Source organism: Atractosteus spatula, chromosome 5 (assembly GCF_055471065.1).
Source record: "Atractosteus spatula isolate fAtrSpa1 chromosome 5, fAtrSpa1.hap1, whole genome shotgun sequence".
Lineage (NCBI taxonomy): Eukaryota > Metazoa > Chordata > Actinopteri > Semionotiformes > Lepisosteidae > Atractosteus > Atractosteus spatula.
The window spans coordinates 11,077,037-11,141,469 of NC_142710.1; the positions used below are offsets into that span (position 1 = coordinate 11,077,037).

Genomic DNA, 64,433 nt, shown 5'->3' on the forward strand with positions numbered 1-64,433 from the left:
GCGGAGCTGGCCGGCGACAAGGCGCCCGGCGAGGCCTCTCCCCCCCGACAGCGGCCGGGCTCATCGGCGGCGGCCGGCGGGCGAGCGGCGGGGCTCCGGGGCCGCGGCGGCCTGAAGCCGGTCCATCGTGTCTCGGCTCCGGCCGCCCCGGGCACAGCGGGGAGACCGCCCGGCCTTGCGAGCGCAGCCACGGGGCTCGGTCCTGTCAGTGTTGGGGGTTTTGTTGTCGTTGTTGTTGCTGCTGTTGTTGTTGTTGTTTTTTTTTCTTTTTAAAAGGGAAGAGATGGATGTGACTCGTTTCTCGAGAAGACAAAGAGACACCGGGCGGCGACGCGGGCGGCGTCAGGGCTCCGGGTCCGGCCGGCGCAGGGTCCCGGAACCGGACGGCATGGTGGTGTCGCTGCGGCTTTCCAGGAAAACGGGCTTGGGGGAAAAAAACACACACACACACACGCACAGGCTCCCTCTCTCCCTCACGCACACTCGTGTTCGCCGGGTTGCGGTCGGGGTGAGGTGCGGGCAGGGGCTGGAGTCTCCGGGCGAGGGGGGGACGGGAGCGCCGGGCAGAGCCGCCGAGCCGGGTCGCCCGGGGCCGCAGGAGGAGGAGGAGGAGGAGGGTCGGGGCTGGCGAGCTCAGCACCGGACCAGACCCGACCCGACCCTGAGGCAGCCGGTTCGCCCCGCAAGCCGCGGTTCCGGGGGTCCAGTCTGGGCTGCTGCCGCTGCTGCGCGTCTTGGCTCGGTGCTCGGGCCGCCGGCTCCGGTTCGACTCGGTCCACTGCCGGCCCCGGCGGGCTTCGGGGCTGGAGTCAGGCGCGGGAGTGGAGTCGGAAAGGGCCTGCTCTCCCCGGCGGCTGTCCGTGGCCGTGCGGCCTCCTCTCTGCCTCCCATCGGCTGCTGGAGACCGGAGGAGGGGGAGGATGGTGATGAGGAGGAGGAGGAGGGGGATGGGGGGTGATGAGGAGGAGGAGGAAGAGGAGGATGGGGGGTGATGAGGAGGAGGAGGAGGATGGGGGACGGTGATGAGGAGGAGGAGGAGGAGGATGGGGGGGGATGGTGATGAGGAGGAGGAGGAGGAGGATGGGGGGTGATGATGAGGAGGAGGAGGAGGAGGGGTACAGAGACAATGGCACGAGGCCAGCAGAACTCACTCGTGAGTGCGTACACGACGGTGCCCCCACTGGCCTGCGAGGTCAGGTCAGGTCAGGTCTGAGGGTGCTGACAGAGGGGGGGTACCCTGTGCAGATTTCCTGGGATGGGGCTCCTGTATCTCAGAGACCTCTCTGAGTCCGCTGGTCAGTACAGACCCCAGGACACTGTCAGTAAGAGTAGGGGTGTCCAGTCCGCTGGTCAGTACAGATCCCAGGACACTGTCAGTAAGAGCAGGGGTGTCCTGACTGCTGGTCAGTACAGATCCCAGGACACTGTCAGTAAGAGTAGGGGTGTCCAGTCCGCTGGTCAGTACAGACCCCAGGACACTGTCAGTAAGAGTAGGGGTGTCCAGTCCGCTGGTCAGTACAGACCCCAGGACACTGTCAGTAAGAGTAGGGGTGTCCAGTCCGCTGGTCAGTACAGACCCCAGGACACTGTCAGTAAGAGTAGGGGTGTCCAGTCCGCTGGTCAGTACAGATCCCAGGACACTGTCAGTAAGAGTAGGGGTGTCCTGACCGCTGGTCAGTACAGATCCCAGGACACTGTCAGTAAGAGTAGGGGTGTCCTGACCGCTGGTCAGTACAGACCCCAGGACACTGTCAGTAAGAGTAGGGGTGTCCAGTCCGCTGGTCGGTACAGATCCCAGGACACTGTCAGTAAGAGTAGGGGTGTCCAGTCCGCTGGTCGGTACAGATCCCAGGACACTGTCAGTAAGAGCAGGGGTGTCCTGACTGCTGGTCGGTACAGATCCCAGGACACTGTCAGTAAGAGTAGGGGTGTCCAGTCCGCTGGTCGGTACAGATCCCAGGACACTGTCAGTAAGAGTAGGGGTGTCCAGTCCGCTGGTCGGTACAGATCCCAGGACACTGTCAGTAAGAGTAGGGGTGTCCAGTCCGCTGGTCGGTACAGATCCCAGGACACTGTCAGTAAGAGTAGGGGTGTCCAGTCCGCTGGTCGGTACAGATCCCAGGACACTGTCAGTAAGAGTAGGGGTGTCCAGTCCGCTGGTCGGTACAGATCCCAGGACACTGTCAGTAAGAGTAGGGGTGTCCAGTCCGCTGGTCAGTACAGATCCAGTCCCCTGTGTAGGGAATCGGGGTACAGAGAGTGGGGTACAGGCTGGGGTGGGGAACTGGGCTTCAAAAAACAAGAGGACACATTTCGAAGTGTAAAACTGTAAAAGCAGGAGAATTTATTGACTCTGTTACAGTGGGTCGCAGGTCGAGACTGAGAAAGGCGGCAGACAGGAAGCACTCCTTCTGTCTAACCCTCCCAAGGCCCGCCTCTTCCTGTCTATAGACTGAAGCCCCCATCAGCCCCCCCGCTGAAGATACAACAGTTAAATTAAATACCCCCCCCCCCACCTTGAGATAGAAAGCAGTGGACCAAGTGACCACCTGGTCATCACAGCAGCGGATCACAGGGAGAAGAGGATCGCAGGATCGCTGGAGGCCTCTGGACTCGATTCCAGGACAACAGGGCTGCGGGTCTGTTCGTGTCCCAACTTCACCGGACAGCTGACACTACAGTTCCCACAAAGCCCACCGCAGGGGACTACAGCTCCCATAGTCCCAGGCCTGAGAAACTACAGCTCCCACACTGCCCTTCCCTCTCAAGAGACTACAGCCCCCACAGTGCCCGGAGAGACGCTGCACTTGTAGACCTCCACACTGACTGCAGTGTACCAGGAGCCGTGTCCTCTCTGCCCATAGTATAAGTCCTGCTGTCCCCTGAGCTGTGGGGGTGAGACTCTGAGGGGTTTCACTGTCTGGACTCACACAGGGGAGACACAGGAGTCTGACTGCAGCTCCTCTCTCCTGCAGGTGACATCAGGTGCAGCTGGTCCTCCAGGCCTGTGGGGGGCAGTGTGACCCTGACTGTGTGTGAGAGTCAGTGTCTGGGCCTGTGGGGGGCAGTGTGACCCTGACTGTGTGTGAGAGTCAGTGTCTGGGCCTGTGGGGGGCAGTGTGACCCTGACTGTGTGTGAGAGTCAGTGTCTGGGCCTGTGGGGGGCAGTGTGACCCTGACTGTGTGTGAGAGTCAGTGTCCTGGCCTGTGGGGGGTCAGTGTGACCCTGAGTGTGTGTGAGAGTCAGTGTCTGGGGTGGGGGGCAGTGTGACCCTGACTGTGTGTGAGAGTCAGTGTCTGGGGTGGGGGGTCAGACTGCAGCCCCTACAGACTCAGCCCTGAGCTCTGCTGGAGCCCAGCGGTGACACTCTGAGGGGCTTCACTGTCTGGACTCAGAGACACACAGGAGTCTGACTGCAGCTCCTCTCTCCTGCAGGTGACATCAGGTGCAGCTGGTCCTCCAGGCCTGTGGGGGGCAGTGTGACCCTGAGTACAACTGGGAAGTCATTACATGGCTAAGGGTGGGCAGGCGAGGCGGTACGCAGGCAGAGACTGGCATCAGCGAAGCCCCCCATCCTTCCTCAAGCTGACACAGCTGTCCAAAGACCACCAGCCGCTCCGCAGCCTTCAGGAACTCTGCCTCCGCAAGAACCGAGATGAGAGTCACTGGGAAAATCGACACATACCCCCCCCCCCCCCCCCCGACGATAATCGCCCCGGGTTCCGCAAGTCCGCCATTCCTTCCGTTCGGAAACAGACGGGACCCCTCCGGCGTCTCCGGGACCGGGACCAGGGCACGAGGCCCGGCTTCGGAGAGTCTCTCGGAGAGCGGAGGGGGTGTCCTTCAGCGCCGACCCCTCACGGGGAACAGGGGGCTCTTCCTGTAAAGTGCGCCTCCAGGCCAGGCCAGCCGAGCCCAGATGAGCTGAGGCCAGGCCAGGCCAGCCGAGCCCAGGCGGTCCCTGAGGTCTGCAGGAGAATGTCCAGCGCCAGCGTCTGTTTGCTCACTCTCTCCCTCCGGCAGCTCAAGGGTTAACTCCGCTGCATGTGTGTGTGTGAGGCCCTCACAGCTACAGAATCATCTGCACCTGTGCTGTGTGTGTGTGTGTGTGTGAGAGGTCCTCACAGCTACAGAATCATCTGCGCCTGTACTGTGTGTGTGTGTGTGTGTTCCTGTCAGTGTATACTGTGTGTCTGTGTGTGTGAGTGTCTGTTCCTGTCAGTGTATACTGTGTGTCTGTGTCTGTTCCTGTCAGTGTCTACTGTGTGTCTGTTCCTGTCAGTGTGTACTGTGTGTCTGTGTGTACTGTGTGTCTGTTCCTGTCAGTGTGTACTGTGTGTGTGTGTCTGTTCCTGTCAGTGTATACTGTGTGTCTGTGTGTGTGTGTGTCTGTTCCTGTCAGTGTGTACTGTGTGTGTGTGTGTGTCAGGCAGGCCCGTCCAGGGGATCCTGATACCACACCACCTTGGTCGGATCTGTGGAGACGATGGGACACAGAGGCGTTAGAGTGACCCCCAGCTGAGCCCCCACACCCCCAGACAGACAGACAGACAGAGTGACCCCCAGCTGAGCCCCCACACCCCCAGACAGACAGACAGACAGAGAGAGTGACCCCCGGCTGAGCCCCCACACCCCAGACAGACAGACAGACAGACAGACAGACAGACAGACAGACAGACAGACAGAGTGACCCCCGGCTGAGCCCCCACACCCCCAGACAGACAGACAGACAGAGTGACCCCCAGCTGAGCCCCCACACCCCCAGACAGACAGACAGACAGAGTGACCCCCAGGTGAGCCCCCACACCCCCAGACAGACAGACAGACAGACAGACAGACAGACAGACAGACAGACAGACAGACAGACAGATGACCCCCGGCTGAGCCCCCACACCCCCAGACAGACAGACAGACAGAGTGACCCCCAGCTGAGCCCCCACACCCCCAGACAGACAGACAGACAGACAGAGTGACCCCCAGGTGAGCCCCCACACCCCCAGACAGACAGACAGACAGACAGACAGACAGAGAGAGTGACCCCCGGCTGAGCCCCCACACCCCCAGACAGACAGACAGACAGGGAGACACTCACCTCCTCTGTGTCGGGTGCACACCAGCTCCCACTCTGGAAAGAACAGAGACAGGGGTCAGCCCGAGCACACCCACTGACCCACTGACCCACAGCCCGCCAGCCCTCCCTGCTCCCGGCCCAACAGAACCACACTGACCACAGGTCCATATTCCTCCTGGCCCGACAGAACCCGACCTGAGCCACTGGACCAGCTGTCCTCCTGGTCCAACAGGACCGGACCTGAGCCACTGGACCAGCTGTCCTCCTGGAGTAACAGGACTGGACCAGCTCTCCTCCTGGAGTAACAGGACTGAACCTACTCTCCCCCTGGAGTAACAGGACTGAACCTACTCTCCCACTGGAGTAACAGGACTGGACCAGCTCTCTTCCTGGAGTAACAGGACTGGACCAGCTCTCCTCCTGGAGTAACAGGACTGGACCAGCTCTCCTCCTGGAGTAACAGGACTGGACCTACTCTCCCCCTGGAGTAACAGGACTGAACCTACTCTCCCACTGGAGTAACAGGACTGGACCAGCTCTCCTCCTGGAGTAACAGGACTGGACCAGCTCTCCTCCTGGAGTAACAGGACTGGACCAGCTCTCCCCGTGGAATAACAGGACTGGACCTGCTGTCCCCCTGGAGTAACAGGACTGGACCTGCTGTCCCCCTGGAGTAACAGGACTGGACAGCTGTCGCCCTGGAGTAACAGGACTGAACCTACTCTCCCCCTGGAGTAACAGGACTGGACCAGCTGTCCCCCTGGAGTAACAGGACTGGACAGCTGTCCCCCTGGAGTAACAGGACTGGACCTGCTGTCCCCCCGGTGTAACAGGACTGGACAGCTGTCCCCCTTGTGTAACAGGACTGGACCTACTGTCCCCCTGGAGTAACAGGACTGGACAGCTGTCCCCCTGGAGTAACAGGACTGGACCAGCTGTCCCCCCGGTGTAACAGGACTGGACCAGCTGTCCCCCCGCTGTAACAGGACTGGACCTGCTGTCCCCCTGGAGTAACAGGACTGGACCTGCTCTCCCCCTGGAGTAACAGGACTGGACAGCTGTCCCCCTGGAGTAACAGGACTGGACAGCTGTCCCCCTGGAGTAACAGGACTGGACAGCTGTCCCCCCCGCTGTAACAGGACTGGACAGCTGTCCCCCTGGAGTAACAGGACTGGACAGCTGTCCCCCTGGGCGCCAGGCCAGCTCCACCAGGCACTCACCGCGGCTGTGGTAGCGCAGCGCCTCCACCAGGTGGCGACAGCTCAGGAGCAGCTGGGCGGAGCTCTCCTCCTCTGTGCCCGCCCCCTCCGCCAGCCGGCCAACGGGCAGCCCCGGAGCGCGGAGGGGCGTGGCCGGGGCCGGGGCCAGCCTATCGGCGTCGCCGCTGCGTGGGGGGGGCGTGGCCGGGCCCGGGGGGGCGTCGCTGATGAAGCTGAGCCCCCACTGGTTGTGCAGCAGCGCCCCCAGGGCGGGGGCCTCCCCGGGGGCCCCCGGGGCCCGGCCCCTCTTCACCTTGGAGGCGTAGCTGACGGCGGGCAGCAGCTTGGCCGGGCTGTCCTGCACGGGGAAGGCCGGGGGGGGCCGCAGCAGGGTCCAGGTGTCCCCCGCCCGCTGGGGGGCCGCGGGCGGCGGCGGGGGGCTCCGGCGGGGCGCCTGCTCCAGCCCCCGGAACACCCAGCGCCTCTCGCGGGGCGGCCGGTGGGGGTACACGGGCGAGGGCGGGGGGCCGCCGGGCTGCTTGACCCCCCCCCCGCCGCCGCCCCCCGCGCCCCCGGCGCCCGGGGACAGGCGGCGGTTCCGGATGTGCTGACCGGAGGAGGCGAGAGGACAGCGGTCAGAGAGAGACACCGTCTCTGGGGCTGGATCACACACACTGGACTCCCAGGACCCTGAGAGAGAGAGAGAGGGGTTAATACACACACTGACTGGACACTCCAGTACATCAACACTGCACTGAGAGAGAGAGAGGGGTTAATACACACACTGACTGGACACTCCAGTACATGAACACTGCACTGAGAGAGAGAGGGGTTCATACAGACACACTGACTGGACACTCCAGTACATGAACACTGCACTGAGAGAGAGAGGGGTTAATACAGACACACTGACTGGACACTCCAGTACATCAACACTGCACTGAGAGAGAGAGAGGGGTTAATACACACACTGACTGGACACTCCAGTACATGAACACTGCACTGAGAGAGAGAGGGGTTCATACAGACACACTGACTGGACACTCCAGTACATGAACACTGCACTGAGAGAGAGAGGGGTTAATACAGACACACTGACTGGACACTCCAGTACATTAACACTGCACTGAGAGAGAGAGGGGTTCATACAGACACACTGACTGGACACTCCAGTACATTAACACTGCACTGAGAGAGAGAGAGGGGTTAATACACACACACTGACTGGACACTCCAGTACATTAACACTGCACTGAGAGAGAGAGGGGTTCATACAGACACACTGACTGGACACTCCAGTACATTAACACTGCACTGAGAGAGAGAGAGAGGGGTTAATACACACACACTGACTGGACACTCCAGTACATGAACACTGCACTGAGAGAGAGAGGGGTTAATACACACACACTGACTGGACACTCCAGTACATTAACACTGCACTGAGAGAGAGGGGGGTTAATACACACACACTGACTGGACACTCCAGTACATGAACACTGCACTGAGAGAGAGAGGGGTTAATACACACACACTGACTGGACACTCCAGTACATTAACACTGCACTGAGAGAGAGAGGGGTTAATACAGACACACTGACTGGACACTCCAGTACATTAACACTGCACTGAGAGAGAGAGGGGTTAATACACACACACCGACTTGACACTCCAGTACATTAACACTGCACTGAGAGAGAGAGGGGTTAATACAGACACACTGACTGGACACTCCAGTACATTAACACTGCACTGAGAGAGAGAGGGGTTAATACAGACACACTGACTGGACACTCCAGTACATTAACACTGCACTGAGAGAGAGGGGTTAATACACACACACTGACTGGACACTCCAGTACATTAACACTGCACTGAGAGAGAGAGGGGTTAATACACACACACTGACTGGACACTCCAGTACATTAACACTGCACTGAGAGAGAGAGGGGTTAATACACACACACTGACTGGACACTCCAGTACATTAACACTGCACTGAGAGAGAGAGGGGTTAATACAGACACACTGACTGGACACTCCAGTACATTAACACTGCACTGAGAGAGAGAGGGGTTAATACACACACACTGACTGGACACTCCAGTACATTAACACTGCACTGAGAGAGAGAGGGGTTAATACACACACACTGACTGCACACTCCAGTACATTAACACTGCACTGAGAGAGAGAGAGGGGTTAATACAGACACACTGACTGGACACTCCAGTACATTAACACTGCACTGAGAGAGAGAGGGGTTCATACACACACACTGACTGGACACTCCAGTACATTAACACTGCACTGAGAGAGAGAGGGGTTAATACACACACTGACTGGACACTCCAGTACATTAACACTGCACTGAGAGAGAGAGGGGTTAATACACACACACTGACTGGACACTCCAGTACATGAACACTGCACTGAGAGAGAGAGGGGTTAATACAGACACACTGACTGGACACTCCAGTACATTAACACTGCACTGAGAGAGAGGGGGGTTAATACACACACACTGACTGGACACTCCAGTACATTAACACTGCACTGAGAGAGAGAGGGGTTAATACACACACACTGACTGGACACTCCAGTACATTAACACTGCACTGAGAGAGAGGGGTTCATACACACACACTGACTGGACACTCCAGTACATTAACACTGCACTGAGAGAGAGAGAGGGGTTAATACACACACACTGACTGGACACTCCAGTACATTAACACTGCACTGAGAGAGAGAGGGATTAATACACACACACTGACTGGACACTCCAGTACATTAACACTGCACTGAGAGAGAGAGGGGTTAATACACACACACTGACTGGACACTCCAGTACATTAACACTGCACTGAGAGAGAGGGGTTCATACACACACACTGACTGGACACTCCAGTACATTAACACTGCACTGAGAGAGAGAGGGGTTAATACACACACACTGACTGGACACTCCAGTACATTAACACTGCACTGAGAGAGAGAGGGGTTAATACACACACACTGACTGGACACTCCAGTACATTAACACTGCACTGAGAGAGAGAGGGGTTAATACACACACACTGACTGGACACTCCAGTACATTAACACTGCACTGAGAGAGAGAGAGAGGGGTTAATACAGACACACTGACTGGACACTCCAGTACATTAACACTGCACTGAGAGAGAGAGGGGTTAATACACACACACTGACTGGACACTCCAGTACATTAACACTGCACTGAGAGAGAGAGGGGTTAATACACACACACTGACTGGACACTCCAGTACATTAACACTGCACTGAGAGAGAGAGGGGTTAATACACACACACTGACTGGACACTCCAGTACATTAACACTGCACTGAGAGAGAGAGGGGTTAATACACACACTGACTGGACACTCCAGTACATTAACACTGCACTGAGAGAGAGAGAGAGGGGTTAATACACACACTGACTGGACACTCCAGTACATTAACACTGTACTGAGAGAGAGAGAGGGGTTAATACAGACACACTGACTGGACACTCCAGTACATGAACACTGCACTGAGAGAGAGAGAGGGGTTAATACAGACACACTGACTGGACACTCCAGTACATTAACACTGCACTGAGAGAGAGAGGGGTTAATACACACACTGACTGGACACTCCAGTACATTAACACTGCACTGAGAGAGAGAGAGAGGGGTTAATACACACACTGACTGGACACTCCAGTACATTAACACTGCACTGAGAGAGAGGGGTTAATACACACACACTGACTGGACACTCCAGTACATTAACACTGCACTGAGAGAGAGAGAGGGGTTAATACAGACACACTGACTGGACACTCCAGTACATGAACACTGCACTGAGAGAGAGAGAGGGGTTAATACAGACACACTGACTGGACACTCCAGTACATTAACACTGTACTGAGAGAGAGAGGGGTTAATACACACACTGACTGGACACTCCAGTACATTAACACTGCACTGAGAGAGAGAGAGGGGTTAATACAGACACACTGACTGGACACTCCAGTACATTAACACTGCACTGAGAGAGAGAGGGGTTAATACACACACACTGACTGGACACTACAGTACATTAACACTGCACTGAGAGAGAGAGGGGTTAATACACACACACTGACTGGACACTCCAGTACATTAACACTGCACTGAGAGAGAGAGGGGTTAATACACACACACTGACTGGACACTCCAGTACATTAACACTGCACTGAGAGAGAGAGGGGTTAATACACACACACTGACTGGACACTCCAGTACATTAACACTGCACTGAGAGAGAGAGGGGTTAATACACACACACTGACTGGACACTCCAGTACATTAACACTGCACTGAGAGAGAGAGGGGTTAATACACACACACTGACTGGACACTCCAGTACATTAACACTGCACTGAGAGAGAGAGAGGGGTTAATACACACACACTGACTGCACACTCCAGTACATTAACACTGCACTGAGAGAGAGAGGGGTTAATACAGACACACTGACTGGACACTCCAGTACATTAACACTGCACTGAGAGAGAGAGGGGTTAATACACACACACTGACTGGACACTCCAGTACATTAACACTGCACTGAGAGAGAGAGGGGTTAATACAGACACACTGACTGGACACTCCAGTACATTAACACTGCACTGAGAGAGAGGGGTTAATACACACACACTGACTGGACACTCCAGTACATTAACACTGCACTGAGAGAGAGAGGGGTTAATACACACACTGACTGGACACTCCAGTACATTAACACTGCACTGAGAGAGAGAGGGGTTAATACACACACACTGACTGGACACTCCAGTACATTAACACTGCACTGAGAGAGAGAGAGGGGTTAATACAGACACACTGACTGGACACTCCAGTACATTAACACTGCACTGAGAGAGAGAGGGGTTAATACACACACACTGACTGGACACTCCAGTACATTAACACTGCACTGAGAGAGAGAGGGGTTAATACACACACACTGACTGGACACTCCAGTACATTAACACTGCACTGAGAGAGAGAGGGGTTAATACACACACACTGACTGGACACTCCAGTACATTAACACTGCACTGAGAGAGAGAGGGGTTAATACACACACACTGACTGGACACTCCAGTACATTAACACTGCACTGAGAGAGAGAGGGGTTAATACACACACACTGACTGGACACTCCAGTACATTAACACTGCACTGAGAGAGAGAGGGGTTAATACACACACACTGACTGGACACTCCAGTACATTAACACTGCACTGAGAGAGAGAGGGGTTAATACACACACACTGACTGGACACTCCAGTACATTAACACTGCACTGAGAGAGAGAGGGGTTAATACACACACACTGACTGGACACTCCAGTACATTAACACTGCACTGAGAGAGAGAGGGGTTAATACACACACACTGACTGCACACTCCAGTACATTAACACTGCACTGAGAGAGAGAGGGGTTAATACACACACACTGACTGGACACTCCAGTACATTAACACTGCACTGAGAGGGAGAGAGAGGGGTTAATACACACACACTGACTGGACACTCCAGTACATTAACACTGCACTGAGAGAGAGAGGGGTTAATACACACACACTGACTGGACACTCCAGTACATTAACACTGCACTGAGAGAGAGAGGGGTTCATACACACACACTGACTGGACACTCCAGTACATTAACACTGCACTGAGAGAGAGAGGGGTTAATACACACACACTGACTGGACACTCCAGTACATTAACACTGCACTGAGAGAGAGAGGGGTTAATACACACACACTGACTGGACACTCCAGTACATTAACACTGCACTGAGAGAGAGAGGGGTTAATACACACACACTGACTGCACACTCCAGTACATTAACACTGCACTGAGAGAGAGAGGGGTTAATACAGACACACTGACTGGACACTCCAGTACATTAACACTGCACTGAGAGAGAGAGGGGTTAATACACACACACTGACTGGACACTCCAGTACATTAACACTGCACTGAGAGAGAGAGGGGTTAATACACACACACTGACTGGACCCTCCAGTACATTAACACTGCACTGAGAGAGAGAGGGGTTAATACACACACACTGACTGGACACTCCAGTACATTAACACTGCACTGAGAGAGAGAGGGGTTCATACACACACACTGACTGGACACTCCAGTACATTAACACTGCACTGAGAGAGAGAGGGGTTAATACAGACACAGTGACTGGACACTCCAGTACATTAACACTGCACTGAGAGAGAGAGGGGTTAATACACACACACTGACTGGACACTCCAGTACATTAACACTGCACTGAGAGAGAGAGAGGGGTTAATACACACACACTGACTGGACACTCCAGTACATTAACACTGCACTGAGAGAGAGGGGTTAATACACACACACTGACTGGACACTCCAGTACATTAACACTGCACTGAGAGAGAGGGGTTAATACAGACACACTGACTGGACACTCCAGTACATTAACACTGCACTGAGAGAGAGAGAGGGGTTAATACAGACACACTGACTGGACACTCCAGTACATTAACACTGCACTGAGAGAGAGAGAGGGGTTAATACAGACACACTGACTGGACACTCCAGTACATTAACACTGCACTGAGAGAGAGAGAGGGGTTCATACACACACACTGACTGGACACTCCAGTACATTAACACTGCACTGAGAGAGAGGGGTTAATACAGACACACTGACTGGACACTCCAGTACATTAACACTGCACTGAGAGAGAGAGGGGTTAATACAGACACACTGACTGGACACTCCAGTACATTAACACTGCACTGAGAGAGAGGGGTTAATACAGACACACTGACTGGACACTCCAGTACATTAACACTGCACTGAGAGAGAGAGAGGGGTTAATACAGACACACTGACTGGACACTCCAGTACATTAACACTGCACTGAGAGAGAGGGGTTAATACACACACACTGAGTGGACACTCCAGTACATTAACACTGCACTGAGAGAGAGAGGGGTTAATACACACACACTGACTGGACACTCCAGTACATTAACACTGCACTGAGAGAGAGAGGGGTTCATACAGACACACTGACTGGACACTCCAGTACATGAACACTGCACTGAGAGAGAGAGAGGGGTTAATACAGACACACTGACTGGACACTCCAGTACATTAACACTGCACTGAGAGAGAGAGAGGGGTTAATACACACACACACTGACTGGACACTCCAGTACATTAACACTGCACTGAGAGAGAGAGGGGTTAATACAGACACACTGACTGGACACTTCAGTACATGAACACTGCACTGAGAGAGAGAGAGGGGTTAATACAGACACACTGACTGGACACTCCAGTACATGAACACTACACTGAGAGAGAGAGGGGTTAATACAGACACACTGACTGGACACTCCAGTACATGAACACTACACTGAGAGAGAGAGGGGTTAATACAGACACACTGACTGGACACTCCAGTACATTAACACTGCACTGAGAGAGAGAGGGGTTAATACAGACACACTGACTGGACACTCCAGTACATTAACACTGCACTGAGAGAGAGAGGGGTTAATACAGACACACTGACTGGACACTCCAGTACATTAACACTGCACTGAGAGAGAGAGGGGTTAATACACACACACTGACTGGACACTCCAGTACATTAACACTGCACCGAGAGAGGGGTTAATACAGATACACTGACATTGTACAGTACATGAATACAGACAGATTTTCACACTACACTGAGCCACAGAGACACTGCTGCAGGAGCTCAACGCCTAGGCTGCAGTCCAGGGCTGCGCTGGGCAGAGCGGGCCCCCAGCCCACAGCCCACAGCCCACGGCCCACGGCCCGTGACGTTCCGCCGGCCAGACCCTGCGGGAGCACTATGTGGCAGGCGCGCCCGGGCCCGCGGCCGCGGAGCGGGAGCAGGATCTGGCAGCGAGGCGCCGCGGACTCGCCTCCGGCCAGCAGGGGGCGCCCGCCGCTTCCGCCTCGCCGCCTGACCTCGGAAAGAAACTCGCCGGCGCCCCGTTCGCACGGAAACATGCCCGCCGCCCCCCCGCCACGGCGTTCAAAGTTATTTTCCCCCTCTAACAAGCCCCCCAGGGACGGCGGCGGCAGTGCCCCCCCAGGCGGCGGGGACAGTGTGTGCGAGGGGGCAGCGAGCGGCCGTCCGGGCCGGTTCGGGGGAGAGAGGCGGGCGGGGGGGGGAGCCTCACGGGGTCCGGTTTCCACACAGAAACGGGGACCCCCCCCTCCCCAGGCCAGCTCCCCAGGCTGGGGAGGAGGAGGAGGAGGAGTGGGGGGCTGTGGTGGCCCCGGTCCGGTCCGGGCCCGTCCCGTCCCTCTCCCCCGCCGGGCGGCGAGTTTCCAGACTCTTCCAGAAAAGTTTGGCCGCCCGGCCCAGAGCCACCAGAACACCCGGCCGGCACCGGCACCGGCACCGCGACCCACGGAGAAACCGAGCCAGGGCCGCCGAAAAACACGGCGGAACGCGAAAGAAAGCTGAGAGGAGGTGGTTTTTTTTTTCTCCCTTTTCCAAACGCTCCCTAACCTCGCCACCCCCCGGTACACAACCGCCGCTGTGGCGGGGCTCCCGACTGCCGCCCGAACCGGGTCAGAACACGGCTCCCACGGGCTGCCCGCTCAGGGGAAACTCCGCAGACCCACACGGGGGAAAGCTTCGCGTCGCGCCCGGAAGCCCGAGTGCCGGGCCGGGCCGGGCCGGGCGGGAGACGCCTGAAGTACCTGCTTTGATGTGCATGTTGGCGCTGCCGCTCGCTGCCGTGTGTGCGTGTGTGCCGCTGGGCGCCGCTCGGGGACTAGGCCGCGGCGCGCCGGGAAGCCGCCGTGCAGGAGCGGGCGGGGGGGAGGCGGCGCCGAGCGGGGCGGGGGCGCCCGGGCGAGGGCGGGGATCCGGGCCCCGCCCAGCGGCCGGCCCGGGGCCCAGAGCGGCGTGCGGCGGGAGGGAGGGAGGGGATGTGACGGCTCTGGCGATGCACCGAGCGGGGCGGATCGGCCGCGCTGCGCGGTGTGGCGTCCCTGCAGTACGGTGTAGGATGAGGACTACAGTTTCACCCCGGAGGCCCGGGCCGAGGGGCTCGGCGCTGCGGTACCGGGGCGACACCCCAGTGGCCGCCTGCTCACCCTCGGCTCTGGCCCCGCCCTCTCCGCGGCGGCTCCTCCAATCGCGGCTGCTCTCGCAGGGGCGCAGGTCCCGCCTCCGCGCGCCCATTGGCTCCCAGCTCCTCCGCCCGTCTCCGGGTTGGCAGCCGGGCCTGTCCGTCCTCCGGTCGCCCCTCCCCCCCGGCCCCCACCAGCCCGCCCCTCTCTCTCCGGGCCCGATCGGTGCTCCTCTTCCTCCTCCTCCTCTTCCTCTCCTCTCCCTGCCCCCCTCTCCTGTCGCTCCGCTGCCCCTCTGCCCCTGGGACTGGACCCGCTGGCCCGGCTCGTCTCCTCCAGCGTCCCGTCCGGACTCCTGCCTCTGGGAGCAGCTCTCCCAGTCCTCTTCCTCCTCCTCCTCCTCCTCCTCCAGCTCCCGCAGGCTCTCGCTGAGCACCTGGGACGCCAGCCCCTCCGCGCCCTCCCCCCCCTGCCCCTCGCCCCTCGCCGTCTGCCCCTCCTGCCCCTCGCCCCTCGCCGTCTGCCCCTCCGCGCTGCCTGAAGTGCCTGTCTCTCTCTCGGCCTCCATGTTGCCTGAAGTGCCTGTCTCTCTCTCGACCTCCGCGCTGCCCGAACTGCCTGTCTCTCTCTCGGCCTCCATGTTGCCTGAAGTGCCTGTCTCTCTCTCGACCTCCGCGCTGCTCGAACTGCCGGTCTCTCTCTCTGCCTCCACGCTGCCTGAACTGCCTGTCTCTCTCCCGGCCTCCGCGCTGCCTGAAGTGCCCGTCTCTCTCTCGGCCTCCGTGTTGCCCGAAGTGCCTGTCTCTCTCTCGGCCTCCGTGTTGCCCAAAGTGCCTGTCTCTCTCCCGGCCTCCGTGCTGCCCGAACTGCCTGTCTCTCTCCCGGCCTCCGCGCTGCCCGAACTGCCTGTCTCTCTCTCAGTCCACGGGCTGACTGTGCTGCTGCCTGGAAACACACACAGGTGAGCAGACAGACAGGCACCGTCAGAGTCGCTCGCTGTACCAGCTGACCTGTCTCACTGCCCGACAGCTCGGCGCACAGACAGACAGGCACACTCTACCACACTATCACTGAGCCAGAACTCACCTTGAGAATGTTTTCTCCACCAGGAACAATCAGGAGCCCGTCTTCCTCTGCTCAGGGTCAGAGCTGACTGGTCTGTATTTGTGTGTATGGACTGGTTTGGAAACGTATCTACTGACTGGTCTGTATTTGTGTGTATAGACTGGTTTGGAAACGTATCTACTGACTGGTCTGTATTTGTGTGTATGGACTGGTCTGTATTTGTGTGTACGGACTGGTTTGGAAACGTATCTACTGACTGGTCTGTATTTGTGTGTATGGACTGGTTTGGAAACGTATCTACTGACTGGTCTGTATTTGTGTGTATGGACTGGTCTGTGTATGTGTGTACGGACTGGTCTGTATTTGTGTGTATGGACTGGTTTGGAACTGTATCTTCTGACTGGTGTGTATTTGTGTGTATGGACTGGTTTGGAACTGTATCTACTGACTGGGGTGTATTTGTGTGTACGGACTGGTCTGTATTTGTGTGTATGGACTGGTTTGGAACTGTATCTTCTGACTGGTGTGTATTTGTGTGTATGGACTGGTCTGTATTTGTGTGTATGGACTGGTTTGGAACTGTATCTACTGACTGGTCTGTATTTGCGTGTATGGACTGGTCTTTATTTGCGTGTATGGACTGGTTTGGAAATGTATCTACTGATTGGTGTGTATTTGTGTGTATGGATTGGTCTGTATTTGTGTGTACGAACTGGTTTGGAAACGTATCTACTGACTGGTCTGTATTTGTGTGTATGGACTGGTTTGGAAACGTATCTACTGACTGGTCTGTATTTGTGTGTATGGACTGGTTTGGAAACGTATCTACTGACTGGTCTGTATTTGTGTGTATGGACTGGTCTGTGTATGTGTGTACGGACTGGTCTGTGTATGTGTGTATGGACTGGTTTGGAACTGTATCTACTGACTGGTCTTTATTTGCGTGAATGGACTGGTCTGTATTTGTGTGTATGGACTGGTTTGGAAACGTATCTACTGACTGGTCTGTATTTGTGTGTATAGACTGGTTTGGAAACGTATCTACTGACTGGTCTGTATTTGTGTGTATGGACTGGTCTGTGTATGTGTGTACGGACTGGTCTGTATTTGTGTGTATGGACTGGTTTGGAAACGTATCTACTGACTGGTCTGTATTTGTGTGTATGGACTGGTCTGTGTATGTGTGTACGGACTGGTCTGTATTTGTGTGTATGGACTGGTTTGGAACTGTATCTACTGACTGGTCTGTATTTGTGTGTATAGACTGGTTTGGAAACGTATCTACTGACTGGTCTGTATTTGTGTGTATGGACTGGTCTGTATTTGTGTGTACGGACTGGTTTGGAAACGTATCTACTGACTGGTCTGTATTTGTGTGTATGGACTGGTTTGGAAACGTATCTACTGACTGGTCTGTATTTGTGTGTATGGACTGGTCTGTGTATGTGTGTACGGACTGGTCTGTATTTGTGTGTATGGACTGGTTTGGAAACGTATCTACTGACTGGTCTGTATTTGTGTGTATAGACTGGTTTGGAAACGTATCTACTGACTGGTCTGTATTTGTGTGTATGGACTGGTCTGTATTTGTGTGTACGGACTGGTTTGGAAACGTATCTACTGACTGGTCTGTATTTGTGTGTATGGACTGGTTTGGAAACGTATCTACTGACTGGTCTGTATTTGTGTGTATGGACTGGTCTGTGTATGTGTGTACGGACTGGTCTGTATTTGTGTGTATGGACTGGTTTGGAACTGTATCTTCTGACTGGTGTGTATTTGTGTGTATGGACTGGTTTGGAACTGTATCTACTGACTGGTCTGTATTTGTGTGTATGGACTGGTTTGGAACTGTATCTACTGACTGGTCTTTATTTGTGTGTATGGACTGGTCTGTGTATGTGTGTATGGACTGGTTTGGAACTGTATCTACTGACTGGTCTTTATTTGCGTGAATGGACTGGTTTGGAACTGTATCTACTGACTGGTCTTTATTTGCGTGAATGGACTGGTCTGTCGCCTTTTTTCCTCTGAACCCATGGTCAGAACTCTCTGCTTTGTCTGCACTTGTGCCCTCCTGACCACTGACTGGGTCTCTGGCACTGTGACACTCAGTCACTGACTCAGACCGGTCACTGTCTCTGGGTACGGACCGGTCACTGTCTCTGGGTACGGACCGGTCACTGTCTCTGGGTACGGACCGGTCACTGTCTCTGGGTACGGACCGGTCACTAGCTCTGGGTACGGACCGGTCACTAGCTCTGGGTACGGACCGGTCACTGTCTCTGGGTACGGACCGGTCACTGTCTCTGGGTACGGACCGGTCACTAGCTCTGGGTACGGACCGGTCACTGTCTCTGGGTACGGACCGGTCACTAGCTCTGGGTACGGACCGGTCACTGTCTCTGGGTACGGACCGGTCACTGTCTCTGGGTACGGACCGGTCACTAGCTCTGGGTACGGACCGGTCACTGTCTCTGGGTACGGACCGGTCACTGTCTCTGGGTACGGACCGGTCACTAGCTCTGGGTACGGACCGGTCACTGTCTCTGGGTACGGACCGGTCACTGTCTCTGGGTACGGACCGGTCACTAGCTCTGGGTACGGACTGTCTCTCTGCTTCACCGGGCTCCTCACTGCAGTCAGGGAGGGCTGTTCTTGGTGAAGACTCCTCTCTCTCTCCCTCTGCTCTTGTCCCCTCGGGGGCAGACAGGAGGCACAGCTCTTTGGCCCTGTTCACCACCTCTCCCACCTGCCAGACACAAACACACAGGAACAGATCAGCTTATATAATCGTCAACTCTATTTTATATAGCGCCTTTAAAGGTGGCTTCTCAAAGCGCTTTACAGAATGACAACAATAATAAATAAGAAGACTACACCAGATAAGACACAATGACAACACACAGAGCAGACCGGGGAGGGGCGCACAGAGGGGTGAGGAACGAGACCAGGTCAGTACAGACTCTTCTCGAGGAGGAGGTTTGAGTCTGGATCTGAAGGAGACTCTCTGATGTCCTCGGGCAGAGAGAGTCCCAGAGCTTGGGGGCGCAGCAGGAGAAGGCCCTGTCACCCCTAGAGTGCAGACGGGCTTGGGGGACAGACAGGAGAGCAGAGTTAGAGGAGCGAAGGTTGTGAGGTGGGGAGGAGGGCGATAGTAGCTCAGACAGGTACTGAGGTGGAGAGCCATGCAGAGTCTTATAGGTGAGCAGGAGGATTTTAAAGTCCACACGGAATTTGACTGGAAGCCAGTGCAGGGACTCCAGGACAGGAGTGATGTGATCACTTGCACTAGACCTGGTCAGGATTCTGGCTGCCGAATTGTGGACAGACTGCAGTTTGTTCAGGGTAGATTTAGATACCCCAGCGAGTCGAGCATTACAGTAGTCAATTCGAGAGAACACAAATGTGCTGATCAGCTTTTCAGCCACAGTTAGCGATAACACAGGGCGTAGTCTAGCGAGATTTCGGAGGTGAAAGAAAGATGTTTTGACAGTCTGCTGCACATGTGGGTCGCATGTTAAGCAAGAAACAAATGTCAGCCCAAGGTTTTTCAGTTTAGACTGAAGCTCAAGTACAGGACCATCTACAGACAGGGTTACAGGACTGGCTTCACGAGGTCGATGGGGGGTACCAATAAGCACGACTTCAGCCTTGTCGCAGTTGAGATGAAGGAAGTTTTGAGTCATCCAAGTTTTTATGTCAGAGATGCAATGAGATAGAACAGAGACAGCCACATCAGTGTCAGGTTTGGTATGGATGTATATCTGAGTATCGTCAGGATAGAAATGAAAGCTGAGGACGTGATCTTAAAAGCTGACCAAGTGGAAACATGTAAATGCTGAAGAGCAAGAGGAATCTACTGTAGGAATCAACTTACGAATCTACTTAGGAATCTACTGTAGGATGAGATTACAGCTGTCAAAGAGAATCTGGGCTCCTGTCTCTGTACACACCTGCACCGGCTTTTATAAGAGACTCTGGGGCTCCTGTCTCTGTACACACCTGCACCTGCTTTTATAAGAGACTCTGGGGCTCCTGTCTCTGTACACACCTGCACTGGCTTTTATAAGAGACTCTGGGGCTCCTGTCTCTGTACACACCTGCACCGGCTTTTATAAGAGACTCTGGGGCTCCTGTCTCTGTACACACCTGCACCTGCTTTTATAAGAGACTCTGGGGCTCCTGTCTCTGTACACACCTGCACTGGCTTTTATAAGAGACTCTGGGGCTCCTGTCTCTGTACACACCTGCACCGGCTTTTATAAGAGACTCTGGGGCTCCTGTCTCTGTACACACCTGCACCGGCTTTTATAAGAGACTCTGGGGCTCCTGTCTCTGTACACACCTGCACCGGCTTTTATAAGAGACTCTGGGGCTCCTGTCTCTGTACACACCTGCGCCAGCTTTTATAAGAGACTCTGGGGCTCCTGTCTCTGTACACACCTGCACTGGCTTTTATAAGAGACTCTGGGGCTCCTGTCTCTGTACACACCTGCACCGGCTTTTATAAGAGACTCTGGGGCTCCTGTCTCTGTACACACCTGCGCCGGCTTTTATAAGAGACTCTGGGGCTCCTGTCTCTGTACACTCCTGCACCGGCTTTTACAAGAGACTCTGGGGCTCCTGTCCGTGCACAGTGCTGTCAGTGCTCAGTTCACAGTCTTGTTAGTGCACAGTGCTGTCAGTGCTCTTAGTGCACAGTCTTGTTAGTGCACAGTGCTGTCAGTGCTCTTAGTGCAGTCTTGTTAGTGCACAGTGCTCTTAGTGCGCAGTGCTGTCAGTGCTCTTAGTGCATCTTGTGAGTGCACAGTGCTCTTAGTGCACAGTCTTGTGAGTGCACAGTGCTCTTAGTGCACAGTCTTGTGAGTGCACAGTGCTCTTAGTGCACAGTGCTGTCAGTGCTCTTAGTTCACAGTCTTGTTAGTGCACAGTCTTGTTAGTGCACAGTGCTGTCAGTGCTCTTAGTGCACAGTCTTGTGAGTGCGCAGTGCTGTCAGTGCTCTTAGTGCAGTCTTGTGAGTGCGCAGTGCTGTCAGTGGTCTTAGTGCAGTCTTGTGAGTGCACAGTGCTCTTAGTGCACAGTGCTGTCAGTGCTCTTAGTGCACAGTGCTCTTAGTGCACATTGCTGTCAGTGCTCTTAGTGCACAGTCTTGTGAGTGCGCAGTGCTGTCAGTGCTCTTAGTGCAGTCTTGTGAGTGCACAGTGCTCTTAGTGCGCAGTGCTGTCAGTGCTCTTAGTGCACAGTCTTGTGAGTGCACAGTGCTCTTAGTGCACAGTGCTGTCAGTGCTCTTAGTGCAGTCTTGTGAGTGTGCAGTGCTGTCAGTGCTCTTAGTGCAGTCTTGTGAGTGCACAGTGCTCTTAGTGCACATTGCTGTCAGTGCTCTTAGTGCACAGTCTTGTGAGTGTGCAGTGCTGTCAGTGCTCTTAGTGCAGTCTTGTGAGTGCGCAGTGCTGTCAGTGCTCTTAGTGCACAGTGCTCTTAGTGCGCAGTGCTGTCAGTGCTCTTAGTGCACAGTCTTGTTAGTGCACAGTGCTCTTAGTGCACATTGCTGTCAGTGCTCTTAGTGCACAGTGCTCTTAGTGCACATTGCTGTCAGTGCTCTTAGTGCAGTCTTGTGAGTGCGCAGTGCTGTCAGTGCTCTTAGTGCAGTCTTGTGAGTGCACAGTCTTGTTAGTGCGCAGTGCTGTCAGTGCTCTTAGTGCACAGTCTTGTTAGTGCACAGTGCTCTTAGTGCACAGTGCTGTCAGTGCTCTTAGTGCACAGTCTTGTGAGTGCGCAGTGCTGTCAGTGCTCTTAGTGCGGTCTTGTTAGTGCGCAGTGCTGTCAGTGGTCTTAGTGCACAGTCTTGTGAGTGCGCAGTGCTGTCAGTGCTCTTAGTGCGGTCTTGTTAGTGCGCAGTGCTGTCAGTGCTCTTAGTGCAGTCTTGTGAGTGCACAGTGCTGTCAGTGCTCTTAGTGCAGTCTTGTGAGTGCACAGTCTTGTTAGTGCACAGTGCTGTCAGTGCTCTTAGTGCAGTCTTGTTAGTGCACAGTGCTGTCAGTGCTCTTAGTGCACAGTGCTCTTAGTGCGCAGTGCTGTCAGTGCTCTTAGTGCACAGTCTTGTTAGTGCACAGTGCTCTTAGTGCACATTGCTGTCAGTGCTCTTAGTGCACAGTCTTGTGAGTGCGCAGTGCTGTCAGTGCTCTTAGTGCAGTCTTGTGAGTGCACAGTGCTCTTAGTGCGCAGTGCTGTCAGTGCTCTTAGTGCAGTCTTGTGAGTGCACAGTGCTCTTAGTGCGCAGTGCTGTCAGTGCTCTTAGTGCACAGTCTTGTTAGTGCACAGTGCTCTTAGTGCACATTGCTGTCAGTGCTCTTAGTGCAGTCTTGTGAGTGCACAGTCTTGTTAGTGCGCAGTGCTGTCAGTGCTCTTAGTGCACAGTCTTGTTAGTGCACAGTGCTCTTAGTGCACAGTGCTGTCAGTGCTCTTAGTGCACAGTCTTGTGAGTGCGCAGTGCTGTCAGTGCTCTTAGTGCGGTCTTGTTAGTGCGCAGTGCTGTCAGTGGTCTTAGTGCACAGTCTTGTGAGTGCGCAGTGCTGTCAGTGCTCTTAGTGCGGTCTTGTTAGTGCACAGTGCTCTTAGTGCACAGTGCTCTTAGTGCACAGTGCTGTCAGTGCTCTTAGTGCACAGTCTTGTGAGTGCGCAGTGCTGTCAGTGCTCTTAGTGCGGTCTTGTTAGTGCGCAGTGCTGTCAGTGCTCTTAGTGCACAGTCTTGTTAGTGCACAGTGCTGTCAGTGCTCTTAGTGCACAGTCTTGTGAGTGTGCAGTGCTGTCAGTGCTCTTAGTGCAGTCTTGTGAGTGCACAGTGCTCTTAGTGCGCAGTGCTGTCAGTGCTCTTAGTGCACAGTCTTGTTAGTGCACAGTGCTCTTAGTGCACAGTGCTGTCAGTGCTCTTAGTGCACAGTCTTGTGAGTGCACAGTGCTCTCAGTGCTCTTAGTGCAGTCTTGTGAGTGCACAGTGCTCTTAGTGCGCAGTGCTGTCAGTGCTCTTAGTGCACAGTGCTCTTAGTGCGCAGTGCTGTCAGTGCTCTTAGTGCACAGTCTTGTTAGTGCACAGTCTTGTGAGTGCGCAGTGCTGTCAGTGCTCTTAGTGCAGTCTTGTGAGTGCACAGTGCTCTTAGTGCGCAGTGCTGTCAGTGCTCTTAGTGCAGTCTTGTTAGTGCACAGTGCTGTCAGTGCTCTTAGTGCACAGTCTTGTGAGTGCGCAGTGCTGTCAGTGCTCTTAGTGCAGTCTTGTGAGTGCACAGTGCTCTTAGTGCGCAGTGCTGTCAGTGCTCTTAGTGCAGTCTTGTTAGTGCACAGTGCTGTCAGTGCTCTTAGTGCACAGTCTTGTGAGTGCGCAGTGCTGTCAGTGCTCTTAGTGCAGTCTTGTTAGTGCACAGTGCTCTTACTGCGCAGTGCTGTCAGTGCTCTTAGTGCACAGTCTTGTGAGTGTGCAGTGCTGTCAGTGCTCTTAGTGAAGTCTTGTGAGTGCACAGTGCTCTTAGTGCGCAGTGCTGTCAGTGCTCTTAGTGCACAGTCTTGTTAGTGCACAGTGCTCTTAGTGCACAGTGCTGTCAGTGCTCTTAGTGCACAGTCTTGTGAGTGCGCAGTGCTGTCAGTGCTCTTAGTGCAGTCTTGTGAGTGCACAGTCTTGTTAGTGCACAGTGCTGTCAGTGCTCTTAGTGCACAGTGCTCTTAGTGCACATTGCTGTCAGTGCTCTTAGTGCACAGTCTTGTGAGTGCGCAGTGCTGTCAGTGCTCTTAGTGCAGTCTTGTGAGTGCACAGTGCTCTTAGTGCGCAGTGTTGTCAGTGCTCTTAGTGCACAGTCTTGTTAGTGCACAGTGCTCTTAGTGCACAGTCTTGTGAGTGCGCAGTGCTGTCAGTGCTCTTAGTGCGGTCTTGTTAGTGCGCAGTGCTGTCAGTGGTCTTAGTGCACAGTCTTGTGAGTGTGCAGTGCTGTCAGTGCTCTTAGTGCGGTCTTGTTAGTGCACAGTGCTCTTAGTGGACAGTGCTCTTAGTGTGCAGTGCTGTCAGTGCTCTTAGTGCACAGTCTTGTGAGTGCGCAGTGCTGTCAGTGCTCTTAGTGCAGTCTTGTGAGTGCGCAGTGCTGTCAGTGGTCTTAGTGCAGTCTTGTGAGTGCACAGTGCTCTTAGTGCACAGTGCTGTCAGTGCTCTTAGTGCACAGTGCTCTTAGTGCACATTGCTGTCAGTGCTCTTAGTGCACAGTCTTGTGAGTGCGCAGTGCTGTCAGTGCTCTTAGTGCAGTCTTGTGAGTGCACAGTGCTCTTAGTGCGCAGTGCTGTCAGTGCTCTTAGTGCACAGTGCTCTTAGTGCGCAGTGCTGTCAGTGCTCTTAGTGCACAGTCTTGTTAGTGCACAGTCTTGTGAGTGCGCAGTGCTGTCAGTGCTCTTAGTGCAGTCTTGTGAGTGCACAGTGCTCTTAGTGCGCAGTGCTGTCAGTGCTCTTAGTGCACAGTCTTGTGAGTGCGCAGTGCTGTCAGTGCTCTTAGTGCACAGTCTTGTGAGTGCGCAGTGCTGTCAGTGCTCTTAGTGCAGTCTTGTGAGTGCACAGTGCTCTTAGTGCGCAGTGCTGTCAGTGCTCTTAGTGCACAGTCTTGTGAGTGTGCAGTGCTGTCAGTGCTCTTAGTGAAGTCTTGTGAGTGCACAGTGCTCTTAGTGCGCAGTGCTGTCAGTGCTCTTAGTGCACAGTCTTGTTAGTGCACAGTGCTCTTAGTGCACAGTGCTGTCAGTGCTCTTAGTGCACAGTCTTGTGAGTGCGCAGTGCTGTCAGTGCTCTTAGTGCAGTCTTGTGAGTGCACAGTCTTGTTAGTGCACAGTGCTGTCAGTGCTCTTAGTGCACAGTGCTCTTAGTGCACATTGCTGTCAGTGCTCTTAGTGCACAGTGCTCTTAGTGCACATTGCTGTCAGTGCTCTTAGTGCACAGTCTTGTGAGTGCGCAGTGCTGTCAGTGCTCTTAGTGCAGTCTTGTGAGTGCACAGTGCTCTTAGTGCACAGTGCTGTCAGTGCTCTTAGTGCACAGTCTTGTGAGTGTGCAGTGCTGTCAGTGCTCTTAGTGCGGTCTTGTTAGTGCGCAGTGCTGTCAGTGGTCTTAGTGCACAGTCTTGTGAGTGCGCAGTGCTGTCAGTGCTCTTAGTGCGGTCTTGTTAGTGCACAGTGCTCTTAGTGCACAGTGCTCTTAGTGCGCAGTGCTGTCAGTGCTCTTAGTGCACAGTCTTGTGAGTGCGCAGTGCTGTCAGTGCTCTTAGTGCAGTCTTGTGAGTGCGCAGTGCTGTCAGTGGTCTTAGTGCAGTCTTGTGAGTGCACAGTGCTCTTAGTGCACAGTGCTGTCAGTGCTCTTAGTGCACAGTGCTCTTAGTGCACATTGCTGTCAGTGCTCTTAGTGCACAGTCTTGTGAGTGCGCAGTGCTGTCAGTGCTCTTAGTGCAGTCTTGTGAGTGCGCAGTGCTGTCAGTGGTCTTAGTGCAGTCTTGTGAGTGCACAGTGCTCTTAGTGCACAGTGCTGTCAGTGCTCTTAGTGCACAGTGCTCTTAGTGCACATTGCTGTCAGTGCTCTTAGTGCACAGTCTTGTGAGTGCGCAGTGCTGTCAGTGCTCTTAGTGCAGTCTTGTGAGTGCACAGTGCTCTTAGTGCGCAGTGCTGTCAGTGCTCTTAGTGCACAGTCTTGTGAGTGCGCAGTGCTGTCAGTGCTCTTAGTGCACAGTCTTGTGAGTGCGCAGTGCTGTCAGTGCTCTTAGTGCAGTCTTGTGAGTGCACAGTGCTCTTAGTGCGCAGTGCTGTCAGTGCTCTTAGTGCACAGTCTTGTGAGTGTGCAGTGCTGTCAGTGCTCTTAGTGAAGTCTTGTGAGTGCACAGTGCTCTTAGTGCGCAGTGCTGTCAGTGCTCTTAGTGCACAGTCTTGTTAGTGCACAGTGCTCTTAGTGCACAGTGCTGTCAGTGCTCTTAGTGCACAGTCTTGTGAGTGCGCAGTGCTGTCAGTGCTCTTAGTGCAGTCTTGTGAGTGCACAGTCTTGTTAGTGCACAGTCTTGTGAGTGCGCAGTGCTGTCAGTGCTCTTAGTGCAGTCTTGTGAGTGCACAGTGCTCTTAGTGCGCAGTGCTGTCAGTGCTCTTAGTGCACAGTCTTGTGAGTGCGCAGTGCTGTCAGTGCTCTTAGTGCACAGTCTTGTGAGTGCGCAGTGCTGTCAGTGCTCTTAGTGCAGTCTTGTGAGTGCACAGTGCTCTTAGTGCGCAGTGCTGTCAGTGCTCTTAGTGCACAGTCTTGTGAGTGTGCAGTGCTGTCAGTGCTCTTAGTGAAGTCTTGTGAGTGCACAGTGCTCTTAGTGCGCAGTGCTGTCAGTGCTCTTAGTGCACAGTCTTGTGAGTGCACAGTGCTCTTAGTGCGCAGTGCTGTCAGTGCTCTTAGTGCACAGTCTTGTGAGTGCGCAGTGCTGTCAGTGCTCTTAGTGCAGTCTTGTGAGTGCACAGTCTTGTTAGTGCACAGTGCTGTCAGTGCTCTTAGTGCACAGTGCTCTTAGTGCACATTGCTGTCAGTGCTCTTAGTGCACAGTGCTCTTAGTGCACATTGCTGTCAGTGCTCTTAGTGCACAGTCTTGTGAGTGCGCAGTGCTGTCAGTGCTCTTAGTGCAGTCTTGTGAGTGCACAGTGCTCTTAGTGCACAGTGCTGTCAGTGCTCTTAGTGCACAGTCTTGTGAGTGTGCAGTGCTGTCAGTGCTCTTAGTGCGGTCTTGTTAGTGCGCAGTGCTGTCAGTGGTCTTAGTGCACAGTCTTGTGAGTGCGCAGTGCTGTCAGTGCTCTTAGTGCGGTCTTGTTAGTGCACAGTGCTCTTAGTGCACAGTGCTCTTAGTGCGCAGTGCTGTCAGTGCTCTTAGTGCACAGTCTTGTGAGTGCGCAGTGCTGTCAGTGCTCTTAGTGCAGTCTTGTGAGTGCGCAGTGCTGTCAGTGGTCTTAGTGCAGTCTTGTGAGTGCACAGTGCTCTTAGTGCACAGTGCTGTCAGTGCTCTTAGTGCACAGTGCTCTTAGTGCACATTGCTGTCAGTGCTCTTAGTGCACAGTCTTGTGAGTGCGCAGTGCTGTCAGTGCTCTTAGTGCAGTCTTGTGAGTGCACAGTGCTCTTAGTGCGCAGTGCTGTCAGTGCTCTTAGTGCACAGTCTTGTGAGTGCACAGTGCTCTTAGTGCACAGTGCTGTCAGTGCTCTTAGTGCAGTCTTGTGAGTGTGCAGTGCTGTCAGTGCTCTTAGTGCAGTCTTGTGAGTGCACAGTGCTCTTAGTGCACATTGCTGTCAGTGCTCTTAGTGCACAGTCTTGTGAGTGTGCAGTGCTGTCAGTGCTCTTAGTGCAGTCTTGTGAGTGCGCAGTGCTGTCAGTGCTCTTAGTGCACAGTGCTCTTAGTGCGCAGTGCTGTCAGTGCTCTTAGTGCACAGTCTTGTTAGTGCACAGTGCTCTTAGTGCACATTGCTGTCAGTGCTCTTAGTGCACAGTGCTCTTAGTGCACATTGCTGTCAGTGCTCTTAGTGCAGTCTTGTGAGTGCGCAGTGCTGTCAGTGCTCTTAGTGCAGTCTTGTGAGTGCACAGTCTTGTTAGTGCACAGTGCTGTCAGTGCTCTTAGTGCAGTCTTGTGAGTGCACAGTCTTGTTAGTGCACAGTGCTGTCAGTGCTCTTAGTGCAGTCTTGTTAGTGCACAGTGCTGTCAGTGCTCTTAGTGCACAGTGCTCTTAGTGCACAGTGCTGTCAGTGCTCTTAGTGCACAGTCTTGTTAGTGCACAGTGCTCTTAGTGCACATTGCTGTCAGTGCTCTTAGTGCACAGTCTTGTGAGTGCGCAGTGCTGTCAGTGCTCTTAGTGCAGTCTTGTGAGTGCACAGTGCTCTTAGTGCGCAGTGCTGTCAGTGCTCTTAGTGCACAGTCTTGTTAGTGCACAGTGCTCTTAGTGCACATTGCTGTCAGTGCTCTTAGTGCACAGTCTTGTGAGTGCGCAGTGCTGTCAGTGCTCTTAGTGCAGTCTTGTGAGTGCACAGTCTTGTTAGTGCGCAGTGCTGTCAGTGCTCTTAGTGCACAGTCTTGTTAGTGCACAGTGCTCTTAGTGCACAGTGCTGTCAGTGCTCTTAGTGCACAGTCTTGTGAGTGCGCAGTGCTGTCAGTGCTCTTAGTGCGGTCTTGTTAGTGCGCAGTGCTGTCAGTGGTCTTAGTGCACAGTCTTGTGAGTGCGCAGTGCTGTCAGTGCTCTTAGTGCGGTCTTGTTAGTGCACAGTGCTCTTAGTGCACAGTGCTCTTAGTGCACAGTGCTGTCAGTGCTCTTAGTGCAGTCTTGTGAGTGCGCAGTGCTGTCAGTGCTCTTAGTGCGGTCTTGTTAGTGCGCAGTGCTGTCAGTGCTCTTAGTGCACAGTCTTGTTAGTGCACAGTGCTGTCAGTGCTCTTAGTGCACAGTCTTGTGAGTGTGCAGTGCTGTCAGTGCTCTTAGTGCAGTCTTGTGAGTGCACAGTGCTCTTAGTGCGCAGTGCTGTCAGTGCTCTTAGTGCACAGTGCTCTTAGTGCGCAGTGCTGTCAGTGCTCTTAGTGCACAGTCTTGTTAGTGCACAGTCTTGTGAGTGCGCAGTGCTGTCAGTGCTCTTAGTGCAGTCTTGTGAGTGCACAGTGCTCTTAGTGCGCAGTGCTGTCAGTGCTCTTAGTGCAGTCTTGTTAGTGCACAGTGCTGTCAGTGCTCTTAGTGCACAGTCTTGTGAGTGCGCAGTGCTGTCAGTGCTCTTAGTGCAGTCTTGTGAGTGCACAGTGCTCTTAGTGCGCAGTGCTGTCAGTGCTCTTAGTGCACAGTGCTCTTAGTGCGCAGTGCTGTCAGTGCTCTTAGTGCACAGTCTTGTTAGTGCACAGTCTTGTGAGTGCGCAGTGCTCTTAGTGCAGTCTTGTGAGTGCACAGTGCTCTTAGTGCGCAGTGCTGTCAGTGCTCTTAGTGCACAGTCTTGTGAGTGCGCAGTGCTGTCAGTGCTCTTAGTGCACAGTCTTGTGAGTGCGCAGTGCTGTCAGTGCTCTTAGTGCAGTCTTGTGAGTGCACAGTGCTCTTAGTGCGCAGTGCTGTCAGTGCTCTTAGTGCACAGTCTTGTGAGTGTGCAGTGCTGTCAGTGCTCTTAGTGAAGTCTTGTGAGTGCACAGTGCTCTTAGTGCGCAGTGCTGTCAGTGCTCTTAGTGCACAGTCTTGTTAGTGCACAGTGCTCTTAGTGCACAGTGCTGTCAGTGCTCTTAGTGCACAGTCTTGTGAGTGTGCAGTGCTGTCAGTGCTCTTAGTGCAGTCTTGTGAGTGCACAGTCTTGTTAGTGCACAGTGCTGTCAGTGCTCTTAGTGCACAGTGCTCTTAGTGCACATTGCTGTCAGTGCTCTTAGTGCACAGTGCTCTTAGTGCACATTGCTGTCAGTGCTCTTAGTGCACAGTCTTGTGAGTGCGCAGTGCTGTCAGTGCTCTTAGTGCAGTCTTGTGAGTGCACAGTGCTCTTAGTGCGCAGTGCTGTCAGTGCTCTTAGGGCACAGTCTTGTTAGTGCACAGTGCTCTTAGTGCACAGTGCTGTCAGTGCTCTTAGTGCACAGTCTTGTGAGTGCGCAGTGCTGTCAGTGCTCTTAGTGCGGTCTTGTTAGTGCACAGTGCTCTTAGTGCACAGTGCTCTTAGTGCGCAGTGCTGTCAGTGCTCTTAGTGCACAGTCTTGTGAGTGCGCAGTGCTGTCAGTGCTCTTAGTGCAGTCTTGTGAGTGCGCAGTGCTGTCAGTGGTCTTAGTGCAGTCTTGTGAGTGCACAGTGCTCTTAGTGCACAGTGCTGTCAGTGCTCTTAGTGCACAGTCTTGTGAGTGCACAGTGCTCTTAGTGCACAGTGCTGTCAGTGCTCTTAGTACAGTCTTGTGAGTGTGCAGTGCTGTCAGTGCTCTTAGTGCAGTCTTGTGAGTGCACAGTGCTCTTAGTGCACATTGCTGTCAGTGCTCTTAGTGCAGTCTTGTGAGTGCGCAGTGCTGTCAGTGCTCTTAGTGCACAGTGCTCTTAGTGCGCAGTGCTGTCAGTGCTCTTAGTGCACAGTCTTGTTAGTGCACAGTGCTCTTAGTGCACATTGCTGTCAGTGCTCTTAGTGCACAGTGCTCTTAGTGCACATTGCTGTCAGTGCTCTTAGTGCAGTCTTGTGAGTGCGCAGTGCTGTCAGTGCTCTTAGTGCAGTCTTGTGAGTGCACAGTCTTGTTAGTGCACAGTGCTGTCAGTGCTCTTAGTGCAGTCTTGTGAGTGCACAGTGCTGTCAGTGCTCTTAGTGCAGTCTTGTGAGTGCACAGTGCTCTTAGTGCGCAGTGCTGTCAGTGCTCTTAGTGCACAGTCTTGTTAGTGCACAGTGCTCTTAGTGCACAGTGCTGTCAGTGCTCTTAGTGCACAGTCTTGTGAGTGCACAGTGCTGTCAGTGCTCTTAGTGCAGTCTTGTGAGTGCACAGTGCTCTTAGTGCACAGTGCTCTTAGTGCGCAGTGCTGTCAGTGCTCTTAGTGCACAGTCTTGTTAGTGCACAGTCTTGTGAGTGCGCAGTGCTGTCAGTGCTCTTAGTGCAGTCTTGTGAGTGCACAGTGCTCTTAGTGCGCAGTGCTGTCAGTGCTCTTAGTGCACAGTCTTGTGAGTGCACAGTGCTGTCAGTGCTCTTAGTGCACAGTCTTGTGAGTGCGCAGTGCTGTCAGTGCTCTTAGTGCAGTCTTGTGAGTGCACAGTGCTCTTAGTGCGCAGTGCTGTCAGTGCTCTTAGTGCACAGTGCTCTTAGTGCGCAGTGCTGTCAGTGCTCTTAGTGCACAGTCTTGTTAGTGCACAGTCTTGTGAGTGCGCAGTGCTGTCAGTGCTCTTAGTGCAGTCTTGTGAGTGCACAGTGCTCTTAGTGCGCAGTGCTGTCAGTGCTCTTAGTGCAGTCTTGTGAGTGCACAGTGCTCTTAGTGCGCAGTGCTGTCAGTGCTCTTAGTGCACAGTCTTGTGAGTGCGCAGTGCTGTCAGTGCTCTTAGTGCACAGTCTTGTGAGTGCGCAGTGCTGTCAGTGCTCTTAGTGCAGTCTTGTGAGTGCACAGTGCTCTTAGTGCGCAGTGCTGTCAGTGCTCTTAGTGCACAGTCTTGTGAGTGCGCAGTGCTGTCAGTGCTCTTAGTGCGGTCTTGTGAGTGCGCAGTGCTGTCAGTGCTCTTAGTGCACAGTCTTGTGAGTGCGCAGTGCTGTCAGTGCTCTTAGTGCAGTCTTGTGAGTGCGCAGTGCTGTCAGTGCTCTTAGTGCGGTCTTGTTAGTGCGCAGTGCTGTCAGTGCTCTTAGTGCACAGTCTTGTGAGTGTGCAGTGCTGTCAGTGCTCTTAGTGCAGTCTTGTGAGTGCACAGTGCTGTCAGTGCTCTTAGTGCACAGTGCTCTTAGTGCGCAGTGCTGTCAGTGCTCTTAGTGCACAGTCTTGTGAGTGCGCAGTGCTGTCAGTGCTCTTAGTGCACAGTCTTGTGAGTGCGCAGTGCTGTCAGTGCTCTCAGTGCGGTCTTGTGAGTGCACAGTGCTCTTAGTGCGCAGTGCTGTCAGTGCTCTTAGTGCACAGTCTTGTGAGTGCGCAGTGCTGTCAGTGCTCTTAGTGCGGTCTTGTGAGTGCGCAGTGCTGTCAGTGCTCTTAGTGCACAGTCTTGTGAGTGCGCAGTGCTGTCAGTGCTCTTAGTGCAGTCTTGTGAGTGCGCAGTGCTGTCAGTGCTCTTAGTGCGGTCTTGTTAGTGCGCAGTGCTGTCAGTGCTCTTAGTGCACAGTCTTGTGAGTGTGCAGTGCTGTCAGTGCTCTTAGTGCGGTCTTGTGAGTGCGCAGTGCTGTCAGTGCTCTTAGTGCACAGTCTTGTGAGTGCGCAGTGCTGTCAGTGCTCTTAGTGCAGTCTTGTGAGTGCGCAGTGCTGTCAGTGCTCTTAGTGCGGTCTTGTTAGTGCGCAGTGCTGTCAGTGCTCTTAGTGCACAGTCTTGTGAGTGTGCAGTGCTGTCAGTGCTCTTAGTGCAGTCTTGTGAGTGCACAGTGCTGTCAGTGCTCTTAGTGCACAGTGCTCTTAGTGCGCAGTGCTGTCAGTGCTCTTAGTGCACAGTCTTGTGAGTGCGCAGTGCTGTCAGTGCTCTTAGTGCAGTCTTGTGAGTGCGCAGTGCTGTCAGTGCTCTTAGTGCGGTCTTGTTAGTGCGCAGTGCTGTCAGTGCTCTTAGTGCACAGTCTTGTGAGTGTGCAGTGCTGTCAGTGCTCTTAGTGCAGTCTTGTGAGTGCACAGTGCTGTCAGTGCTCTTAGTGCACAGTGCTCTTAGTGCACAGTGCTGTCAGTGCTCTTAGTGCAGTCTTGTGAGTGTGCAGTGCTGTCAGTGCTCTTAGTGCAGTCTTGTGAGTGCACAGTGCTCTTAGTGCACATTGCTGTCAGTGCTCTTAGTGCACAGTCTTGTGAGTGTGCAGTGCTGTCAGTGCTCTTAGTGCAGTCTTGTGAGTGCGCAGTGCTGTCAGTGCTCTTAGTGCACAGTGCTCTTAGTGCGCAGTGCTGTCAGTGCTCTTAGTGCACAGTCTTGTTAGTGCACAGTGCTCTTAGTGCACATTGCTGTCAGTGCTCTTAGTGCACATTGCTGCCAGTGCTCTTAGTGCAGTCTTGTGAGTGCGCAGTGCTGTCAGTGCTCTTAGTGCAGTCTTGTGAGTGCACAGTCTTGTTAGTGCACAGTGCTGTCAGTGCTCTTAGTGCAGTCTTGTGAGTGCACAGTGCTGTCAGTGCTCTTAGTGCAGTCTTGTGAGTGCACAGTGCTCTTAGTGCGCAGTCTTGTTAGTGCACAGTGCTCTTAGTGCACAGTGCTGTCAGTGCTCTTAGTGCACAGTCTTGTGAGTGCACAGTGCTGTCAGTGCTCTTAGTGCAGTCTTGTGAGTGCACAGTGCTCTTAGTGCACAGTGCTCTTAGTGCGCAGTGCTGTCAGTGCTCTTAGTGCAGTCTTGTGAGTGCACAGTGCTCTTAGTGCGCAGTGCTGTCAGTGCTCTTAGTGCACAGTCTTGTGAGTGCGCAGTGCTGTCAGTGCTCTTAGTGCACAGTCTTGTGAGTGCGCAGTGCTGTCAGTGCTCTTAGTGCAGTCTTGTGAGTGCACAGTGCTCTTAGTGCGCAGTGCTGTCAGTGCTCTTAGTGCACAGTGCTCTTAGTGCGCAGTGCTGTCAGTGCTCTTAGTGCACAGTCTTGTTAGTGCACAGTCTTGTGAGTGCGCAGTGCTGTCAGTGCTCTTAGTGCAGTCTTGTGAGTGCACAGTGCTCTTAGTGCGCAGTGCTGTCAGTGCTCTTAGTGCAGTCTTGTGAGTGCACAGTGCTCTTAGTGCGCAGTGCTGTCAGTGCTCTTAGTGCACAGTCTTGTGAGTGCGCAGTGCTGTCAGTGCTCTTAGTGCACAGTCTTGTGAGTGCGCAGTGCTGTCAGTGCTCTTAGTGCAGTCTTGTGAGTGCACAGTGCTCTTAGTGCGCAGTGCTGTCAGTGCTCTTAGTGCACAGTCTTGTGAGTGCGCAGTGCTGTCAGTGCTCTTAGTGCGGTCTTGTGAGTGCGCAGTGCTGTCAGTGCTCTTAGTGCACAGTCTTGTGAGTGCGCAGTGCTGTCAGTGCTCTTAGTGCAGTCTTGTGAGTGCGCAGTGCTGTCAGTGCTCTTAGTGCGGTCTTGTTAGTGCGCAGTGCTGTCAGTGCTCTTAGTGCACAGTCTTGTGAGTGTGCAGTGCTGTCAGTGCTCTTAGTGCAGTCTTGTGAGTGCACAGTGCTGTCAGTGCTCTTAGTGCACAGTGCTCTTAGTGCGCAGTGCTGTCAGTGCTCTTAGTGCACAGTCTTGTGAGTGCGCAGTGCTGTCAGTGCTCTTAGTGCACAGTCTTGTGAGTGCGCAGTGCTGTCAGTGCTCTCAGTGCGGTCTTGTGAGTGCACAGTGCTCTTAGTGCGCAGTGCTGTCAGTGCTCTTAGTGCACAGTCTTGTGAGTGCGCAGTGCTGTCAGTGCTCTTAGTGCGGTCTTGTGAGTGCGCAGTGCTGTCAGTGCTCTTAGTGCACAGTCTTGTGAGTGCGCAGTGCTGTCAGTGCTCTTAGTGCAGTCTTGTGAGTGCGCAGTGCTGTCAGTGCTCTTAGTGCGGTCTTGTTAGTGCGCAGTGCTGTCAGTGCTCTTAGTGCACAGTCTTGTGAGTGTGCAGTGCTGTCAGTGCTCTTAGTGCAGTCTTGTGAGTGCACAGTGCTGTCAGTGCTCTTAGTGCACAGTGCTCTTAGTGCGCAGTGCTGTCAGTGCTCTTAGTGCACAGTCTTGTGAGTGCGCAGTGCTGTCAGTGCTCTTAGTGCACAGTCTTGTGAGTGTGCAGTGCTGTCAGTGCTCTCAGTGCGGTCTTGTGAGTGCACAGTGCTCTTAGTGCGCAGTGCTGTCAGTGCTCTTAGTGCACAGTCTTGTGAGTGCGCAGTGCTGTCAGTGCTCTTAGTGCACAGTGCTCTTAGTGCACAGTGCTGTCAGTGCTCTTAGTGCACAGTCTTGTGAGTGCGCAGTGCTGTCAGTGCTCTTAGTGCACAGTCTTGTGAGTGTGCAGTGCTGTCAGTGCTCTTAGTGCAGTCTTGTGAGTGCACAGTGCTGTCAGTGCTCTTAGTGCACAGTGCTCTTAGTGCACAGTGCTGTCAGTGCTCTTAGTGCACAGTCTTGTGAGTGCGCAGTGCTGTCAGTGCTCTTAGTGCACAGTGCTCTTAGTGCGCAGTGCTGTCAGTGCTCTTAGTGCGCAGTGCTGTCAGTGCGCAGTGCTGTCAGTGCTCTTAGTGCACAGTCTTGTGAGTGTGCAGTGCTGTCAGTGCTCTTAGTGCAGTCTTGTGAGTGCACAGTGCTGTCAGTGCTCTTAGTGCACAGTGCTCTTAGTGCGCAGTGCTGTCAGTGCTCTTAGTGCGCAGTGCTCTTAGTGCGCAGTGCTGTCAGTGCTCTTAGTGCACAGTCTTGTTAGTGCACAGTCTTGTGAGTGCGCAGTGCTGTCAGTGCTCTTAGTGCAGTCTTGTGAGTGCACAGTGCTCTTAGTGTGCAGTGCTGTCAGTGCTCTTAGTGCAGTCTTGTGAGTGCACAGTGCTCTTAGTGCACATTGCTGTCAGTGCTCTTAGTGCACAGTCTTGTGAGTGCGCAGTGCTGTCAGTGCTCTTAGTGCACAGTCTTGTGAGTGCGCAGTGCTGTCAGTGCTCTTAGTGCAGTCTTGTGAGTGCACAGTGCTCTTAGTGCGCAGTGCTGTCAGTGCTCTTAGTGCACAGTCTTGTGAGTGCGCAGTGCTGTCAGTGCTCTTAGTGCGGTCTTGTGAGTGCGCAGTGCTGTCAGTGCTCTTAGTGCACAGTCTTGTGAGTGCGCAGTGCTGTCAGTGCTCTTAGTGCAGTCTTGTGAGTGCGCAGTGCTGTCAGTGCTCTTAGTGCGGTCTTGTTAGTGCGCAGTGCTGTCAGTGCTCTTAGTGCACAGTCTTGTGAGTGTGCAGTGCTGTCAGTGCTCTTAGTGCAGTCTTGTGAGTGCACAGTGCTGTCAGTGCTCTTAGTGCACAGTGCTCTTAGTGCGCAGTGCTGTCAGTGCTCTTAGTGCACAGTCTTGTGAGTGCGCAGTGCTGTCAGTGCTCTTAGTGCACAGTCTTGTGAGTGCGCAGTGCTGTCAGTGCTCTCAGTGCGGTCTTGTGAGTGCACAGTGCTCTTAGTGCGCAGTGCTGTCAGTGCTCTTAGTGCACAGTCTTGTGAGTGCGCAGTGCTGTCAGTGCTCTTAGTGCGGTCTTGTGAGTGCGCAGTGCTGTCAGTGCTCTTAGTGCACAGTCTTGTGAGTGCGCAGTGCTGTCAGTGCTCTTAGTGCAGTCTTGTGAGTGCGCAGTGCTGTCAGTGCTCTTAGTGCGGTCTTGTTAGTGCGCAGTGCTGTCAGTGCTCTTAGTGCACAGTCTTGTGAGTGTGCAGTGCTGTCAGTGCTCTTAGTGCAGTCTTGTGAGTGCACAGTGCTGTCAGTGCTCTTAGTGCACAGTGCTCTTAGTGCGCAGTGCTGTCAGTGCTCTTAGTGCACAGTCTTGTGAGTGCGCAGTGCTGTCAGTGCTCTTAGTGCACAGTCTTGTGAGTGTGCAGTGCTGTCAGTGCTCTCAGTGCGGTCTTGTGAGTGCACAGTGCTCTTAGTGCGCAGTGCTGTCAGTGCTCTTAGTGCACAGTCTTGTGAGTGCGCAGTGCTGTCAGTGCTCTTAGTGCACAGTGCTCTTAGTGCACAGTGCTGTCAGTGCTCTTAGTGCACAGTCTTGTGAGTGCGCAGTGCTGTCAGTGCTCTTAGTGCACAGTCTTGTGAGTGTGCAGTGCTGTCAGTGCTCTTAGTGCAGTCTTGTGAGTGCACAGTGCTGTCAGTGCTCTTAGTGCACAGTGCTCTTAGTGCACAGTGCTGTCAGTGCTCTTAGTGCACAGTCTTGTGAGTGCACAGTGCTGTCAGTGCTCTTAGTGCGCAGTGCTGTCAGTGCTCTTAGTGCACAGTCTTGTCAGTGCACAGTGCTGTCAGTGCTCTTAGTGCGCAGTGCTGTCAGTGCGCAGTGCTGTCAGTGCTCTTAGTGCGCAGTGCTGTCAGTGCGCAGTGCTGTCAGTGCTCCTCACACCAGAAGTTGTATACAGCCAATAAAGTGATCTTATGTCGTGTACACTCTGGAAGTATGACCCATGCGTGTCTTTGCTGCTCTGCAGACCCCCGAGGGGAGAGACCGCTGACACAGAGCGGCACCACCGGCCCGCCGGCCGCTCACCTCCGCCGCCGTCAGCTCCGCCAGCAGCCGGTCGTACAGCCGCAGGAAGGCCTCGCTGTCCGCGGCGCGCAGGCAGGCCGCCAGGGCCGAGCAGGGCGGCCGCAGGCGGGGGCGGCCCGTCGCCTCCATCGCCCTCCGCCGCCGGTCGCGTCTGCAGCCGTTAACCGTCCCGGCGCGTGTGGGTGACGTCGCCCGCAGGGGACGCCGAGTCCCGGTTGTCGTGGAAACGCGACGGCACGCCCGCCCCCGCCGGACCGGAAGCCGCGGTTGCCAGGTCACGGCGGCGGCGGGGGTGGGGAGGTACTTCCGCTTCCGGCGCGGCCGGTCTCGACGGACCTGCAGAGTTTGGTTTGCAGGTAGTTAAAGGTGCTTTTGAGATTGAAGGATTTTGATATTTTATTGTACTGTTGAAAAGAAAAGGTATGTATTTCAATTTCACATTCATGAATGAAGTTAGTCTAATACTCCTCCCCTCTTAAGTACTTTTGAGGCGGAGCTGAAACACTTCTTAAATTCTATGAGAAATTCGAAAAATGCTAAAGCAAGGAAAACATTTGGTCTATGTACTGTCAGTAAGAGTAGGGGTGTCCAGTCCGCTGGTCAGTACAGATCCCAGGACACTGTCAGTAAGAGTAGGGGTGTCCTGACTGCTGGTCAGTACAGATCCCAGGACACTGTCAGTAAGAGTAGGGGTGTCCAGTCCGCTGGTCGGTACAGATCCCAGGACACTGTCAGTAAGAGTAGGGGTGTCCAGTCCGCTGGTCAGTACAGATCCCAGGACACTGTCGGTAAGAGTAGGGGTGTCGAGTCCGCTGGTCGGTACAGACCCCAGGACACTGTCGGTAAGAGTAGGGGTGTCGAGTCCGCTGGTCGGTACAGATCCCAGGACACTGTCAGTAAGAGTAGGGGTGTCCAGTCCACTGGTCAGTACAGATCCCAGGACACTGTCAGTAAGAGTAGGGGTGTCGAGTCCGCTGGTCGGTACAGACCCCAGGACACTGTCGGTAAGAGTAGGGGTGTCCAGTCCGCTGGTCGGTACAGACCCCAGGACACTGTCGGTAAGAGTAGGGGTGTCCAGTCCGCTGGTCGGTACAGATCCCAGGACACTGTCGGTAAGAGTAGGGGTGTCCAGTCCGCTGGTCGGTACAGATCCCAGGACACTGTCGGTAAGAGTAGGGGTGTCCAGTCCGCTGGTCGGTACAGATCCCAGGACACTGTCGGTAAGAGTAGGGGTGTCCAGTCCGCTGGTCGGTACAGACCCCAGGACACTGTCGGTAAGAGTAGGGGTGTCCAGTCCGCTGGTCGGTACAGACCCCAGGACACTGTCGGTAAGAGTAGGGGTGTCCAGTCCGCTGGTCGGTACAGACCCCAGGACACTGTCGGTAAGAGTAGGGGTGTCGAGTCCGCTGGTCGGTACAGATCCCAGGACACTGTCGGTAAGAGTAGGGGTGTCGAGTCCGCTGGTCGGTACAGACCCCAGGACACTGTCGGTAAGAGTAGGGGTGTCGAGTCCGCTGGTCGGTACAGACCCCAGGACACTGTCGGTAAGAGTAGGGGTGTCGAGTCCGCTGGTCGGTACAGACCCCAGGACACTGTCGGTAAGAGTAGGGGTGTCGAGTCCGCTGGTCGGTACAGACCCCAGGACACTGTCGGTAAGAGTAGGGGTGTCGAGTCCGCTGGTCGGTACAGACCCCAGGACACTGTCGGTAAGAGTAGGGGTGTCGAGTCCGCTGGTCGGTACAGATCCCAGGACACTGTCGGTAAGAGTAGGGGTGTCCAGTCCGCTGGTCGGTACAGATCCCAGGACACTGTCGGTAAGAGTAGGGGTGTCCTGACCGTTGGTCGGTACAGATCCCAGGACACTGTCGGTAAGAGTAGGGGTGTCCTGACCGTTGGTCGGTACAGACCCCAGGACACTGTCGGTAAGAGTAGGGGTGTCCAGTCCGCTGGTCGGTACAGACCCCAGGACACTGTCGGTAAGAGTAGGGGTGTCCAGTCCGCTGGTCGGTACAGACCCCAGGACACTGTCGGTAAGAGTAGGGGTGTCCAGTCCGCTGGTCGGTACAGACCCCAGGACACTGTCGGTAAGAGTAGGGGTGTCCAGTCCGCTGGTCGGTACAGATCCCAGGACACTGTCGGTAAGAGTAGGGGTGTCCTGAAACTGTCAGTAAGAGTAGGGGTAAAGTTAAACAGAGCCACTGAAAAAGATCTTTATTTGAAATAAATTCATGGATATACACAGAAAAATGACTTTATAAAAATACCTCTCAAACTCAACACTGACACACAGACAAGGGAAAAGAGCTCCTGGACTCCACTGACCCCACAGCCCCACTGTGCAGCCTGGCTTGGGGAGGGGACGTGTCCAGGCAGAGGGGACGTGCCCTGGCCCAGGGAGGGGGCGTGTCCAGGCAGAGCGGCATGTCCCTGCCCAGGGAGGGGGCGTGTCCAGGCAGAGGGGGCATGTCCCTGCCCAGGGAGGGGGCGTGTCCAGGCAGAGGGGACGTGCCCTGGCCCAGGGAGGGGGCGTGTCCAGGCAGAGGGGACGTGCCCTGGCCCAGGGAGGGGGCGTGTCCAGGCAGAGGGGGCATGTCCCTGCCCGGGGAGGGGGCGTGTCCAGGCAGAGGGGGCATGTCCCTGCAGAGGGGGCGTGTCCCTGCCCGGGGAGGGGGCGTGTCCTGGCCAGGGCAGGGAGGGGGGCGGGGCGTGTCTAGAAAAAGGAAAAATACAGACATACAGGCCTAGGAAGTAGGGTACTGTGTCACAGGAAAGTCCAGAGGCAGGGGGCGTGTCCCAGAAGAGGGGGTGTCCAGTCCAGAGGCAGGGGGCGTGTCCCAGAAGAGGGGGTGTCCGGTCCAGAGGCAGGGGGCGTGGCCAGTCGAGAGTGGGGTGTCCGGTCCAGAGGCAGGGGGCGTGTCCCAGCAGAGGGGGGTGTCCGGTCCAGAGGCAGGGGGCGTGGCCAGTCGAGAGTGGGGTGTCCGGGGTCAGTCGCTGTCGGCGTCATCGCTGATGACCCCCCTCAGGTTGGACCAGTCCGCGCCCCTGCCCCGCGGCCCCCCGCGCCCCGGCCCCCCGCTGTCCGAGTCCGACTCCACGCTGCGCTGGAACGGCCCGCCTGCAGCCGACCCCGACGGACAGGGGTCCCACGCGCTCGCCGCCCGCCGCCGGGGGCGCCCTGAAACACAGAGGGACACGTTACCACGGGGACTGACAGGAGGGGGGGTGTCACACCGTCGTCCGGCTCGCGGTCTGGTCAGTACCCTGCGTCTCGATGATGTTACTGAGGTCCAGCTCGGCCAGCTCCTGGGCACGTTCTCTCCTCACACGAGCCCTCTTACACTTCTCAATACTGGGGTTCCCTACGGAGAGAGAGAGGGCTTCATACACACTGACTGGACACTCCAGTACATTAACACTGCACTGAGAGAGAGAGGGGTTCATACAGACACACTGACTGTACACTCCAGTACATGAACACTGCACTGAGAGAGAGAGGGGTTAATACAGACACACTGACTGGACACTCCAGTACATTAACACTGCACTGAGAGAGAGAGGGGTTAATACAGACACACTGACTGGACACTCCAGTACATTAACACTGCACTGAGAGAGAGAGAGGGGTTAATACAGACACACTGACTGGACACTCCAGGACATTAACACTGCACTGAGAGAGAGAGGGGTTAATACAGACACACTGACTGGACACTCCAGTACATTAACACTGCACTGAGAGAGAGAGAGGGGTTAATACAGACACACTGACTGGACACTCCAGTACATTAACACTGCACTGAGAGAGAGAGAGGGGTTAATACAGACACACTGACTGGACACTCCAGTACATTAACACTGCACTGAGAGAGAGAGGGGTTAATACACACACACTGACTGGACACTCCAGTACATTAACACTGCACTGAGAGAGAGAGGGGTTAATACAGACACACTGACTGGACACTCCAGCACATTAACACTGCACTGAGAGAGAGAGGGGTTAATACACACACACTGACTGGACACTCCAGTACATTAACACTGCACTGAGAGAGAGAGGGGTTAATACACACACACTGACTGGACACTCCAGGACATGAACACTGCACTCAGGGTATCTGACCTTTGACACCCAGGTCTTCCAGCTGCTGCCTCAGTACGTTGACCTTTGACCTCACAGACTTGCAGCCCTCGAAAAGCCTCTTGTAGTTCCTCCTCACGCCACAGAGGGCGACGTATCGCTTCAGCCGGGAGATGGACTTGTGCTCCTCAGTCTGGGGGAGGAGAGAGTATTATTAGCAAATTACTTTCATCTGCTTTGGCAACACTGATTGTACCCATCGGTCATGCTAATAAAGCACCTTGAACTGAGAGGGGAGAGAGAGGAGAGAGAGGAGAGAGAGAAAGGAGAGAGAGAGAGGAGAGAGAGAGGGGAGAGAGAGGAGAGAGAGAGGGGAGAGAGAGAGAGGAGAGAGGAGAGAGGAGAGAGAGAGGGGAGAGAGAGAGGGGAGAGAGGAGAGAGGAGAGAGAGAGAGACAGGAGAGAGAGGGGAGAGGGGGGGAGAGAGAGGGGAGAGAGAGAGAGGAGAGGAGAGAGGGGGAGAGAGAGGAGAGAGGGGGTGATGGACAGGAGAGAGAGAGGGGAGAGAGAGGAGAGAGGGGGTGATGGACAGGAGAGAGAGAGAGGAGAGAGAGAGGAGAGGAGAGAGGGGAGGGAGAGAGAAGAGAGAGAGGGAGAGTGGGAGGGAGGGAGGGAGAGGGAGAGAGAGAGGGAGAGAGGAGGGAGAGTGGGAGAGAGAGGGAGAGAGAGGGGAGGGAGAGGGGAGAGAGAGAGGGGAGAGAGAGAGTGGGAGAGAGAGGGGAGAGAGAGAGGGGAGGAGAGAGAAGAGAGAGAAGAGAGGGAGAGTGGGAGAGTGGGAGGGAGAGAGAGGGAGAGTGGGAGAGTGGGAGGGAGAGAGAGGGAGAGAGAGGGAGAGTGGGAGAGAGGGAGAGAGGGAGAGTGGGAGAGTGGGAGAGTGGAGGGAGAGAGAGAGAGGGAGAGAGAGAGGGGAGAGGGGAGAGAGGAGGGAGAGAGGGAGAGAGTGATATAGAGAGATGTAGAACACGAATCTTTTAAACTAAATCTCTCTCCCTGCTTCTGTCCTCCCCAGTTCAGATGGCATCACCCCACAAGGTCATCCCGGACCCCCGGACGCTCACCCCCCTGTCCCTCGCTCGCCCGCTGCCCGCCTGCGCCGTCCTCCTGCCCCCTCGCTCCTCATCGTCGTCCAGGGAGGGCCGGGAGGAAGAGTCCGAGTCCGAGTCTGAGCCGTCCTGGGGCTGGAGCTGGGGCTCTGGGCACACAGACAGCGAGACCCCTGAAACTCAGCGCCACCACAGCTGCACTGCACATCTACAGCCACACCACAGGACTCTCACACTCAACACACAGAGACATTAGAGACAGGCTGGGACAGGAGATCACACACTATTATTATTATTGAGAGACAGGCTCACTGTCTGTTCCTCAGGCTGGGACAGGAGATCACACACTGTATTATTATTATTGAGAGACAGGCTCACTGTCTGTTCCTCAGGCTGGGACAGGAGATCACACACTGTATTATTATTATTGAGAGACGGACTCACTGTCTGTTCCTCAGGCTGGGACAGGAGATCACACACTGTATTATTATTACTGAGAGACAGGCTCACTGTCTGTTCCTCAGGCTGGGACAGGAGATCACACACTGTATTATTATTATTGAGAAACAGGCTCACTGTTCCTCAAGCTGGGACAGGAGATCACACACTGTATTATTATTATTGAGAGACAGGCTCACTGTTCCTCAGGCTGGGACAGGAGATCACACACTGTACTATTATTATTGAGAGACAGGCTCACTGTCTGTTCCTCAGGCTGGGACAGGAGATCACACACTGTATTATTATTATTGAGAAACAGGCTCACTGTTCCTCAAGCTGGGACAGGAGATCACACACTGTATTATTATTATTGAGAGACAGGCTCACTGTCTGTTCCTCAGGCTGGGACAGGAGATCACACACTGTATTATTATTATTGAGAGACAGGCTCACTGTCTGTTCCTCAGGCTGGGACGGGAGATCACACACTGTATTATTATTATTGAGAGACAGGCTCACTGTCTGTTCCTCAGGCTGGGACAGGAGATCACACACTGTATTATTATTATTGAGAGACAGGCTCACTGTCTGTTCCTCAGGCTGGGACAGGAGATCACACACTGTATTATTATTATTGAGAGACAGGCTCACTGTCTGTTCCTCAGGCTGGGACAGGAGATCACACACTGTATTATTATTATTGAGAGACAGGCTCACTGTCTGTTCCTCAGGCTGGGACAGGAGATCACACACTGTATTATTATTATTGAGAGACAGGCTCACTGTCTGTTCCTCAGGCTGGGACAGGAGATCACACACTGTATTATTATTATTGAGAGACAGGCTCACTGTTCCTCAAGCTGGGACAGGAGATCACACACTGTATTATTATTATTGAGAGACAGGCTCACTGTCTGTTCCTCAGGCTGGGACAGGAGATCACACACTGTAGTATTATTACTGAGAGACAGGCTCACTGTCTGTTCCTCAGGCTGGGACAGGAGATCACACACTGTATTATTATTATTGAGAGACAGGCTCACTGTCTGTTCCTCAGGCTGGGACAGGAGATCACACACTGTATTATTATTATTGAGAGACAGACTCACTGTCTGTTCCTCAGGCTGGGACAGGAGATCACACACTGTATTATTATTATTGAGAGACGGGCTCACTGTCTGTTCCTCAGGCTGGGACAGGAGATCACACACTGTATTATTATTATTGAGAGACAGGCTCACTGTCTGTTCCTCAGGCTGGGACAGGAGATCACACACTGTATTATTATTATTGAGAGACAAGCTCACTGTCTGTTCCTCAGGCTGGGACAGGAGATCACGCACTGTATTATTATTATTGAGAGACAGGCTCACTGTCTGTTCCTCAGGCTGGGACAGGAGATCACACACTGTATTATTATTATTGAGAGACAGGCTCACTGTCTGTTCCTCAGGCTGGGACAGGAGATCACACACTGTATTATTATTATTATTATTATTATTATTGAGAGACAGGCTCGCTGTCTGTTCCTCAGGCTGGGACAGGAGATCACACACTGTATTATTATTATTGTGAGACAGGCTCACTGTCTGTTCCTCAGGCTGGGACAGGAGATCACACACTGTATTATTATTATTATTATTATTGAGAGACAGGCTCGCTGTCTGTTCCTCAGGCTGGGACAGGAGATCACACACTGTATTATTATTATTGAGAGACGGGCTCACTGTCTGTTCCTCAGGCTGGGACAGGAGATCACACACTGTATTATTATTATTGAGAGACGGGCTCACTGTCTGTTCCTCAGGCTGGGACAGGAGATCACACACTGTATTATTATTATCGAGAGACAGGCTCACTGTCTGTTCCTCAGGCTGGGACAGGAGATCACACACTGTATTATTATTATTGAGAGACAGGCTCACTGTCTGTTCCTCAGGCTGGGACAGGAGATCACACACTGTATTATTATTATTGAGAGACAGGCTCCCTGTCTGTTCCTCAGGCTGGGACAGGAGATCACACACTGTATTATTATTATTGAGAGACAGGCTAACTGTTCCTCAGGCTGGGACAGGAGATCACACACTGTATTATTATTATTGAGAGACAGGCTCACTGTCTGTTCCTCAGGCTGGGACAGGAGATCACACACTGTATTATTATTATTGAGAGACAGGCTCACTGTCTGTTCCTCAGGCTGGGACAGGAGATCACACACTGTATTATTATTATCGAGAGACAGGCTCACTGTCTGTTCCTCAGGCTGGGACAGGAGATCACACACTGTATTATTATTATTGAGAGACAGGCTCACTGTCTGTTCCTCAGGCTGGGACAGGAGATCACACACTGTATTATTATTATTGAGAGATGGGCTCACTGTATTAACCCCTCTCTCTCACTTACCTTCTCCTTCACTCTTCTCTGCGTTTCCTGTCTCTCTGCTCTTCTCCGTCTCTGTCTCGCTCTCCGATTTGCTGTCCGAGTCCAGGGGTGCCTGGGTCTTCCTCGCCCTGCCCCCCTCTCTCTCCGGGCTGCTCTCCTCCGCCTCTGGAGCTCCGCCATCCTCGTCCTCCTCGTCCTCCTCTTCCTCGTCACGGTCTCTCTCCCCCTCGCTGTCTCCTTTCCCAGCTCGGTCGATCCCAGAGTCCGGGGACTCTGCACACAGACAGGGAGACTCCAGGCATGAGAGCAGGAAGACAGACAGGCAGAGAGAGAGACAGTGTGCTGAAGACTGTCAGACAGAGAGAGAGACAGCAGAGAGACAGACAGTGTGCTGAAGACTGTCAGACACACAGGCAGAGAGACAGACAGTGTGCTGAAGACTGTCAGACAGAGAGAGAGACAGCAGAGAGACAGACTGTGCTGAAGACTGTCAGACACACAGGCAGAGAGACAGACAGTGTGCTGAAGACTGTCAGACAGAGAGAGAGACAGCAGAGAGACAGACTGTGCTGAAGACTGTCAGACACACAGGCAGAGAGACAGACAGTGTGCTGAAGACTGTCAGACAGAGAGAGAGACAGCAGAGAGAGACTGTGCTGAAGACTGTCAGACACACAGGCAGAGAGACAGACAGTGTGCTGAAAACTGTCAGACAGGGAGAGAGAGAGAGACAGTGTGCTGAAGACTGTCAGACAGAGAGACAGTAGAGAGACAGACTGTGCTGAAGACTGTCAGACACACAGGCAGAGAGACAGACAGTGTGCTGAAGACTGTCAGACAGAGAGAGAGACAGCAGAGAGACAGACTGTGCTGAAGACTGTCAGACACACAGGCAGAGAGACAGACAGTGTGCTGAAGACTGTCAGACAGAGAGAGAGACAGCAGAGAGAGACTGTGCTGAAGACTGTCAGACACACAGGCAGAGAGACAGACAGTGTGCTGAAAACTGTCAGACAGGGAGAGAGAGAGAGACAGTGTGCTGAAGACTGTCAGACAGAGAGAGAGACAGACAGTGTGCTGAAGACTGTCAGACACACAGGCAGAGAGACAGACAGTGTGCTGAAGACTCAGACACACAGGCAGAGAGACAGACAGTATGCTGAAGACTGTCAGACAGAGAGAGAGACAGTAGAGAGACAGACTGTGCTGAAGACTGTCAGACACACAGGCAGAGAGACAGACAGTGTGCTGAAGACTGTCAGACAGGGAAAGAGAGAGAGACAGTGTGCTGAAGACTGTCAGACAGAGAGAGAGACAGCAGAGAGACAGACAGTGTGCTGAAGACTGTCAGACACACAGGCAGAGAGACAAACAGTGTGCTGAAGACTGTCAGACACACAGGCAGAGAGAGAGAGAGAGACAGTGTGCTGAAGACTGTCAAGACAGGGAGAGAGAGACAGTGTGCTGAAGACTGTCAAGACAGGGAGGGAGGGAGAGAGAGAGAGACAGTGTGCTGAAGACTGTCAGACACACAGGCAGAGAGAGAGAGAGAGACAGTGTGCTGAAGACTGTCAAGACAGGGAGAGAGAGACAGTGTGCTGAAGACTGTCAGACAGGGAGAGAGAGACAGACAGTGTGCTGACAGACAGGCAGACTGACCCGGGTGAGAGTGGACACTGCGAGGCCTCTTGTTCGTCTGCTCCTCTTCCTCACCCTCCTCCCTCTTGCGTTTGGCCCTGATCTTCTTCACAAGGGGCTCATCATCACTGCTGGAGTACTGGTCCTGAGAGAGACACACACACACACACTGCTGGAGTACTGGTCCTGAGAGAGAGACACACACACACTGCTGGAGTACTGGTCCTGAGAGAGACACACACACACACTGCTGGAGTACTGGTCCTGAGAGAGACACACATACACACTGCTGGAGTACTGGTCCTGAGAGAGACACACATACACACTGCTGGAGTACTGGTCCTGAGAGAGACACACACACACTGCTGGAGTACTGGTCCAGAGAGATACACACACACACTGCTGGAGTACTGGTCCTGAGAGAGACACACACACACACTGCTGGAGTACTGGTCCTGAGAGAGACACACACACACACACTCCTGGAGTACTGGTCCTGAGAGAGACACACACACACACACTCCTGGAGTACTGGTCCTGAGAGAGACACACACACACACTGCTGGAGTACTGGTCCTGAGAGAGACACACACACACACTGCTGGAGTACTGGTCCTGAGAGAGACACACACACACACTGCTGGAGTACTGGTCCTGAGAGAGAGACACACACACACTGCTGGAGTACTGGTCCTGAGAGAGACACACACACACACTGCTGGAGTACTGGTCCTGAGAGAGACACACACACACACTGCTGGAGTACTGGTCCTGAGAGAGACACACACACACACACTGCTGGAGTACTGGTCCTGAGAGAGAGACACACACACACTGCTGGAGTACTGGTCCTGAGAGAGAGACACACACACACACACTGCTGGAGTACTGGTCCTGAGAGAGAGACACACACACACACACTGCTGGAGTACTGGTCCTGAGAGAGAGACACACACACACTGCTGGAGTACTGGTCCTGAGAGAGAGACACACACACACTGCTGGAGTACTGGTCCTGAGAGAGACACACACACACACTGCTGGAGTACTGGTCCTGAGAGAGACACACACACACACTGCTGGAGTACTGGTCCTGAGAGAGACACACACACACTGCTGGAGTACTGGTCCTGAGAGAGACACACACACACTGCTAGAGTACTGGTCCTGAGAGAGACACACACACACACACACACACTGCTGGAGTACTGGTCCTGAGAGAGACACACACACACACACTGCTGGAGTACTGGTCCTGAGAGAGAGACACACACACACACTGCTGGAGTACTGGTCCTGAGAGAGAGACACACACACACTGCTGGAGTACTGGTCCTGAGAGAGAGACACACACACTGCTGGAGTACTGGTCCTGAGAGAGACACACACACACACTGCTGGAGTACTGGTCCTGAGAGAGAGACACACACACACTGCTGGAGTACTGGTCCTGAGAGAGACACACATACACACTGCTGGAGTACTGGTCCTGAGAGAGACACACACACACACTGCTGGAGTACTGGTCCTGAGAGAGACACACACACACACACACTGCTGGAGTACTGGTCCTGAGAGAGACACACACACACACTGCTGGAGTACTGGTCCTGAGAGAGAGACACACACACACTGCTGGAGTACTGGTCCTGAGAGAGAGACACACACACACTGCTGGAGTACTGGTCCTGAGAGAGAGACACACACACACACTGCTGGAGTACTGGTCCTGAGAGAGAGACACACACACACTGCTGGAGTACTGGTCCTGAGAGAGACACACACACACACTGCTGGAGTACTGGTCCTGAGAGAGAGACACACACACACTGCTGGAGTACTGGTCCTGAGAGAGACACACACACACACTGTTGGAGTACTGGTCCTGAGAGAGACACACACACACTGCTGGAGTACTGGTCCTGAGAGAGACACACACACACACACTGCTGGAGTACTGGTCCTGAGAGAGAGACACACACACACTGCTGGAGTACTGGTCCTGAGAGAGAGAGACACACACACTGCTGGAGTACTGGTCCTGAGAGAGACACACACACACTGCTGGAGTACTGGTCCTGAGAGAGAGACACACACACACTGCTGAAGTACTGGTCCAGAGAGATACACACACACTGCTAGAGTACTGGTCCTGAGAGAGACACACACACACACACTGCTGGAGTACTGGTCCTGAGAGAGAGACACACAGACACACTGCTGGAGTACTGGTCCTGAGAGAGAGACACACACACACACTGCTGGAGTACTGGTCCTGAGAGAGAGACACACACACACTGCTGGAGTACTGGTCCTGAGAGAGAGACACACACACACACACACACACACTGCTGGAGTACTGGTCCTGAGAGAGACACACACACACACACTGCTGGAGTACTGGTCCTGAGAGAGACACACACACACTGCTGGAGTACTGGTCCTGAGAGAGAGACACACACACTGCTGGAGTACTGGTCCTGAGAGAGACACACACACACACACACACACACACACTGCTGGAGTACTGGTCCTGAGAGAGACACACACACACTGCTGGAGTACTGGTCCTGAGAGAGACACACACACACACACTGCTGGAGTACTGGTCCTGAGAGAGAGACACACACACACTGCTGGAGTACTGGTCCTGAGAGAGACACACACACACACTGCTGGAGTACTGGTCCTGAGAGAGAGACACACACACACTGCTGGAGTACTGGTCCTGAGAGAGACACACACACACACTGCTCGAGTACTGGTCCTGAGAGAGAGACACACACACACTGCTGGAGTACTGGTCCTGAGAGAGACACACATACACACTGCTGGAGTACTGGTCCTGAGAGAGACACACACACACACTGCTGGAGTACTGGTCCTGAGAGAGACACACACACACACACTGCTGGAGTACTGGTCCTGAGAGAGACACACACACACACACACACACTGCTGGAGTACTGGTCCTGAGAGAGAGACACACACACACTGCTGGAGTACTGGTCCTGAGAGAGAGACACACACACACACTGCTGGAGTACTGGTCCTGAGAGAGAGACACACACACACTGCTGGAGTACTGGTCCTGAGAGAGACACACACACTGCTGGAGTACTGGTCCTGAGAGAGACACACACACACACACACTGCTGGAGTACTGGTCCTGAGAGAGAGACACACACACTGCTGGAGTACTGGTCCTGAGAGAGAGACACACACACTGCTGGAGTACTGGTCCTGAGAGAGACACACACACACACACTGCTGGAGTACTGGTCCTGAGAGAGACACACACACACTGCTGGAGTACTGGTCCTGAGAGAGAGAGACACACACACACACACACACACACACACACACACACACACTGCTGGAGTACTGGTCCTGAGAGAGACACACACACACTGCTGGAGTACTGGTCCTGAGAGAGACTCACACACACACACTGCTGGAGTACTGGTCCTGAGAGAGACACACACACACTGCTGGAGTACTGGTCCTGAGAGAGAGACACACACACTGCTGGAGTACTGGTCCTGAGAGAGACACACACACACACTGCTGGAGTACTGGTCCTGAGAGACACACACACACACTGCTGGAGTACTGGTCCTGAGAGAGACACACACACACACTGTTGGAGTACTGGTCCTGAGAGAGACACACACACACACACACTGCTGGAGTACTGGTCCTGAGAGAGACACACACACACACACTGCTGGAGTACTGGTCCTGAGAGAGAGACACACACACACTGCTGGAGTACTGGTCCTGAGAGAGACACACACACACACTGCTGGAGTACTGGTCCTGAGAGAGACACACACACACACACACTGCTGGAGTACTGGTCCTGAGAGAGACACACACACACACACTGCTGGAGTACTGGTCCTGAGAGAGAGACACACACACACTGCTGGAGTACTGGTCCTGAGAGAGACACACACACACACTGCTGGAGTACTGGTCCTGAGAGAGAGACACACACACACTGCTGGAGTACTGGTCCTGAGAGAGACACACACACACACACTGCTGGAGTACTGGTCCTGAGAGAGAGACACACACACACTGCTGGAGTACTGGTCCTGAGAGAGAGACACACACACACTGCTGGAGTACTGGTCCTGAGAGAGAGACACACACACACTGCTGGAGTACTGGTCCTGAGAGAGACACACACACACACTGCTGGAGTACTGGTCCTGAGAGAGAGACACACACACACTGCTGGAGTACTGGTCCTGAGAGAGACACACACACACACACTGCTGGAGTACTGGTCCTGAGAGAGAGACACACACACACTGCTGGAGTACTGGTCCTGAGAGAGAGACACACACACACTGCTGGAGTACTGGTCCTGAGAGAGAGACACACACACACTGCTGGAGTACTGGTCCTGAGAGAGAGACACACACACACACTGCTGGAGTACTGGTCCTGAGAGAGAGACACACACACACTGCTGGAGTACTGGTCCTGAGAGAGAGACACACACACACTGCTGGAGTACTGGTCCTGAGAGAGAGACACACACACACTGCTGGAGTACTGGTCCTGAGAGAGAGACACACACACACTGCTGGAGTACTGGTCCTGAGAGAGAGACACACACACTGCTGGAGTACTGGTCCTGAGAGAGACACACACACACACTGCTGGAGTACTGGTCCTGAGAGAGAGACACACACACACTGCTGGAGTACTGGTCCTGAGAGAGAGACACACACACACTGCTGGAGTACTGGTCCTGAGAGAGACACACACACACACTGCTGGAGTACTGGTCCTGAGAGAGACACACACACACACACACACTGCTGGAGTACTGGTCCTGAGAGAGACACACACACACACACACTGCTGGAGTACTGGTCCTGAGAGAGAGACACACACACACTGCTGGAGTACTGGTCCTGAGAGAGACACACACACACACTGCTGGAGTACTGGTCCTGAGAGAGACACACACACACACACACTGCTGGAGTACTGGTCCTGAGAGAGACACACACACACACACTGCTGGAGTACTGGTCCTGAGAGAGAGACACACACACACTGCTGGAGTACTGGTCCTGAGAGAGAGACACACACACACTGCTGGAGTACTGGTCCTGAGAGAGAGACACACACACACTGCTGGAGTACTGGTCCTGAGAGAGACACACACACACACTGCTGGAGTACTGGTCCTGAGAGAGACACACACACACTGCTGGAGTACTGGTCCAGAGAGAGACACACACACACACTGCTGGAGTACTGGTCCTGAGAGAGACACACACACTGCTGGAGTACTGGTCCTGAGAGAGACACACACACACACACACTGCTGGAGTACTGGTCCTGAGAGAGACACACACACACACTGCTGGAGTACTGGTCCTGAGAGAGACACACACACACACTGCTGGAGTACTGGTCCTGAGAGAGAGACACACACACTGCTGGAGTACTGGTCCTGAGAGGGACACACACACACACTGCTGGAGTACTGGTCCTGAGAGAGAGACACACATACACACTGCTGGAGTACTGGTCCTGAGAGAGAGACACACACACACTGCTGGAGTACTGGTCCTGAGAGAGAGACACACACACACTGCTGGAGTACTGGTCCTGAGAGAGAGACACACACACTGCTGGAGTACTGGTCCTGAGAGAGAGACACACACACACTGCTGGAGTACTGGTCCTGAGAGAGACACACACACACACTGCTGGAGTACTGGTCCTGAGAGAGACACACACACACACTGCTGGAGTACTGGTCCTGAGAGAGAGACACACACACTGCTGGAGTACTGGTCCTGAGAGGGACACACACACACACTGCTGGAGTACTGGTCCTGAGAGAGACACACACACACTGCTGGAGTACTGGTCCTGAGAGAGACACACACACACTGCTGGAGTACTGGTCCTGAGAGAGACACACACACACACACTGCTGGAGTACTGGTCCTGAGAGAGAGACACACACACACTGCTGGAGTACTGGTCCTGAGAGAGACACACACACACACTGCTGGAGTACTGGTCCTGAGAGAGACACACACACACACTGCTGGAGTACTGGTCCTGAGAGAGAGACACACACACTGCTGGAGTACTGGTCCTGAGAGGGACACACACACACACTGCTGGAGTACTGGTCCTGAGAGAGAGAGACACACACACACACTGCTGGAGTACTGGTCCTGAGAGAGACACACACACACACTGCTGGAGTACTGGTCCTGAGAGAGAGACACACACACACTGCTGGAGTACTGGTCCTGAGAGAGAGACACACACACACTGCTGGAGTACTGGTCCTGAGAGAGACACACACACACACTGCTGGAGTACTGGTCCTGAGAGAGACACACACACACACTGCTGGAGTACTGGTCCTGAGAGAGACACACACACACACTGCTGGAGTACTGGTCCTGAGAGAGAGACACACACACTGCTGGAGTACTGGTCCTGAGAGGGACACACACACACACTGCTGGAGTACTGGTCCTGAGAGAGACACACACACACTGCTGGAGTACTGGTCCTGAGAGAGACACACACACACTGCTGGAGTACTGGTCCTGAGAGAGACACACACACACACACTGCTGGAGTACTGGTCCTGAGAGAGAGACACACACACACTGCTGGAGTACTGGTCCTGAGAGAGACACACACACACACTGCTGGAGTACTGGTCCTGAGAGAGACACACACACACACTGCTGGAGTACTGGTCCTGAGAGAGACACACACACACTGCTGGAGTACTGGTCCAGAGAGAGAGACACACACACTGCTAGAGTACTGGTCCTGAGAGAGACACACACACACACACTGCTGGAGTACTGGTCCTGAGAGAGACACACACACACACTGCTGGAGTACTGGTCCTGAGAGAGAGACACACACACTGCTAGAGTACTGGTCCTGAGAGAGACACACACACACACACACACTGCTGGAGTACTGGTCCTGAGAGAGACACACACACACACACTGCTGGAGTACTGGTCCTGAGAGAGAGACACACACACTGCTGGAGTACTGGTCCTGAGAGAGAGACACACACACACACACACACACACACACACACACACACTGCTGGAGTACTGGTCCTGAGAGAGACACACACACACACTGCTGGAGTACTGGTCCTGAGAGAGACACACACACACACACACACACACTGCTGGAGTACTGGTCCTGAGAGAGACACACACACACACACACACACACACACACACACACTGCTGGAGTACTGGTCCTGAGAGAGACACACACACACTGCTGGAGTACTGGTCCTGAGAGAGACTCACACACACACACTGCTGGAGTACTGGTCCTGAGAGAGAGACACACACACACTGCTGGAGTACTGGTCCTGAGAGAGACACACACACACTGCTGGAGTACTGGTCCTGAGAGAGAGACACACACACTGCTGGAGTACTGGTCCTGAGAGAGACACACACACACTGCTGGAGTACTGGTCCTGAGAGAGACACACACACACACACTGCTGGAGTACTGGTCCTGAGAGAGAGACACACACACACTGCTGGAGTACTGGTCCTGAGAGAGACACACACACACTGCTGGAGTACTGGTCCTGAGAGAGAGACACACACACTGCTGGAGTACTGGTCCTGAGAGAGACACACACACACTGCTGGAGTACTGGTCCTGAGAGAGACACACACACACACACTGCTGGAGTACTGGTCCTGAGAGAGAGACACACACACTGCTAGAGTACTGGTCCTGAGAGAGACACACACACACACACACACACTGCTGGAGTACTGGTCCTGAGAGAGACACACACACACACACTGCTGGAGTACTGGTCCTGAGAGAGAGACACACACACACACACACACACACACACACACACACACACACACTGCTGGAGTACTGGTCCTGAGAGAGAGACACACACACACTGCTGGAGTACTGGTCCTGAGAGAGAGACACACACACACTGCTGGAGTACTGGTCCTGAGAGGGACACACACACACACTGCTGGAGTACTGGTCCTGAGAGAGACACACACACACACACTGCTGGAGTACTGGTCCTGAGAGAGAGACACACACACACTGCTGGAGTACTGGTCCTGAGAGAGACACACACACACACTGCTGGAGTACTGGTCCTGAGAGAGAGACACACACACACTGCTGGAGTACTGGTCCTGAGAGAGACACACACACACACTGCTGGAGTACTGGTCCTGAGAGAGACACACACACACACACTGCTGGAGTACTGGTCCTGAGAGAGAGACACACACACACTGCTGGAGTACTGGTCCTGAGAGAGACACACACACACACACACTGTTGGAGTACTGGTCCTGAGAGAGACACACACACACTGCTGGAGTACTGGTCCTGAGAGAGACACACACACACACACTGCTGGAGTACTGGTCCTGAGAGAGAGACACACACACACTGCTGGAGTACTGGTCCTGAGAGAGACACACACACACACTGCTGGAGTACTGGTCCTGAGAGAGAGACACACACACACTGCTGGAGTACTGGTCCTGAGAGAGACACACACACACACTGTTGGAGTACTGGTCCTGAGAGGGACACACACACACACTGCTGGAGTACTGGTCCTGAGAGAGAGACACACACACACACTGCTGGAGTACTGGTCCTGAGAGAGAGACACACACACACTGCTGGAGTACTGGTCCTGAGAGAGACACACACACACTGCTGGAGTACTGGTCCTGAGAGAGACACACACACACTGCTGGAGTACTGGTCCTGAGAGAGAGACACACACACACTGCTGGAGTACTGGTCCTGAGAGAGAGACACACACACACACACTGCTGGAGTACTGGTCCTGAGAGAGAGACACACTACAGGAGAGGGAGACAGGTACGATTAGACACGCCGTCATGCTCTCACCTGCATCTTCACCAACTCCTCCTCCACAACGCACTTGAGCAGCTGTCTCTCCTCCTTGCTGAGCTGATCGCGGCCGCAGTGCCTCAGGTAGCGCTCCCGCACGATGGCCTGGGTCAGGCTGCTACAGAAACACACAGGCGGAGGGCCGGGTCGGGCCAGTCAGAACCGGACCGGTGTCTGCAGTGACAGCAGGACTGTAGTGTCAGAACTGACGTGTAGTGCAGTAGCAGTATTAGTAGTAACAGCAGCAGTAAGTGTAATACAGTAGCAGTATTAGTAGTAACAGCAGCAGTAAGTGTAGTACAGCAGTGGTATTAGTAGTAACAGTGACAGTAAGTGTAGTACGGTAGCAGTATTAGTAGTAACAGTGACAGTAAGTGTAGTATAGTAGCAGTATTAGTAGTAACAATGATGCTAAGTGAAGTATGGTAGCAGTATTAGTAGTAACAGCAGCAGTAAGTGTAGTACAGCAGTGGTATTAGTAGTAACAGTGACAGTAAGTGTAATACTGCAGCGGTATTAGTAGTAACAGTGACAGTAAGTGTAGTATAGTAGCAGTATTAGTAGTAACAATGATGCTAAGTGAAGTATGGTAGCAGTATTAGTAGTAACAGCAGCAGTAAGTGTAGTACAGCAGTGGTATTAGTAGTAACAGTGACAGTAAGTGTAATACTGCAGCGGTATTAGTAGTAACAGTGACAGTAAGTGTAGTATAGTAGCAGTATTAGTAGTAGCAGCAGCAGTAAGTGTAGTATAGTAGCAGTATTAGTAGTAACAGTAGCGGTATGAATACTAAAGTGGCAGTAAGTACAGTGTAGTATAGTAGCAGTATTAGTAGTAGCAGCAGCAGTAAGTGTAGTATAGTAGCAGTATTAGTAGTAACAGAAGCGGTATGAGTACTAAAGTGACAGTAAGTACAGTATAGTATAGTAGCAGTATTAGTACTAACAGCAGCTCCGGTTCACCTGCGGCAGGTGAATCAAACACCTGCAGGAATTTCCCGCCACGGCTCGCGGCCAGTGATGCTGCCCCGCGCTCAGCTGCTTCCGGCTCCCACGTGTGCTGCGTGGGTTTCCGGAGGCTGGCCCCCCCGTGTCCCCCTCCCCCTCCCCCTCCCTGCAGCCCCACGGCCGCTCCGAGCCCGGCGGTACCTGAGGTCGGCAGCGCGCCTGAGCTCCTGCGACACGAACCGCCGCATCTCCGACTGCTGCGACATGTCGGACAGGCGCGACCCCGGAACCCACGCCGCGCCGCGGGCGGGGGCGCGCACGCAGGGCCGGAAACCACGCCCCCTCCGCTGCTAGCGGGCGCGCTCCCGGGCCCCCACGGCCGTGCCCGAGGAGCGGAAGGGGAGGAGTTGCGCCGACATTGTTTTGAAATATGTTTCTATTAAACGTGTAAAGAATTTACACAAATACAAGCGAAAAAAGACACAATCAGAAAACACTAACCGCCAGAGATAATGAAGCAAATTATAAAGCCACGTTATTTTTTACATATAACAAATGTTCACTTGCTTTTGCATTTTTCACGTTTTTACAACATTTAAAATAAACGTTTAAACTCCAATACTAAAAAAAAAGACTAAAAAGAAAATATTATTGGACCATTTTAATGAATAAATGTTAGCTTTACCCAGAATTACCAACTGGCTATAAATAAATGCTTTCCCCCCCAAAAAAAAAATTCTTATTACAACAAAATATCAAAATCCTTAAATCCCAAAAACACCTTGAAATGCCTACGAACAAAACTCTGCAAACCTGTGTTTAAATTTAGGAAGTGCCATCTTAACTGGAGAAAACTGACGAACGATTTTAAACAACATCTTTCCCCTGACTTGTGTTATAATATCTCTCAGGAGTTGTCCAGCACTGCATTCCACGGAGAGAAACCAGGAGGGCGCTGACACGGGGCTTACAAAGATTCCTGATGTGCGCGTTATCATCTCTAATCCTTTTCCACACCCTCCCTGAAAATAACAATTATAAAACCATCAGGGAGAGCCGTCCTTCTGCATAAAACAAAATTCAGCACCGGGGGAAGCGGCCCTGAGCCTCTTCAACATTCATGTGGGTCTCGGCCCACGGCACCTAGTGTCCGAGCTCCGCGCTCCCGGCGGCGGGTCAGCCCTCTCTGCCGGCTCCGATTACAGAACCTGCAGCAGACAGCCCCTGCCGCAGCGCCTCCGTCCCTCAGAGAGAGCAGCGGGGTGTCCCGCCACCGTCCTGCGTGAGCGTGGGGGGGGAACTCCTTCCCGGTAACGCTCCGCCTGTTCGGACAGACAGCGCCAGATCCACACCTCCTCTCCCGGCACCTCTGAGATCACAGACACCCCGCGACACGCCAGCGTCTGACCAACACCTGCGAGGTGTATGGTGAGGCCCTACAACGCTCATCTCGAGAAAGAAGCAAGGTGACAGTGAGCCCGTCTCTCAGTAATAATACTACAGTGTGTGATCTCCTGTCCCAGCCTGAGGAACAGACAGTGAGCCTGTCTCTCAGTAATAATAATACAGTGTGTGATCTCCTGTCCCAGCCTGAGGAACAGACAGTGAGCCTGTCTCTCAATAATAATAATACAGTGTGTGATCTCCTGTCCCAGCCTGAGGAACAGACAGTGAGCCTGTCTCTCAATAATAATAATACAGTGTGTGATCTCCTGTCCCAGCCTGAGGAACAGACAGTGAGCCTGTCTCTCAATAATAATAATACAGTGTGTGATCTCCTGTCCCAGCCTGAGGAACAGACAGTGAGCCCGTCTCTCAATAATAATAATACAGTGTGTGATCTCCTGTCCCAGCCTGAGGAACAGACAGTGAGCCTGTCTCTCAATAATAATAATACAGTGTGTGATCTCCTGTCCCAGCCTGAGGAACAGACAGTGAGCCTGTCTCTCAATAATAATAATACAGTGTGTGATCTCCTGTCCCAGCCTGAGGAACAGACAGTGAGCCTGTCTCTCAATAATAATAATACAGTGTGTGATCTCCTGTCCCAGCCCGAGGAACAGACAGTGAGCCTGTCTCTCAATAATAATAATACAGTGTGTGATCTCCTGTCCAGCCTGAGGAACAGACAGTGAGCCTGTCTCTCAATAATAATAATACAGTGTGTGATCTCCTGTCCCAGCCTAAGGAACAGACAGTGAGCCTGTCTCTCAGTAATAATAATACAGTGTGTGATCTCCTGTCCCAGCCTGAGGAACAGACAGTGAGCCTGTCTCTCAATAATAATAATACAGTGTGTGATCTCCTGTCCCAGCCTGAGGAACAGACAGTGAGCCTGTCTCTCAATAATAATAATAGTGTGTGATCTCCTGTCCCAGCCTGAGGAACAGACAGTGAGCCTGTCTCTCAATAATAATAATACAGTGTGTGATCTCCTGTCCCAGCCTGAGGAACAGACAGTGAGCCTGTCTCTCAATAATAATAATACAGTGTGTGATCTCCTGTCCCAGCCTGAGGAACAGTGAGCCTGTCTCTCAGTAATAATAATACAGTGTGTGATCTCCTGTCCCAGCCTGAGGAACAGACAGTGAGCCTGTCTCTCAATAATAATAATACAGTGTGTGATCTCCTGTCCCAGCCTGAGGAACAGACAGTGAGCCCGTCTCTCAATAATAATAATACAGTGTGTGATCTCCTGTCCCAGCCTGAGGAACAGACAGTGAGCCTGTCTCTCAATAATAATACAGTGTGTGATCTCCTGTCCCAGCCTGAGGAACAGACAGTGAGCCTGTCTCTCAATAATAATAATAGTGTGTGATCTCCTGTCCCAGCCTGAGGAACAGACAGTGAGCCTGTCTCTCAATAATAATAATACAGTGTGTGATCTCCTGTCCCAGTCTGAGGAACAGACAGTGAGCCTGTCTCTCAATAATAATAATACAGTGTGTGATCTCCTGTCCCAGCCTGAGGAACAGTGAGCCTGTCTCCCAATAATAATAATACAGTGTGTGATCTCCTGTCCCAGCCTGAGGAACAGACAGTGAGCCTGTCTCTCAATAATAATAATACAGTGTGTGATCTCCTGTCCCAGCCTGAGGAACAGTGAGCCTGTCTCCCAATAATAATAATACAGTGTGTGATCTCCTGTCCCAGCCTGAGGAACAGACAGTGAGCCTGTCTCTCAATAATAATAATACAGTGTGTGATCTCCCATCCCAGCCTGAGGAACAGACAGTGAGCCTGTCTCTCAATAATAATACTACAGTGTGTGATCTCCTGTCCCAGCCTGAGGAACAGACAGTGAGCCTGTCTCTCAGTAATAATAATACAGTGTGTGATCTCCTGTCCCAGCCTGAGGAACAGACAGTGAGCCTGTCTCTCAATAATAATAATACAGTGTGTGATCTCCTGTCCCAGTCTGAGGAACAGACAGTGAGCCTGTCTCTCAATAATAATAATACAGTGTGTGATCTCCTGTCCCAGCATGAGGAACAGTGAGCCTGTCTCCCAATAATAATAATACAGTGTGTGATCTCCTGTCCCAGCCTGAGGAACAGACAGTGAGCCTGTCTCTCGATAATAATAATACAGTGTGTGATCTCCTGTCCCAGCCTGAGGAACAGACAGTGAGCCTGTCTCTCAATAATAATAATACAGTGTGTGATCTGTCCCAGCCTGAGGAACAGACAGTGAGCCCGTCTCTCAATAATAATAATACAGTGTGTGATCTCCTGTCCCAGCCTGAGGAACAGACAGTGAGCCTGTCTCTCAATAATAATAATACAGTGTGTGATCTCCTGTCCCAGCCTGAGGAACAGACAGTGAGCCTGACTCTCAATAATAATAATACAGTGTGTGATCTCCTGTCCCAGCCTGAGGAACAGACAGTGAGCCTGTCTCTCAGTAATAATAATACAGTGTGTGATCTCCTGTCCCAGCCTGAGGAACAGACAGTGAGCCCGTCTCTCAATAATAATAATACAGTGTGTGATCTCCTGTCCCAGCCTGAGGAACAGACAGTGAGCTTGTCTCTCAATAATAATAATACAGTGTGTGATCTCCTGTCCCAGCCTGAGGAACAGACAGTGAGCCCGTCTCTCAATAATAATAATACAGTGTGTGATCTCCTGTCCCAGCCTGAGGAACAGACAGTGAGCCTGTCTCTCAATAATAATAATACAGTGTGTGATCTCCTGTCCCAGCCTGAGGAACAGACAGTGAGCCTGTCTCTCAATAATAATAATAGTGTGTGATCTCCTGTCCCAGCCTGAGGAACAGACAGTGAGCCTGTCTCTCAATAATAATAATACAGTGTGTGATCTCCTGTCCCAGTCTGAGGAACAGACAGTGAGCCTGTCTCTCAATAATAATAATACAGTGTGTGATCTCCTGTCCCAGCCTGAGGAACAGACAGTGAGCCTGTCTCTCAGTAATAATAATACAGTGTGTGATCTCCTGTCCCAGCCTGAGGAACAGACAGTGAGCCTGTCTCTCAATAATAATAATACAGTGTGTGATCTCCTGTCCCAGCCTGAGGAACAGACAGTGAGCCTGTCTCTCAATAATAATAATACAGTGTGTGATCTCCTGTCCCAGCCTGAGGAACAGACAGTGAGCCCGTCTCTCAATAATAATAATACAGTGTGTGATCTCCTGTCCCAGCCTGAGGAACAGACAGTGAGCCTGTCTCTCAATAATAATAATACAGTGTGTGATCTCCTGTCCCAGCCTGAGGAACAGACAGTGAGCCTGTCTCTCAATAATAATAATACAGTGTGTGATCTCCTGTCCCAGCCTGAGGAACAGACAGTGAGCCTGTCTCTCAATAATAATAATACAGTGTGTGATCTCCTGTCCCAGCCCGAGGAACAGACAGTGAGCCTGTCTCTCAATAATAATAATACAGTGTGTGATCTCCTGTCCAGCCTGAGGAACAGACAGTGAGCCTGTCTCTCAATAATAATAATACAGTGTGTGATCTCCTGTCCCAGCCTAAGGAACAGACAGTGAGCCTGTCTCTCAGTAATAATAATACAGTGTGTGATCTCCTGTCCCAGCCTGAGGAACAGACAGTGAGCCTGTCTCTCAATAATAATAATACAGTGTGTGATCTCCTGTCCCAGCCTGAGGAACAGACAGTGAGCCTGTCTCTCAATAATAATAATAGTGTGTGATCTCCTGTCCCAGCCTGAGGAACAGACAGTGAGCCTGTCTCTCAATAATAATAATACAGTGTGTGATCTCCTGTCCCAGCCTGAGGAACAGACAGTGAGCCTGTCTCTCAATAATAATAATACAGTGTGTGATCTCCTGTCCCAGCCTGAGGAACAGTGAGCCTGTCTCTCAGTAATAATAATACAGTGTGTGATCTCCTGTCCCAGCCTGAGGAACAGACAGTGAGCCTGTCTCTCAATAATAATAATACAGTGTGTGATCTCCTGTCCCAGCCTGAGGAACAGACAGTGAGCCCGTCTCTCAATAATAATAATACAGTGTGTGATCTCCTGTCCCAGCCTGAGGAACAGACAGTGAGCCTGTCTCTCAATAATAATACAGTGTGTGATCTCCTGTCCCAGCCTGAGGAACAGACAGTGAGCCTGTCTCTCAATAATAATAATAGTGTGTGATCTCCTGTCCCAGCCTGAGGAACAGACAGTGAGCCCGTCTCTCAATAATAATAATACAGTGTGTGATCTCCTGTCCCAGCCTGAGGAACAGACAGTGAGCCTGTCTCTCAATAATAATAATACAGTGTGTGATCTCCTGTCCCAGCCTGAGGAACAGACAGTGAGCCTGTCTCTCAATAATAATAATACAGTGTGTGATCTCCTGTCCCAGCCTGAGGAACAGACAGTGGGCCTGTCTCTCAATAATAATAATACAGTGTGTGATCTCCTGTCCCAGCCTGAGGAACAGACAGTGAGCCTGTCTCTCAATAATAATAATACAGTGTGTGATCTCCTGTCCCAGTCTGAGGAACAGACAGTGAGCCTGTCTCTCAATAATAATAATACAGTGTGTGATCTCCTGTCCCAGCCTGAGGAACAGTGAGCCTGTCTCCCAATAATAATAATACAGTGTGTGATCTCCTGTCCCAGCCTGAGGAACAGACAGTGAGCCTGTCTCTCAATAATAATAATACAGTGTGTGATCTCCCATCCCAGCCTGAGGAACAGACAGTGAGCCTGTCTCTCAATAATAATACTACAGTGTGTGATCTCCTGTCCCAGCCTGAGGAACAGACAGTGAGCCTGTCTCTCAATAATAATAATACAGTGTGTGATCTCCTGTCCCAGCCTGAGGAACAGACAGTGAGCCTGTCTCTCAGTAATAATAATACAGTGTGTGATCTCCTGTCCCAGCCTGAGGAACAGACAGTGAGCCTGTCTCTCAATAATAATAATACAGTGTGTGATCTCCTGTCCCAGTCTGAGGAACAGACAGTGAGCCTGTCTCTCAATAATAATAATACAGTGTGTGATCTCCTGTCCCAGCATGAGGAACAGTGAGCCTGTCTCCCAATAATAATAATACAGTGTGTGATCTCCTGTCCCAGCCTGAGGAACAGACAGTGAGCCTGTCTCTCGATAATAATAATACAGTGTGTGATCTCCTGTCCCAGCCTGAGGAACAGACAGTGAGCCTGTCTCTCAATAATAATAATACAGTGTGTGATCTGTCCCAGCCTGAGGAACAGACAGTGAGCCCGTCTCTCAATAATAATAATACAGTGTGTGATCTCCTGTCCCAGCCTGAGGAACAGACAGTGAGCCTGTCTCTCAATAATAATAATACAGTGTGTGATCTCCTGTCCCAGCCTGAGGAACAGACAGTGAGCCTGACTCTCAATAATAATAATACAGTGTGTGATCTCCTGTCCCAGCCTGAGGAACAGACAGTGAGCCTGTCTCTCAGTAATAATAATACAGTGTGTGATCTCCTGTCCCAGCCTGAGGAACAGACAGTGAGCCCGTCTCTCAATAATAATAATACAGTGTGTGATCTCCTGTCCCAGCCTGAGGAACAGACAGTGAGCTTGTCTCTCAATAATAATAATACAGTGTGTGATCTCCTGTCCCAGCCTGAGGAACAGACAGTGAGCCTGTCTCTCAGTAATAATAATACAGTGTGTGATCTCCTGTCCCAGCCTGAGGAACAGACAGTGAGCCCGTCTCTCAATAATAATAATACAGTGTGTGATCTCCTGTCCCAGCCTGAGGAACAGACAGTGAGCTTGTCTCTCAATAATAATAATACAGTGTGTGATCTCCTGTCCCAGCCTGAGGAACAGACAGTGAGCTTGTCTCTCAATAATAATAATACAGTGTGTGATCTCCTGTCCCAGTCTGAGGAACAGACAGTGAGCCTGTCTCTCAATAATAATAATACAGTGTGTGATCTCCTGTCCCAGCCTGAGGAACAGTGAGCCTGTCTCCCAATAATAATAATACAGTGTGTGATCTCCTGTCCCAGCCTGAGGAACAGACAGTGAGCCTGTCTCTCAATAATAATAATACAGTGTGTGATCTCCCATCCCAGCCTGAGGAACAGACAGTGAGCCTGTCTCTCAATAATAATACTACAGTGTGTGATCTCCTGTCCCAGCCTGAGG

General features: G+C 53.1%; 3 protein-coding genes across 4 annotated transcripts; all 3 read right to left on the reverse strand.

The window, feature by feature from the left end:
• Positions 1-2,311: 2,311 nt before the first annotated feature.
• LOC148834071 (uncharacterized) lies at positions 2,312-15,185 on the reverse strand. The gene is made up of 4 exons (XM_088917814.1): positions 15,074-15,185; positions 6,293-6,961; positions 5,094-5,126; positions 2,312-4,476 (listed from the first exon to the last, which is right to left on the reverse strand). Exons 1-4 carry the CDS (start codon positions 15,087-15,089, stop codon positions 4,427-4,429), a joined length of 768 nt encoding a protein of 255 aa, XP_088773940.1. The 5' UTR covers positions 15,090-15,185; the 3' UTR covers positions 2,312-4,426.
• Positions 15,186-16,365: 1,180 nt separating this feature from the next.
• On the reverse strand, positions 16,366-37,413 carry LOC148834072 (uncharacterized). Its single transcript, XM_088915742.1, has 3 exons — positions 37,267-37,413; positions 18,763-19,265; positions 16,366-16,393 (listed from the first exon to the last, which is right to left on the reverse strand). The coding sequence occupies exons 1-3, from the start codon at positions 37,393-37,395 to the stop codon at positions 16,366-16,368; spliced, it is 660 nt and encodes a 219-aa protein (XP_088771868.1). The 5' UTR covers positions 37,396-37,413.
• A 2,049-nt stretch (positions 37,414-39,462) lies between these two features.
• On the reverse strand, positions 39,463-57,161 carry hirip3 (HIRA interacting protein 3). 2 transcript variants are annotated; one of them, XM_088915910.1, is made up of 8 exons: positions 57,023-57,161; positions 55,872-55,992; positions 46,938-47,061; positions 45,300-45,551; positions 42,465-42,598; positions 41,390-41,540; positions 40,527-40,625; positions 39,463-40,441 (listed from the first exon to the last, which is right to left on the reverse strand). In XM_088915910.1, exons 1-8 carry the CDS (start codon positions 57,085-57,087, stop codon positions 40,251-40,253), a joined length of 1,137 nt encoding a protein of 378 aa, XP_088772036.1. In that variant the 5' UTR covers positions 57,088-57,161; the 3' UTR covers positions 39,463-40,250. The 2 variants fall into 2 exon arrangements, with proteins under 2 accessions (XP_088772036.1, XP_088772037.1); XM_088915911.1 differs by having other exon boundaries at positions 56,837-57,073.
• Positions 57,162-64,433: the final 7,272 nt, after the last annotated feature.

Excerpts from the sequence above, each read along its gene's own strand:
- hirip3 (XM_088915910.1), bottom strand. The coding sequence starts at position 57,087 with ATGTCGCAGCAGTCGGAGATGCGGCGGTTCGTGTCGCAGGAGCTCAGG. Across the intron at positions 55,993-57,022 it reads AGGCGCGCTGCCGACCTCAG|CAGCCTGACCCAGGCCATCG; the intron begins GTACCGCCGGGC and ends GTGTTTCTGTAG. Across the intron at positions 41,541-42,464 it reads GGCGAGCGAGGGACAGGGGG|ACTGAGGAGCACAAGTCCAT; the intron begins GTGAGCGTCCGG and ends CTCCTCCCCCAG.
- LOC148834071 (XM_088917814.1), bottom strand. Across the intron at positions 5,127-6,292 it reads GCTGCGCTACCACAGCCGCG|AGTGGGAGCTGGTGTGCACC; the intron begins GTGAGTGCCTGG and ends TGTTCTTTCCAG. Across the intron at positions 4,477-5,093 it reads GTGCACCCGACACAGAGGAG|ATCCGACCAAGGTGGTGTGG; the intron begins GTGAGTGTCTCC and ends TCGTCTCCACAG.
- LOC148834072 (XM_088915742.1), bottom strand. The coding sequence starts at position 37,395 with ATGGAGGCGACGGGCCGCCCCCGCCTGCGGCCGCCCTGCTCGGCCCTG. Across the intron at positions 19,266-37,266 it reads CGGAGCTGACGGCGGCGGAG|GTGGGAGAGGTGGTGAACAG; the intron begins GTGAGCGGCCGG and ends TGTGTCTGGCAG. Across the intron at positions 16,394-18,762 it reads GTACCCAGAGCTAGTGACCG|GCAGCAGCACAGTCAGCCCG; the intron begins GTCCGTACCCAG and ends GTGTGTTTCCAG.